The sequence below is a fragment of the Astyanax mexicanus genome, chromosome 22 (assembly GCF_023375975.1).
Source record: "Astyanax mexicanus isolate ESR-SI-001 chromosome 22, AstMex3_surface, whole genome shotgun sequence".
Lineage (NCBI taxonomy): Eukaryota > Metazoa > Chordata > Actinopteri > Characiformes > Acestrorhamphidae > Astyanax > Astyanax mexicanus.
In genome coordinates this window covers 5,609,973-5,682,061 of record NC_064429.1, presented here as the reverse complement: position 1 = coordinate 5,682,061, position 72,089 = coordinate 5,609,973, and the positions used below count along the sequence as shown (strand labels likewise).

General features: G+C 37.3%; 1 protein-coding gene across 1 annotated transcript; it reads right to left on the bottom strand.

Annotated features, from left to right (window-relative positions):
- Window positions 1–28,700: 28,700 nt before the first annotated feature.
- On the bottom strand, window positions 28,701–63,729 carry sfrp1a (secreted frizzled-related protein 1a). Its single transcript, XM_007238123.4, has 3 exons — window positions 62,911–63,729; window positions 51,005–51,079; window positions 28,701–30,645 (listed from the first exon to the last, which is right to left on the bottom strand). The coding sequence occupies exons 1-3, from the start codon at window positions 63,428–63,430 to the stop codon at window positions 30,320–30,322; spliced, it is 921 nt and encodes a 306-aa protein (XP_007238185.1). The 5' UTR covers window positions 63,431–63,729; the 3' UTR covers window positions 28,701–30,319.
- Between the last annotated feature and the right edge of the window lie 8,360 nt (window positions 63,730–72,089).

The following is a 72,089-nucleotide window of genomic DNA, read 5'->3' as shown; positions in this document are numbered from 1 at the left end:
TTGTGGTTCTGCTCTACAAACACCCTCTGAGAATCAATCAAAACATCATCTGAGGTCCTCATTCAATCTAGTATATAATCTGAAATCACACGTCTAATCTCTCCAACATTGTAGCAACACCCTGATAATAATAATAGATAAAATAATGCATGAATTTAATAAATAAAAAATAAAAAAAATAAGTTTTACTAATATCACTGAAGATTATATTGTATTAAGTTTGGGAATGCATTGAGGCGACTCAGACATGTTAGTTATTACAATGTAATAATGACAACTTTTATAAATAGTCAGGTTATCTGACTGAAAAAACTGATCTGGATGCAAAAAACAACTTTAATGTACAACACACAAATGTCCACATGATGTACAAAAACACACATCTTATATGCACTGAAAAATTAAGCGTAAAAATTCTGCAAATTTCTGCATTTGCTTTTTTTTTAAGTAAATTTAATTTCAGATAAATTTAAGTAATTTAAACTCAATTTCAAGACTTAAATGTTACATAGAGTAAATAAGTGAACTGAACTTCAGTCAATCCTTTCTTTTAGTAAACTTTACTTCATTTCTGCATACAATATTACCTAATTACAATTACTATTATTATTACTCAAATAATTTATGATACATAAATCTTGATCTAATTAATCTGAGATTATGTAAATATTTGAATGTGTGTTTTAACTAAAATAATATATAATAATATTGTATAAATTAGGAAATGAAGTAAAGTTTACTAAAAGAAAGGATTGATTCAGTAAAATAAATGAAGTAAAGTTTACTTAAAGAAAGGATTGACTGAAGTTCAGTTCTCTTATTTACTCTATGCAACATTTAAGTCTTGAAACCGAGTTGAAGTTACTTAAATTTACATGAAATTAAATTTACTTAAAAAAAGCAAATACAGAAAGTTGCAAAAGTAAATTTTACGCATCATTTTTTCAGTGTGTGTTATATTATACCGCACACATCAGGGTGATGCTCATTGCTATCTTATACCACGCAAACAGTCAATTTTCACTCCTTGCCCCTGTGTCGTTTACAGCTGATGGCTGTAGTGATCTGGAAATGAGTCGTGTTTAGGTCAATTTCTGGTGTATTGCTGGTGTATCTTGGCGACAGAAAACACAGGTGCACCACTGACTAAATACAACCTAGACTGACATCAACAGTCAACAGACAACAGACGTTCATTGCTATCTTGGCAACACCAAGCATGTGTACTATACCGCTTGCTACTCACACATGCCCACACAAAGCATTGGTCACTTCCAGGTAGCTGCGTCGTTAAAATAACAATCTGCAAAGTCAGAGCTCACCTGGCTCCAAAAACACCCCCCCCACCCCCGATTAATTAATAATTTCGAGCTGCACAAGGCGTACTTTTCCCATCATTATGATAGCAAAGACACACCAACACAGCCTAAATCAAGCTGCACAGTGCACGGTTGACAGCTTACCTATAGATCTCTAAGATAGAGCCCTTAGAGTTCCATAAATCAGCAAAATTTCTAAACCATCTCTTCAGAGGGGCTTACTGAGCTTAGTGATTGACTCTTGAAAGGGGTACCCAGTTAGTGTTCTGATACTAACTTTACTGGGCTTAGTGATTGACTTTTAAGAGGGGAATCCGGTTAGTGTTTTGATACTAACTTTACTGGGCTTAGTGATTGACTCTTGAAAGGGGTACCCAGTTAGTGTTCTGATACTAACTTTACTGGGCTTAGTGATTGACTCTTGAAACGGGTGCCCAGTTAGTGTTCTGATACTAACTTTATTGGGCTTAGTGATTGACTCTTGAGAGGGGAATCCGGTTAGTGTTTTGAAACTAACTTTACTGGGCTGAGTGATAGACTCTTGAGAGGGCAATCCAGTTAGTGTTCTGATACTAACTTTACTGGGCTGAGTGATAGACTTTTGAGGGATATCTGGTAACTGTTTTCCCACTAACTATATGGACCTGAGTGATAGACTCTTGAGAGGGGTATCCGGTTAGTTTCTAAAACCCACTGTACTGGTCTGAGTGATAGACTCGTGAGAGGGGTATACAGTTAGCTTCCCCAGATCTTCCAAAAGGCACTGACCTTCCCTTTACTTAAAAAAAATATATTTTTTAAATAATCCCACCCCCAGACCTTAATGCTTCCCTTATTCTTCTTTTCATTTTCTTCCTCCACAACCTCTTCCTTCTCTCTGCTCCACTTCACCACCACTCTTCCTCTCCACAGCCACAACCTGACAGTCAGGGAACACACGGCGAGGCCGGTTCCCCCACAGCCACCAGGAATTATTATGCTCAGCAGCTCTTTTTAAACGAGACTCGCCTTGAAGATGGAGAGACGGATGTAAACTTACTAATGTAAGGAGGGCGCTGTGGGCACTCGTGGGTTCCTCTAATCAGGAACAGGCACTCCGTCATCTCCCCCTCATGTGCTCTTGGTTTATGGTGTTTCTACAAGAACTAAAGAAAGGCGACACAAGTCAAATGATTTAAGTCTGTTTTACATAAAATTGGATATGTCTAAACAATACTCAACTAGTTTGAGTTAGTTGAACATTTGTGGGCACATATACTGTACTACTACTCAAACTGAGATCTTTGAGTTGAACCAATTTATAATAACTGAGTTTAGTCTGTTGCCATTGGCAGCTTCTTTTCCATTGGCTTCTGTCAAAATCTATTTGCATACTGGGTGTGTCCAACAGTTTCTGACCAACACTCACCATCAGTGTGTAGTGATTCACCCTGGGCTACCTTACAAATAAATCAACTTCCCCTTTAGTTGTAGTAATTTGATGTTTTAATTTATGATGGCTCAAGTTTTCATTCCTTATTACTTAAAAACAAATTGAGCAAACCGGCTGCCATAAAAAGGTAAACTCAACTTATCCTGTCTTACAGTATAACAAAAATAAAAAAGGTTAAATCAACTACTCCTTTAGTTGTAATAATTTGATGTTCTAAGTTTTGCTAACTTTAGTTTTCTTTACCCATTACTTCACTTTTTTAAGGCAACCGGTTTCCTCAATTTTTTTAAAGTAAATTCAACTTATCTGTGCTTGCAGTGTACACTAAGGGTTTGGTTAATTTGACTGCATCTAAAAGAAACAAAAACGTTAAAAACAGTAAAACCTGTGTTTCTTTCCCATTTGGACTTTTGAATATATAGAGTGAGACTACAGGTCCAATGATGCCCTTATACTCTTATGGTACTGACTGTACTGGGCTGAGTGATTGACTCTTGATAGGGGTATCCGGTTAGTGTTTTGATACTAACTTTACTGGGCTGAGTGACAGACTCTTGAGAGGGGTATACAGTTAGTGTTCTGATACTAACTTTACTGGGCTGAGTGATAGACTCTTGAGAGGGGTATACAGTTAGTGTTCTGATACTAACTTTACTGGGCTGAGTGATAGACTCTTGAGAGGGGTATACAGTTAATGTTCTGATACTAACTTTACTGGGCTAAGCGATAGACTCTTGGGAGGGGTATACAGTTAGTGTTCTGGGCTGAGTGATAGACTCTTGAGAGGGGTATCCAGTTAGTGTTTTGAAACCCACTGTACTGGTCTGAGTGATAGACTCTTGAGAGGGGTATCCAGTTAGTGTTCTGATACTCACTAAACTGGACTGAGTGCTAGACTTTCGATAGGAGTATCCAGTTAGTGTTCTGATACTAATTGTACGGGTCTGGGTGATAGACTCTTGAGAGGGTTTGAATTTAGTGTATCATTTTAATACGATTTCACAAAGAAAAAAATACAGTTTCTCAATTACCACATAACGCTGGGCCATCAGCTGCTGGAGCACTGAGACAGCACAATAGGCCTTGCTCTCTCCAGGTGGGTACAGTAGATGGTGCTCTTTCCTCCTCATCATTCCTAGGGTGATGTGGATCAGCCCAGGGCGTCTGTTGGCTGATGTATCACAACGGAGTCGCTGCGCTTTCCTCCAAAATGTTGCTTCTGCAGCAGTTCGAAAAGAGGCGGAGTCTGACTTCACATGTACCGGAGGAAGCATGTGCTAGGCTTCACCCTCCTTGTATTGTGGCATCACCAGGGGATATACAGCTAAGTAGCACATGAATAGGTGGAACAATTGGCCACATAAATTGTGGATGCAATTCTGATGCAATACTGAACGATACATCACTTTCTAACTGCTGTTAGTTTACACAACTGTGAAATTTCACTCAACCTAAGATATTTAAAATTAACAACTCAAACAAACGTCTCTGTTTCTCCTGTTTACGGAGGAGGAGGAAGTTGAGAGGAAGAGTAGTTAGCAGGCATTAGCCAGTACAGCTACTTCAGGCTTTCCACTCTACACCTCATTTCCCCACACTTTCACTGTAAAACCGCAGACATTACCGTCTAAAAACCACAGCTCTGGGGACAGAGCAGCCTCAGAGGAGGTAGTGAGAGGCAGGGCCAGGGATGGAGCTGGCAGGGGAGAGCGCTGTGGGAGCCAGGCCGTGCTGGCCGGGAGGACGGGGGCAGAGATGGTGCTGTTAGTGCTGGAGAGAGCCGGGCCTGGAGAGATGAAGGCCCCCCTCAGTCTTCCTCCCAGATGGAGTATCAGGTTGGGGTGTGAATGTCCAACAACATCTCACCTCTGGCTCTCTGGCCATCAGACAGCGACAGGCGGCTGGCAGGGGCTGGTGGAGGCTGGAGGGCGCTGGCAGGGGCAGTGGCAGTGGCAGGCCTGGTAGTCTGCTGGCCAGATCTGTCCGTTTTTTCTACCCTCAGCCTATAAAGAGCTAGAAGTGCTTGTGGCTTTTTAGAGCATTTTAGAGCATATCTAATCTGTTCTCATGAGCGTCTCACGCCAAATCATAACATAGCACTTTTTAAAAGCTCGGGAAATATTTAAAAACCGTGCCATAAGTAAATTTCATAACCTCATCCTGCAAAAATGCCCCACAAAAGTACTTCTCCACTTCTATAAAACCAACAAGCTCGTTAATCTCGCTCAGGTTCTTGGAAGCCAGCGATTCACAGCTTTATTTGGACGGCAGTTTTATTCTCGGCTGCTTTCTTGAACACGTCCAACTTGCCCTTAATTTATTCATCATTACTGAGGCATTAAAGACAAAAAATATATACAAATCTGATCTGTACTTTGCACAAATTTGTCTAATTATGAACAATAATAAGTGTTATTTATATTGCATACATACATGTCATATATTTTAAAATGGCGTTGGTATCGCAATGGCCATTATCTCAAGATGAGGCAACCCACTACTGGGGTGGCATCACAACAAACCTTATGACATCACAAGTGAGCATTGACATTATAGCCATAATGAAATCACAATAGGGTGCTATCGCAATGATCACCATGACATTGTGAAGTCACCCCGTTATGGTGACACTATGGCCATTGTAACAGAACAAAGTAATGATGTCATCATAGACAGGGTGATGTCTTAATGGTCATTGTGATCAAACTCAATTGTGATGTCATAATGTCCATTGTCCCGGCACCCAAATGTGACCCTATAATAGATATTGTGATGTCACAATGCTTATTCTGACAATATTCTATTGTATTTTAAAGGGTTCTTCTCCAGTTTCACGGTTCCTCAAGGAACTTTACTTTTAACAGGAACATCGGAGACTTTCATGATTGGTTGTAACACCTAAAAAAAAAAAAGAATCTATAAAACATACTGTTCAATATTTAATTAATTTAATTTTCTGAAATAAATAAAAATATTTTTTTGAAGAAAAGAAAAATCCATTTCCACTGTACATGGAGAATAAACCAAAAGTCTTCAATAATCAATTCCAAAAAAGTAAAGTGCCATCACAATGGAGTTCCACTCCAATTGACATTATCTCATCACAGAGGCTATTATGACATCACAATGGGGTGCCACAGCAATGGTCATTTTGATTGATATTATCTCATCCCAGTTGCTATAGAGTGCCATAGCAATGACCATTATGACAACATAACAGAGTGTCATAGCAAAGCCATTTTGAAATTGCACAGTCATTTATGACATCACAAAAGCATGCCATTCCAATTGATATTACCTTATTCCAGTGGCTATTATGACATCACAATGGAGTGTCATAGTAATGGCCATTTTGACATCGCAAAGTCCATTATGACGTCACAATAAAGTGTCATTCCAATTGACATCATCTCTTCACAATGTCCATTATGACATCACAACGCAGTAAAATCAGTGCATTGTTGTGACACCAGTGACTGTCATATATATATAAATATATATATATATATATATATATATATATATATATATACAGCTCTGGAAAAAATATAAGAGCATTTCAATTTCTAAATCAGTTTCTCTGATTTAGCTATTTTTAGGTAATTTTATCGTTTTTTTTTTATTTAAAATTAAGTTCGACCCCAAAAGATTGTGATTTAACTGCAGATGAAATGCAGCTTCATCGCCACAAGGAGGAGTCAGAACTCTCCAGTCTCTGGCTGACTCATTCTTTTACAAAGAAGTCTCTATATCTTTCTGAAACCTCTGCTTTCTCTCTCTCTCTCTCTCTCTCTCTCTCTCTTTCTTTTTCTCTCCAGTTTTCAGAGCGTCTCTGAAGCGAGCGATGCTATCTCTCCCGCAGATGGGAATCTCTCTCTCTCTGCAGGTTTGGGCCGTGTCAGCCAGAGCCTCGGGCTGCTGGAAAGATGATATTACTCCATCTCCAAGTCCTGCACAAAGACACCCTGTTCACCCTGACATACGCTGAGGTATGACTCTACTTAGAGCCTCATTAGTCCCAATCAGATCACACGCTCGTCTTTAACAGGAAGGCTGTTTTCTGGCTGCTTCACTCTGGCTATTTCACACAAATCCAGAGTTAAGCACGATCCTGCTGGCAGGCTGCTGGAGCTCTGTGCTGGGAAAGGCAGAAAACAGGCTTCTCCAGTAAACCTGAGGGTGGGAGGTGGTATCTGGTCATAGGTCAGGTGTGGATGGAGCGCTGTGGTGCTACCAAAACTCATAAAACATATAACCCAACTTCTATTAAAGAGCTAAAGGCTAAACGTGCTGCCTGTTTCCTGCTAACCTTTACCACAACTAGCAAATAATTCTAGGGGTCTTATTTTACACACTGTGAAAGGCATGTAGTGATGCTTATTGCTATCTTACACTCCACCAAGATTTATTGGTCTATTTTCACACCCTCTACCTCATTTAAAAAAGCACGTCATTTAAAAAGCAACAGTGAGAATTTATGAGAATACAGCTCTTAAGCACTTAATAATTATGAGCTCTTTGATTTTACCAAATTAAAAGCCTCTGGAATATAATCAAGAGAAAGATGGATGAATATTTTTATTTGGAATTTGTGAGAAATGCTGTCTGTAGTTTATAGAATAAAACAACAATGTTCATTTTACTCAAGAACATTTATCTATAAGTAGCAACATCAAAGAAACTGATTCAGAAAATGTCTAAATTTTTCACAGTGTCTGGAAACGAGGTGTGTTCAGGTAAATTTCTGGCGTATTGCTATCTTGACAATGGAAAACACAGCTGCACCACTAACTGATTTGAACCCCGACTACAACAGTCAACAGTCAGACGTCCATTGCTATCTTTTCAACACAGCTCGCATATTCCCCCCCTCATTAAACACACACACACCGAAGCCCTGCAGAGCAAAAACCCGACTTTTAACTCGACAATCAACAGTATAAAAAATAACATTGCTGTTCCCTTAAATGAGCTGCTGGTGTATCTTCACAGTGGGAACGAGCAGCTCAGTATCTGTCTCTGAAGCACTGCACCATTAAAATAGCAATCCGCCAAAGACAGAGCACACCTGACTCAACACACTCATAATTAATTAAGATAATTATTACATGCCTTTTGTGTTCTTTGTGTCATAGAAACTGTACTTTTCCCGTCGTTACGATAGCAAGGACACACTTGTTTGAAAACTCATTTCGGGCACGTAGCTTCTTCAAAACTATTAGTTATAGGCTACAGTATATACAGTAGAAATGAGATACCTTAATTATGCAGGTTTTACACATACAAAAACATTGGTACTAACGTATTCTGTACCTACAGCTGGCGATAAAGTGATGCGTAATAATAGCAAATGGAAAAAAATGAAAATAACTCTTCACTTTCTGTTTTGCACTGCATTGTGGGAAAATATTGTCGATTAGAACTACACATAATTTTTTTTTATTATTATTTCCCCATATTATGCATCTTGAATGCTTGGGAACCCAGCCACAATTGTGAAAGAAAATTATGGGATTATTCAGTTTTCATTATTTCCCTTGTTTTTAAGTCATCGTTTATTTTTCAACTGGCATAGCATTTGACTGGCTTCTAGCATTATTTTATTTGGCAGTGGATTTAGATTCTTTCACTAGATTGAATTACTCAAAATAAGTAACACATACCTAGAGATTATTTACAGAATTATATAATATTTCAAGAACAGCTCCTTAATGAGAAATTTGAGATGTTTAGACTACATTAAAGATAAGCGAGTGCCAATATTTATAATGCTGGTGTCCTGAAATCACCTTTTCACTTCAGCAGAGCGCTGGATCACTAAACTGCTTCTTGTACACTGTCGTTTTCTCTGAGATAAATCTGTAGCAGGCGTGATTAACTCTAGAGATGGGTAGAGAAAAGCACAGCCAATTGTGCTCTCTCAGGGCTCTGGCAGCTGATAGCAAGCTGCATGATCAGGATTCAAACCAGAAATCTCCTTATCATGGCGGCAGCACTTTAGACCGCTGGACCATTCTGTGCCCCTGGAAGTACTACTTTTATTATTTATTATTTTTAAATGATCTGGCAACGTCACTTGTTGTCAATGTTTTAATTTTTACTTTTTATTATTTTATTAGTTATTTCATTTTTTTCTATTTTCTAGCTAGGCCAATTATTCTATACATTTAGCTGCTAGTCAACTGTATATTCCCCATCACTGGTGATGCCCCAACACAAGGAGGGTGAAGACCAGCACATGCCTCCTCTGATACATGTGTAGTCAGACTCCGCCTCTTTTTAAACTGCTACTGACGCAGCATTGCCGAGTAGCATCACAGCTCACAGCATAATGCTCGGAGGAAAATGCAGCGACTCAGTTCTGATACATCAGCTCACAGGTGTGTCCAAACTTTTGGCCTGTACTGTATATATTCAACCCAACTCTTATTCCAACTTTTGTAGTATTGGAATAACTGACTATGCATTATTCTTAGACTTTGCAGAGTTGTGACTGAATATCTTCAGATGTGTTCTCACATGCGATAGAATTTAAAAGTCGTTTAGTGCACACTCAGCACTAGCCAACTAACCCTAACCCACATCTAAAGCTCTAAAAGTCCTCAGTCCTGCAGAGAGTGTTTTCCATCTTCTATCAAGCAGAGAATTCATCTGAAGGCTTTGCTAATTAGCTGATTGGCTGAGTTGAAACAGGTGTGCTAAATGAGGCATAGGATGAATTGCCTTAATATGGAACGCTGCCCAATGCCAGGTTCACACTACGCAACTTTCAGAGTCATCTGAGTCGTGGTGTTACTTTTCACAGTTTAAAGCTTGTTGTTATCTAGTTATGGGGAATATATATATATGTGTGTGTGTGTGTGTGTGTGTGTGGTTGGCACAATACATGTGACTGTTCAGTGACATAGGATCACAAATTGCTCCTCGTCTTTCACCAGGAGGAACACAAAAATGCATGTAGAAAATAAAAACTTTAGTGAAGGTTCTACTAGGAGACACTAATATACATTATACTTGCAAGATCTGTCAGTTTATGTGGACCATGGCCACGTTTTACGTATTCCATGTTTGGATGATAGATTGAACAGTGCTCATTGGGATGCTCAAAGATTGGGATATGTTAACACTCGAACATCCCTTTCACACAGCTCCCTCTTACAGTGTCCACAGTTAATCCTGTTGTATGTGGTTGGGCCTTCTTGGTGGTATGCTGACATTACCCTGGATACCTTGGCTCTTGATGCATCACAAAGACTTGCTGTCTTGGTCACAGATGCTCCAGCAAGACGTGCACTAACAATTTGTCCTCTTTTGAACTCTGGTATGTCACACATAATGTTGTGTGCATTGCAATATTTTGAGCAGAACTGTGCTCTAACCCTAGCTAATTAAACCTTCACACTCTGCTCTTACTGGTGCAATGTGCAATTAATGAAGATTGGCTACCAGGCTGCTTGTCCAACCCCTGTATTTTTCTGTGGTTTCTGAGGCATTGCTGATTCTTTCTTTTTGTTTTTGGATTTTTCTTCTTCTATTGTTTAATGGCTGATGATAGCCTCCTTCCACTTTTTGGAATTGTTTCAAAAATCTTAACCATGTGATAAAGTACTTTTTTCAAAGCATACAAACTGTCTGAAGGTCTGGATCCAAAGAAACTAGGAATAAAAGCACCTTGTGAACATAAATAAGCTTGATTACCATGGTTGTATCGATGGTTCCATCTTTCATGTCATTGAGTGAATCTTCCTGCCGTCCTTTATTCATCCCCATAATCATCTCTTTGTACTTCTGTTCAACCCTTACCTCTGGACTAATGAGAAAGTTCATTGGTCCATTCAACTGTGTGAAACCTGATCTCAATCCCCCTTTAGATTAGCTCTGTTCCGAGCTCTTGCTGTGGACAGTAGGTCTGTGCATAGTCTGAAGCCCTTTAATTACTGGATATTACTGAGCTTCTGTGTAAAGTGGGTATAACTCTGATACAGCAGTAGTCTGGAACTGTGGTGTCCACATACTGTAGGTGTTAGGTTAACACCGTCCGTGTATTGTATTGTAAGTAAGAGCCAGACATGTCCATTAACTCTGTGTGGAATTGTGTAAACTGTGCCTCACTTACTGAACACTTAAGAGGCTAATTTAAACACTGACAGGGGTCTGGTCATATTCCAGCTCTTGAGTTTAACTTGTACTGTGAGAAAAAGTATAAATAAAGACGCTCTGGTGCCTCCTGTATGGAATGTCACGGCCAGGTGTGCAATAATAGATGTCTGAGGTAATTTTTCCTCTTGGTATGGTTTTTGTGTGGATGTTGTATCCAGACGTACCTTATATACACTACGCTTGCAATACATTTGAGTGGCATCCCATTCTTAATCCATTGGGATAAACATGGGCTATGTTCACCCATTACCAGGCTGAAGTGATTCAAATCAGATTTTTTTGCTTAAATGTGGCTCAGATCTGATTTTTTCATGGCTGTGTGAATGTGTCAAATCCTAAATAGGATATGTATCCGATCCAATGACATGCAACATGATTGTGAACGGTCAAATCAAATTCATGGATTTCCATTGCTTTTACGCATTAGCATTAGCGCTAGCTAATCACATCACAACCACCTAATACCTCAGCAACCAGCAACACTTTAGCTCCATATTTCCCTTAGAAAATGATCTTGTAAGTGTTTTCCTCAGTTTTGTTCTTGTCAAAGTGATTCAGATACTTATGCTTGTATTTTTTTTTTTTTTTTGTGAATTTTCTCCACAATTTGAAAGTGTAATTACGCAGAACTCCCCTATCACTAGTAGAGCCTTTAAAACTATAAATTAATTATTTATGTCCCCAGGAATTAATAAGGTTACACATACAGTATAAAGCGCCATTCTAGAGACCTAGCACCTATGCCGACCGACATCAACTTTTAATTCAGTTCAATTAAATTCAATTTTATTTCTATAGCACTTTTTACAACAAAGGTTGTCACAAAGCAGCTTTATAGAGAAAAACAGGTCCACCCCTCTTATGAGCAGCACCACAGAGATGCCTATTTTATGGTGACACAGTGGCAAAAAAACACTCCCTTTAAGAGGAAGAAACCTTGGAAGAAACCAAGACTCAGTCAAAGGAACCCATCCTACTCGGGTTGACCCGCTCAGTACAAACAAACAACAAACAACAAACAAATAACAGAACAAAACAACAGTACAGAGAATTAATGTGAACTTTAGCTCAAATAAAATGTACTCATTTATGAATATAAAAATGTGATGGGCACAAACTATAGAGCTATGGCTAATACAGAAACAGATCAGTGCAGGGTTGCAGAGCCGGAGAACAACACAGCGGGCAGTGGAGAGCCAGGCTGGGAACATCGGGAACAGGGCATCCCCATACATGTAAAAGAGATAGATAGAGAAAACAGAAAGGAAAGAACGAGAAACAAAAGGCAGGAGTTAGAAGGGTTGTGTAAGGATTCTGATGAGTAGAAGGACAGGGCTGATTCCTGAAAGCTGGAACCACAAACGGACACATCCAGGCAGGTCGGCCGGCCGGGCATCTCAGCACATGTGAGAGAGAGAGAGACAGAGATAGAGAGAGAGAGAGAGAGAGAGAGAGAACAGAGAGGGGATGACCAATTGTGCTTTCTCTCAGACTCTGGCTGCTGATGGAGAAGCAGCATGATCTGGAATTCTAGCCTTTGAATCATCATAGTGGCCTCATGCTTCTACACATTCTAAATTCGAATTCAAGAACTGACTGTTCGCTCGCTAACTAATATACTCTACACTGGAGAACCCGATAAGTTGACTAAACTCAACACTTTTGTTGTAACCGATAACCCAGTACATTTTAAGTTCATGTAATATAATTTTTTTATTGCAATGAACTTAACAAATACATATACATATATATTTAAAACTTGTATTTAGTCTTCTTTCTGGTTTCATTCAACTATTTTTTTTTAAATACTCATAGAAAAGTAGATGAAAGAAAACAGCGAGAACACAGAGTTACAGCAGCTCAGTAAATGATGCTTACTCTACAGCTACAACACAGAGACCAAGCATTTAATTATAATATGTGATCTACAAGTTTACCTAAGATAGCCCCGGGTGAATCACTACACACTGATGCTGAGTGTCTGTCAGAAACTGTTGGACACACCCAGTATGCAAATAGATTGTGACAGAAGCCAATGGAAAAGAGGCTGCCAATGGCAACAGACTAGACTCAGTTATTATAAGTTGATTCAACTCAAAGTTCTCAGTTTAAGTATGTATGTGCCCATGAATGTTCAACTTACTCAAAATAGTTGAGTATTGTTTAGAAAAAAGCCTTAAGAGAAGCTGCTGGAAACTAAGGAAATCAGTGTTCTCTATTCTCAGTTTCTCCTCAAGTTCCTATAGTGAAAACAGGTACTGGTTGTACAGCTTGATTCTAAAGCAGTGCTCTTAGGACGCTAACACATATGATAAATATGAGCGTTAGCCGTTAGCCGGAGACTGAGTCACTCGCTGGTCTGGTTCAGATTATCAGAGACATGGAGAGGGAGAATGGGCTCCAGTGTGAGGCATGTATATAGTAATTATAAAGAGTGAAAGCATGTACGCACAGCACAGCATACAAAAATAACCAGCAGAGCATAACTCTCACCTACAGGATCCGCGCAGGTAGAGCCGAGCTCACGCACTTATACAGTCACGCATTGTTCCCCGACGTCGCAAATGATTCGACATAAACGCTACATTCACTTAGCATCGCTTTTCCTCAGAGCGCAGGCCGGCCTGCGCGCTTGTGTCAGCGCCGTTACGCTACCAATTTTAATTTCCTCCATCACTTAACACTTCATTACTCTACGCAACGTTTACGGCCGAAATCCAGGAGAGCCGAGTCCTTAACCCTCGCCCTCCCCCCGCCTGGCTTTTGGGAGGCCTTAAGGCGAAATGTTTCAGGCTGTAAATTATTTTTACATATATGTTCCATTTAGTGCCTCTCCGAACCCCGAGGAGCCTTACAATAGCAATGCAGCCTCGGCTGAAAATACAACCATCTCAGAAATTCCCTTCTTTTTTTTTTTCCCTCTCGCAAAACCACAAATCAGCGCAACAGTAACCTTTTAAAACAGCGGCGGCTCTGCCAGCGCGGTACGTCCCCTTTTCCAGCACCGGCAGAGACTGAAAGCTTTGTGGGTTTTTCCTTCAATCATTTATTGTGAGCTGTCAGAGGAGCTGGGGGAAAACGGCTAGCAATTAAAATTCATATCAAAAACGTGATTCACACCTTGCAGCCATTTACCGCATTACGGCCTCGCTACACATTTGGGAACCTCTGGAACTTTGGAACTTTAGTACGTCAAAATCCTTCGCTTGCCTGGTGCCTGCCAGTAGTTCTACACATCTACTACTGCATCTAAAAAATGTTAAATATCATTGAAACGTTACTTCAGTCATTTCAGTAATTCAGTTCAAAATGTGTAACTCATACATTATATACAGGGGTTGGACAGTGAAACTTAAACACCTGTCATTTTACTGTGGGAGGTTTCATGGCTAAATTGCACGAGCCTGGTGGCCAATCTTCATTAATTGCACATTATTGCACCAGTAAGAGCGTGAAGAGTGTGAAGGTTCAATTAGCAGGGTAAGAGCACAGTTCTGCTCAAAATATTGCAATGCACACAACATTATGGGTGACATACCAGAGTTCAAAAGAGGACAAATTGTTGGTGCACGTCTTGCTGGAGCATCTGTGACCAAGACAGCAAGTCTTTGTGATGTATCAAGAGCCACGGTATCCAGGGTAATGTCAGCATACCACCAAGAAGGACCAACCACATCCAACAGGATTAACTGTGGACACTGTAAGAGGAAGTTGTCTGAAAGGGATGTTCGGGTGCTAACCTGAAAAACCAGGTGTTTCAGTTTCATTGTCCAACTCCTGTAGATGTATTACACACAGAGTAATCTATTTTAAGCCTTTTTTCCAATGAAAACCCAAAAGTCTGTGTCTCAGAAAAAAGAATAATATATATTATATAAGACCAATTATTACTTTTGACAGTGTGGGCAGTGTGTCAAGTCCTGTGGGAAAATGAAATCTGCACCTCTATAAAAATTGCCGCACTTGTGTCTTAATATAGCTTCGTATCTTAACAAGTTGCAGCAAAGTTACCAGAACAATTATATAAAATTAAAATGAGAAATAAGCACATACAGAAAACCGGTCAGATTGCATATTTTAAGAACATTCATTTATTTTAACGTTCAGAAAATGTTCTTTTAACCAATAATTGTTAGCTGGGACAAGGCTGAAGAGCACTTCCAGAGACCTTTTACCATAAATATAAAGCAAAAATAAGAGTATTATTGCTTAATCCAGAAAAACCTGAAGCAAAAATATATTTTACCAAAACAAAGAACAATTCAGTTTGTTCATAAACCAGTTGGCGCAAATGGAATTGACTTGGCTTTGTTACAATCCAAACGCAGATTAATAAAATTGATTTAGGCTTGAAACAGTCTGGTGTCGGTTCTGTCAGGAAACAGACAGCCCAATACTCGAGCCAGAAGGTTCTTCAGTATTTACTCATGTCAGAAAAGCCGGGAGTTTTCTTTGGGACTAAAGAGGGCAGCTGGTGCTGGCGCTGTCGAGGCAAAGCTGGTGCAGCTTGTTGGTTCTTGTTGCACCTGAATATCGACGGGCGTGGAAAAGAATACTCGCTTTCTTTTTTGATGGATGCAAATTGGTTTCAGTTGATCGGACATAATTCCGCTAACAAATTCCCCACCACTGCAGAGAATGGAAATTAGAAGTGCGTATAATGAGCGAGCAGAAATAATATTTTCCTGTCCCGAGAGGCAGGTCTCAGTAGAGGCACTGTAAATTGTGCCGGGAAGCCTGGGTCGGGGAATGCGCGTGGGTGATAAATGTAGTTTCTGTGAATCCGAGGATCATAAAGTCACGTTTTATGTCTGAGGAGAGGAAAGTGAATGCACAGAGTAGCGTAAGATCGTCGTAAATATAGAGATTGATGAAGACGACCTGGGAAATTGACATCATACCAGAAGTTCAGAGATGAGGGAAAAGTCAGAGTTTATCTGAGAATAAATGCAAGACTTTTTAAGACTTTTAAAAACCTTAAAAAACTCTTTTTATACAAGTTAGAATAGGTCTATGGGCTAAAAACAAAACAAGCTCATAACATTTTTAAAACAAAATCACTCTCACATAACTCTTACTAGTTTTAGTCCCTTTCAGAATGAGCCGTGTAAGGGCTCTGTCACTTTTATGCAAATAAGCTGTTGCTGGCCTCATGTACATGCTAAGCTTTTACTACACCTCAATGTTAGCTTGTGCTAAATGGCAAATCTCAAAACCCTAATCTGCTGTCTTGCCTTGGTCAGTAGGTACAGATCCCTTCCTCAAACAAAGTCTACTGGCTAATATAGCTGTGTACTAAGGTTCCGAGGTTCTTAAGAAAAATGTTAATGTTTCTTCAACTGATCTAGTGGTTGGGGCTCTTGTGGAGGTTGATGGGCGATAAAAAGATGTACAAATGGAAATACAAAAACACACAAAAAGGGCATGATAGAGAACTTGATAGATATTTTAAGACAAATTAAGGCCTTTTTTGTACATGGATTTAAGACATGTTAAGACTATTGTACTTCTATTTAAGTGGGATACATTCTCCAGAGAAGATTGGCTGGTGAACCCATGGACATACAGTAATAAAAAAAGCAAAAGCAAATTAATTGGTTTGGGGTAGTTTATTTAAGTTTATTTAATCTCGGTCATAACATTATTTCTTCAACAAGTTCAGTACAAGATATATTTTTTTTGTATTTCATTTTTTTGCTTTTTTTGATATTCCTGTTTTCGGTGGCTGTCTAAGGCACTGCCACTGTTATCGAGAGATTGCTGGTTTGAATCCCTGTCATGCAGCTTGCCATCAGCTGCCGAAGCCCTGAGGGAGCACAATTGATCTTGCTCTCTCTGGGTGGGTACAGCAGATGGCGCTCTTTCCACCCATCACTCCTAGGGTGATGTCGATCAGCACGAGGCTGCGTCTGTGAGCTGCTGTATCAGAACCGAGGCGCTGCGCTTTCCTCCAAGCGTTAGCGCTGTAGCGTGATGCTACATAGCAATGCTGCATGAGCAGCAGAATGGGAGCGACAATTGGGTAAATTGGGAGAAAATGGGGAAAAAACTTAATAAAAGTTTTATTTGATTGTCAGGGTTGTTGAAAAGTTGCACATCCAGGAGAGAATATACCCTGTGCTAGTAAACTATCTGGTTAATAACATATCGAATAGTTAATGTGGTATATGGACCTTATTAAGTTGCAAGTAAATATTTGACAAAAATAATCCAGGCATTCTTGGTCTCCTCTGAAGGTTTTAATGAGAACGGGAATTTATGTATCTGTCTTACATTCTGTTTACTTAAAATCAGGCGGAACCAATCATATATTACATCCAAATCAGATGTTTCTATTAATCTAATGTCAAGTTGCCATAGAACAGTGCTGTTTCTGCACTGTTAAAAATGGGTGTGCGTTGTGAATTGCTTTCAAAGGCGTCCAATAATTAAGCCTCTTGCCATGTTGGCAAGAGCGTCTGAATTTTTACACAAATTGTTTGAATCGTTTTCTGTAATTAAAGCTTTTCCATCTGAAGAAAAATCGCTCCAACATTTTGTTTGTGGGCTTTTATTGGAGTTAAATCAAGTCAGAAAAAAATTAAATTAAAAGCGTCTTAAATAAACAGAACTATCATCATCTTCCATAAAGAAAAGCAGAAAGGTGCTAAACAGTGGGGAGAGTTCTAATAATCGAGGTCAAGCCCGAGTACTGAACTCAGCTTTATCACGCGTTGTTGGTTGAACTGGAACACTGACCGTGAGCTCGACTTTACTGGGGAACGTTAGGGCCTGAATGCTGTTGTGACTGAATGGAGCTGTATTCTAAACCTTTAGATTTACAGAGAAATTGAGCAAATCAAACAAAAACAAAAAAACATGCCTAAACCTGACTAATAATAATTAATTACTCAAAACTATACTATTGAATACTTCCCTATACTATGCTATACTACCCTACACTCTACATTATGCTCTCTATTGCTCTCTATACTTCCTTTACTCCCAGGACAGAATTACCTTCTGGAATAGCAGGCTTTTTTTTGGGTGGGTTGGGTGGGTTTTTTGGGAATATTTGGACTGTTCTAACACACCTACCTATACTCCCTATACTACCCTATGCTCCCTATACTCCCTGTTACTAAACTCTGCTCCCTATACCTTTCTATACTCCATATACTACCTATTAATAAACTCTGCTCCCTATGCTCCCTATACTCCCTATTAATAAACTCTGCTCCCTATACTCCCTATACTACCCTATGCTCCCTATACTCCTTATTACTAAACTCTGCTTCCTATACCTTCCTATACTCCCTATACTACCTTATGCTCACTGTACTCCCTATACTACCCTATGCTCCCTATTACTAAACTTTGCTCCATATACCTTTCTATACTCCCTATACTACCTATTACTAAACTCTGCTCCCTATACCTACCTATACTACCCTATGCTCCATATACTCCCTATTACTAAACTTTGCTCCCTAGACCTGTCACAGGACTATGAAGGACTGGACCCAAGTGCAAAGAGGTAAGTAATATGTTGCTGCTAAATAAGGATTATTGTTATTATATGTTGTTATGGATATGAGGTTGGATGATTATGTGAGGATATGAGGGATCACTTTAAGCTGGGCTTGAAATCCCAACCTTTTCAGTGCTGGGCTAACACTGTACCCCTTCGCCACTGGCAAGGACAGGCAGATGTAGGAATTACACCCTCTTAACTAAGGAGGAAAAAAGGTGGGAAAACCAAACAAAGGAGATGCCACATGGCATTTCTCAAACAAAGGAAAAGAAAACAGACTTAGGACAGACTTGCTAAAAGAAGTCTTTTTCTTTTGAGATCTTTTCTTTATTTCCTTTCTTTCTTTCTTTCTTTCTTTCTTTCTTTCTTTCTTTCTTTCCTTTTTCGGATCTCTTTGTTTCTTTTGTAAGCCTTTGCTTTCTTTTCAGATATCTTCTTTTATCCTCTATCTTTTTGTCAGATCTTTTATTTCTTTCTTTATTTATTTATTTATTTTTTGCTTTCTTTTAGATCTCTGTTTCTTTTGTGAGCCTCTGCTTTCTTGTGAGATCTTTTGAGATTTTTCTTTTCTTTTCTTTTCTTTCTTCAGTACCCTATGTTACAGGTCACCCCTCACACAAAGGTGTGGCAAGAGTGTGCTGCTTTCCAAGGCCTTATATACCAGTGCCAGCAGGTGTGCCTCGTTGGCACTGATTACCTCTTAGAACTTAGGATTTTTTGTGTTTGCCCCCTGCTGGCAGCTGGCAGCACTGGCCGACCCCTTACAAAACCTTTCTATACTCCCTATGCTCCCTATTACTAAACTTTGCTCCCTATACCTTCCTTTACCACCTATACTACCCTATGCTCCCTATACTCCCTATTACTAAACTCTGCTCCCTATACCTTCCTATACTCCCTATACTACCTTATGCTTCCCATAATCCCTATTACTAAAATCTGCTGCCTATAACTCTATATACTCCCTACACGGATTATATATATATTATATATATATATTTTTTTTTTATTATTATGTATTCTTTATTTAACCAGGCAAGACATTAAGACCACTTTTTTATTTACAATGCCAGCCTGGCAAATACTATACTCCCTATACTACCATAAGTCTCTATATCTCCCTTTGTTCCCTATACTGCCCTGTATTACCCTTTATTCCATTTACTACCCTATGCTTCTTATACTACCATGCTTTATTCCCTATACTTCCTTTACTGTCTCAAGTTATCATCTAAAGTTTCTTTATACAGTGGATAGAAACAACTTAATTAGCATTTTCTTCTGCTGAATTTTGGTATTTGTATAGAACCTTGCTAAACGTTGGTATGGAAAACCAGTTCTCCACATACTTTTGGCAACATATTTTACATGCAACATATTTTTCTATACAACAAAGCTTGGGATGTGAAGGCAGGTATTTGCAGTGAGCTGCCAGCAGAGTCTGGTGTCATGCTGTAGGAATCCATCCAAACAGGAGAGAAAACAGAGCGAGGAGCTGGTGCCCTCTGTGACAGAGACTCACGCAGTACCTATTTAAAGTGGGCATTTTTCCACTCAGTGATCATAACAATGCTTGCGAACAACAAAAAATATCATCTGCTGTGTCTGACTGTGTACCGCGCGTGGCCAAGGAAGAGCTCGGGGCGTCTTTTAACTCAAACAGATGCTTCCGCTCGCCCACCTACACTGACTTTAAACAGAGCGCTGTTATGAATGGAAATGACTCAGGAATGACGTCGTCTATGAGCGTTAGTCAGGATGCTGTGCTGATATCTCACAGGGGACTAGGAGAACAAGATTTAAGTGGTGAGCACCAGATAGTATATTCACTAATCTGTACATGACTTTACAGATGCTACGATGTGCTGTTGCACATGCTCTACAATCCTCCATCCAGTTATCAAAATCATATTTATTTATTTAGCTGCTATTAGTGATCTAATGTAGGCTGCCTAATGCTAGCTAAGTTAGCTTAGCTTTAAAGGCTTGCATTGCCCTCTGTACAATGTATGGTGTGTGTGTGTGTGGTGCTCACCAATTACAATCTGGTGCTCACCACTTACTAGCTGGTGCTCACCACTTAGTATGTGGTGCTCACCACTTACTATTTGGTGCTCACCACTTAGTATGTGGTGCTCACCACTTAGTTTGTGGTGCTCACCACTTACTATGTGGTGCTGACCACTTAGCATGAGTTGCTCACCACTTACTATGTGGTGCTCATCACTTATTATCTGGTGCTCACCACTTAGCATGAGGTGCTCACCACTTAGCATGAGGTGCTCATCACTTAAAAGCTGGGGCTCACCACTTACAGTCTGGTGCTCACCACTTAATATCTGGTGCTCATCACTTAATATCTGGTACTCACCACTTACTATCTGGTGCTCACCACTTAGCATGAGTTGCTCACCACTTACTATCTGGTGCTCATCACTTAATATCTGGTGCTCACCACTTAGCATGAGGTGCTCACCACTTACTATGTGGTGCTCATCACTTATTATCTGGTGCTCACCACTTAGCATGAGGTGCTCACCATTTACTATCTGGTGCTCACCACTTACTATCTGGTGCTCATCACTTAATATCTGGTGCTCACCACTTAGCATAAGGTGCTTACCACTTAGTATATGGTGCTCATCACTTAAAATCTGGGGCTCACCACTAACTATCTGGTGCTCACCACTTAGTATGTGGTGCTCACCACTTACTATCTGGTGCTCACCACTTAGCATGTGGTGCTCATCACTTAAAATCTGGGGCTCACCACTTACTATCTGGTGCTCATCACTTAATATCTGGTGCTCATCACTTAATATCTGGTGCTCACCACTTACTATCTGGTGCTCACCACTTAGCATGAGGTGCTCATCACTTAAAAGCTGGGGCTCACCATCTACTATCTGGTGCTCACCACTTAAGTATATGGTGCTCACTACTTACTATCTGGTGCTCACCACTTAGCATGAGGTGCTCATCACTTAAAAGCTGGGGCTCACCATCTACTATCTGGTGCTCACCACTTAGTATGTGGTGCTCATCACTTAATATCTGGTGCTCACCACTTACTATCTAGTGTTCACCACTTAGTATGTGGTGCTCACCACTTACTATCTGGTGCTCATCACTTAATATCTGGTGCTCACCACTTAGCATGAGGTGCTCATCACTTAAAAGCTGGGGCTCACCACTTACAGTCTGGTGCTCACCACTTAATATCTGGTGCTCATCACTTAATATCTGGTGCTCACCACTTAGCATGAGGTGCTCACCACTTAGTATGTGGTGCTCACCACTTTGTATGTGGTGCTCACCACTTTTTACTCAAAATAAAATGACCCCATGTCCCTTCAGGGGCTCCGTATTGGTGAATTGTGCATCACGCAGCTTGATTTAGGGCGTGTCGGTGTGTCTTTGGTATCGTGAGAGCACAAAAAATATGCTTTGTGTGTCTCAAAACGTGCAAAAGGCAGGAACTAATTCTCTTAATTAATCATAACTTCTTAAACTCTCTTCATGCTGAGACATTTAGCATGTTGCTAGATATAATAAATATATATACATAATATATAATACATAATAAATATGACTTAAATTTATTATGTATTATATACATTTCTTGGTAGTCCTGGTAAAATGTATTCAGAATAGCATTGTTAAGTTATGATGAGTGTAATTTTCTAGAGAGACTGATTCTCCACTTTTCATTTCCCTCGTTTTAAGCTTCTTGCCTGAGCTCCTCTGTTGGAACTGTTGGAACATTTTTTGATCACAGATAATTTCCTTATAAAACAAAGCTTGCCTTTCTTCTGGTTAGGAAGGACAGCTTTGGTTGCTATCACAAGGATAAAGCCACATCTGAAATATATTTGGCGAAACTCAGACTGTTACTAGAACCATATGGCTCAGGAGATGGGCTTCGACTTTTTAATATTCCGATATTTTTGACCCCCACATGCCGTTCCTGGGAGAAGCACTGCAACGCGATACGCTATTTATTGACTCAGCCATGTTTAACAAGCAGTTCTCGGATTTGGAGGCACTTTTAATAAGTGTTGCTTTACGCCATGACATCAACGCAGGGCTACGCAGTTGCCCACTTTAGTTTAGTCATGTTTATTTCGGTTGAAGACACATATACATACACATAAACAGAAATGTTTTCTGTTAATAAGCATATCAACAACACAAATATGAACCGAAAAGGTATAGGCTGAAGCTTTGGCTTATTTTTGCCTATCCTTTTTACATTATCTCACATTCTATATTCCATTATTTTGCAAATCAAAAACATAAAATGAGTCAAAAAAAAAAAAAAAAAAAAAAAAAAAAAAAAAAAAAGCCACACATTCCATATTTAATCACTGTTCATGTTTATAGGAGTTTACTACTTTTCTCTTGTAAGTTTTTTTAAATTTGCTGAGTGAACTACACATTTTCAATTCATTGTTAAAACCATTCCACAAAGTGACCCCCCTGACTGATACACATCTATTTTTTATATTTGTTCTTGCTCTTATTTTTTTAAACATACTTGTTGCTCTCAGCTCATACTTATTCTCTCTCAATTCAAATAGCTTCTGAATACAGTCAGGAAGCGAATTGTTTTGCACTCTATACATTATCTGTGCAATGTGTAAGTCAACTAGATCAGTGAATTTTAGAGCCCATAAATTAATAAATAATTTGTTTGTTGATTCATAGAAGTCTGCTTGGTTAATAATTCGTATTGCTTTTTTCTGTAGCATGAAAATTTGATGCGTATTAGTTTTATATACATTTCCCCATACTTCCACACAATAGGTCATGTATGGAACTATGAAAGAACAGTACAGTATAAATAATGATTTTTGATTCAAAATATGTTTGGTTTTATACAGTATTGCAATGGTTTTAGAGATTTTAGTTTTTACATTATTAATATGTGGTTTCCAACATAATTTATGATCAATTATCACACCCAGAAATTTATTTTCATATACTCTTTCAATTTCAACATCATCTATCCTAAGTTTAGCTTCATTTCTGATTTTTCTGTTACCAAATATTATAAACTTTGTTTTACCTAAATTCAACGATAGCTTATTGATATCAAACCATCTCTTTAAAGTACTCAATTCTCTTTCGACTGTATTCAGAAGCCATTCCAATTTCTCCCCAGAACAATATAAGTTTGTATCATCAGCAAATAATACAATTTTTAATAGTTTTGATACTTTACAAATGTCATTTACGTACAATGTGAACAATTTGGGTCCTAACACTGAACCTTGAGGAATCCCACAAGTGACCTTCAATAAATCCGATTTACTATTGCCTATTTGCACATATTGGTATCTATTTCCTAGATAACTTTTAAGCCATGAATATGCTATACCTCTCACTCCATATCTTTCCAGTTTCTTTAACAATATATCATGATCAATAGTGTCAAATGCCTTTTTTAGGTCTATAAATACTCCAACAGTATATTCCTTCTTCATTCCACTTGAAAGGCTGCTTTTAATTTTGACTTGTTTGTTGGTTTGAGTGCAGATTGTTCCTCCTTTCTTTCTCCTGGAAGCATGAGTTACTGAAAATGATGATGTCTTAATAGAGGCCAAAATAATAGGGTGTATTTTATGTGATTAGGATTTCCACAAGCAACAGCTGACTTCCCATAAACGTTCACATTCATCAAGACAAATCCAGTCTGTCTATTTTTTTTTAAATACTTTTTTTTGGTTGAATTGAAGTCAAGGTTATTAAAATAGTATTAGAGTAAAATATGCATGATATTTAAATTTTTAGTAGTTTTAGTTTCAGGTCTGAGGGATTCTCCCATGGAAAAAAAATACGGTACCACTTTAAAATAAAGCTCCTTTAAAAAGGGTTTATACATAGTTTATAAAGGAGCTTATTAATGGTTATTAATAAGGTCATAAACCATTGCTAAGCAATTATATCACTTAAAAAGGAAGGGCAACAGTGTTTTTTTGTGTACCAAATAGTGATTCCATATTTGTTTACACTGTTAAAGCTCAGCTATTATTAAATGCCTATCTTATTTTGTTTTGTTTCCATCAGTCATCATTAACATTTCTTACAGTATTAATTTATTCATTTACCTATAATAATATATTAAATGATTAAACTGACTTTCTATATTATTTTATTACATATGTTAAATCATTTATCATACATATGGTAAATTGCAATGACATCGATTACGAAAGTGACTGATGTAATCGATGTCATTGCACTTTACTCTGTTAATTATTTAATTATTTATGACCAGTGACGTCAGTAACGCGTTACTTAGTAACGCGTTACTCTAATCTGACCCTTTTTTTCAGTAACGAGTAATCTAACGCGTTACTATTTCCAATCCAGTAATCAGATTAAAGTTACTTATTTAAGTCACTGTGCGTTACTCTCTCTCTCTCTCTCCACCTCATCTCCTCCACACACACACACACACACACACACCGCTCCCTTACCCATTCCCCCTCCGCTCTTCCCCAATCACACGCGTCTCGCTTTCTCCCCTGTCTCTCTCTCTCGCGCTCGGCGTGTCTTTAGTTTCCGCCCGTTTTCGTTTTCCGCCCGTTTTCCGCTCACTATCTCTTTATAAAGGGAAGAAAAGTTCCGGTGCTTCAAATGAACACTGTCAGAATTAAATCCTTCTCAGTAGGTCCGGACCCGGACCCCAGTCTGCAAATATGTGATCCCTGGTCTAGACCATATACACGGTTCTGTTTTATAAAAGCACTCCTTGCTGCCCTGCAGAGAACAACAGGTTCAGTGTTCAGTTTTACAGTGTTAAATATGTCAGGTCAAGAAAGACTTTCTTTATTTTATATATTTTTTATAAAAACAAGTTTTTATGTTTAGTAAAATCAAGAAAGACCATATTTTATTTTTTTATAAAAAAAAATATTTATGTTAAGTTAATTTTTTTTATTTTTATAAAAAAAAAACTTATTTTTTTTAGGAAATAGGTCAACTTAATAGAGATAAATTGTTGCTGTTAAAAATGCATTTCCAATAAAGGGAATAATGGCAAAACTGGTTATAATGTTTATGTTAAGGTGGCGGGAGGTGGAGTCTGCAGCTGCTGAAAGTAACTAATAAAGTAACTTGTAAAGTAACTTAGTTACTTTTAAAATCAAGTAATCCATAAAGATTACTTGGGTGTTCTGGTTGATGACCAACTCTCCTTCACGCACCATGTGGCCTCAGTTGCTCGGTCCTGCCGCTTTGCGCTCTATAACATCCGAAAAATTAGACTGTTCCTGACGCAACAGGCCACCCAACTCCTGGTGCAAGCGGTCGTCATCTCACGCCTCGACTACTGCAATGCCCTGCTAACTGGCCTCCCGGCCTGTGTAGTAAAACCACTCCAGATGATCCAGAACGCTGCAGCACGTCTGGTCTTCAACCAGCCAAAACGAGCACATGTCACCCCGCTGCTCATTGAGCTCCATTGGCTACCAGTTGATGCTCGCATCAAATTCAAAACTCTTACAATCGCCTACAAGGTGATGACAGAACAGCTCCTTCCTACCTGCACTCGCTCCTGAAGGCTTACGCTACCTCCCGGCCGCTGCACTCCTCCAGTGAACGTCGCCTCGCTTTGCCAAAAACTCACACAAAGCAATCCAGACTGTTCTCATACAGAGTTCCCCAATGGTGGAACAAACTACCTTCCACTACCAGATCAGGAGAATCTCTCACTATCTTTAATAAACTCCTGAAGACAGAGCTCTTCAAAGAGCACTTACTCTCCTAACACCTCTAACTAACTACCTTCTACTACCAGATCAGGAGAATCTCTCACTATCTTTAATAAACTCCTGAAGACAGAGCTCTTCAAAGAGCACTTACTCTCTTAACACCTCTAACACACTAACTACTTCTAACCTCATTTCCTTCTTCCTCTCCTTCACTCCTCTATCCTATTATTCCCCTTTGTCCTCCTTTTATCCCTATCCAAAGATGTTTTTCCTTTAAACTTATTTTACATTGTACTTGACTATTGTAAGTCGCTTTGGACAAAAGCGTCTGCCAAATGTAATGTAATGTAATGTAAAAAGTAACTAAGTTACTTTTTAAAGGAGTAATCAGTAATCGGATTACTTTTTCAAAGTAACTATACCATCACTGTTTATGACCATTAGCAACATCTACTGCACTGCTCCGTTTACAGATAGATCCTTACCTTGTATAGTTAGGTTTTTTTTTTTTTTTTTTTTTTTTTTACCTAATTCATAGAAAGTCAAACCTTGGCCAGTGGGACCTTTCACACCTGGAGAGAAAGATGCACACAGTGTCTTACAGAGCTGTGGCAGAGTGTCTATTATAAACTACAGTAACACTTTCTATGAAAGTCATCTTTATTAGACTCTATAACTACATTCATAATATATTATAATGCATTCTTAAGGCATTATAAACATGGCTATAAATATTTATAAAAACGCTTAACCCACTATAGCCATGTTTATTAAGGGGGGTGGTTGCAGAAGTGGTACCCACTGTATTCACCAACATGCAGATTTTATTTTATTTTTTCTACAGAGGTTTGCTTGTGGTAATAACATGATGATCTGGTCTCGATCTGACACAGCTATCAAATATACTTCTTTTTAATTGAGCTAAACAGCTGGTACGGTGCAGTTTGATCTGATACAATAGCCAGATAATATACTGCTATGAAGAAACACTGTCTCTGCTGCTGCTCCATGCTGTTTACACACTGAGAGCACAGTAATGTGCAGCTGCACGTCCCATTAAAAACACTGGGTTTAAAAGAGCAGCGGCAAATTTTCCGCATTCTGTGTTAAAGCAGCTTCACACTGCACAGATATACAGATATACAGATATACGAGCTGGAACATAATCTTGAATCTTCTCACTCTATTTACTTCCTTGCTCCTGCACCAGACAGCTCTGACCAATCAGAGGAGACGATGTGCTTTTTGGTGTTTATTGGTGCAAATTTTGGTGAGTTTAGGTTTTTATGCCTGTGTGAAAACGAACCAAACAGAGGGAGAAACACTTCAAATGAACGAACTCATCAACTGATCCGGATCATAGAAACTTTCCAACTACAGGTGTGAAAATTATCATTTTTTTTTCTCAGCTAATTAAGTTCTAATTCAGAAATCCTTAAAACCAAGCTGAGATGTTTATAATAAAATAAAAAAAAAGAAAAGTTTCTCAATTATCATAATTTATCATGTATTCACATGTTCAGGGCTTTATCTCCCCTGAAAAAAATATACTAGTATTTTAATTAACACCACTAATATAAATATAATAGCATTTTACTGCATTTCTTACATTCATTCTTTTATTTAAATAAAAAAAAAACATATAGCGTCTTAAGAAGAAAAAACAAGTGTGATTAAACACAGTAAATCATAGAATATTGTTGTGATTAATCTGATTAATTTTTTTTAAATACTATTTTAAATACTTAAAAAAAATACTTTAACAATTATGTTAAAAATATATGGCTAAAAAACTCGCATTTATAGAACAAAGAGCTTCTATTGTGCTGCTGAACCTCTATATACGTTATACCTTTCATATTAATAATATGAAATTAATATCACATTAATTTGGTGGTACTTTATTAAGAGCACTAACGGTACCCACAGTTCTGCAGGGCTGGAACAAATACAATACGAACAGCATGTCTGTGATGGACAGTGGTTTCAGAACGCCAGGGGAGGTAAAACTGTCTGTAAAAAATCAACAATCAGCTGTGTTTGGCAACGTCTACACCCAAATAAGCTGTATTTAACTCTGACACGGCTTTGTGTTCATTCATGCAATGGTTTCCAGAGCTCGTCTTGCTCTTGCACGGCTGGAATAAGCCATTAATCATGAGCAACATGGCAGGCGAATAGCATTTTAGCTGTGGATTGGTCCTCGCTGTTGATCTAAGATGGTTGCCACATTCTAGACGGGGATTAGGGGCTCTAGTATGTAACTCAACTGGGAAAAAGAAGGCGTTGAAGGCTTGAAGTGTTTCTTCTGTATAGAGTTTTACGGCTGCAGTTGACTTACGAGTGTTGATATAAATCCTACACATTGATGTAACCTTTACTTTTTTCCAGGGAAAAGCTGAAAACACACCGAAAGCTCAGCACACCTCCGATCACGTTGATCTGAGACCAACTTTCCAATTCCCGACATGAGAATTTCCCAGGGACGTCTTTTTGTCCAAAAAAGTGTCGCCTGAGTTTCTGAGTTTGAGTTTGATGGCCAATGACATCAGACTGGGTTTGTGGTCATGGTTTTATTTTTAAAATCGTGTTTGAACTTTATGTACAAAGTGATTTGACGACATTTTACAAAGGGCACACAAACGAAATCATGCTAATAGTGCTAACAGCGAAGAGGACACATGAAAAGACATTTAATGTTGGCATGTATGGCAGCGTGGGATAGCTGGATTTTGACTGATTTTACTTTTTGGCCAGTTTACCCATGTAAATCCACTTTGTAAAAAGTAAAAGCAATACTTGGGAATGGAAAAAAACTACCCCAACTGACTCGTGATTTTATCATGTTAAACTGTCTCTTTTTTATTACAATTTCTTAATTTTTTTCCTATTTCAACCCAAAACTAACTTTAGTTTAGTTAGTTAGTAAATCAACCACTCACCCACTAATCACTTGCAATTCTGTGACAATAGGAGGGTCAGGACAAGTGCATGCCTCCTCCGATACTTGTGAAATTTGACTCTGCCTCTATATTCTACTTCCTACCAATGCAGAACCACTAGGAAACCAAAGGTGCCAAGCAAAGCGCCAGATCACCATCTAAGATACTGTACATCAGCTTACATATGAGTGATAAGAGGGGAGATAGTGCCATCTATCCACCAAGTGAGAGCATGGCTCCAGCTGCTGATAGCGAAGTAGCATGACCCTTGATAATTGAGCTTTTGATCCAAACTCCCTTATTTATATACTGTATCTACATCTATATCTAAAGCTACGCTGCTGTTGTTAGCGTTTATACTTGTGCGTTGATGTGTTTTTGCATTGTTTTATATTTAAAAAGTCAAGAGGCACAAATGTTAAAATGGGAATATGATGATTTGTCTAAGTTTCTGCAAAGTATAGGAACATTTCTGAAGAGTCTACATGCTGCTGTATGTGGGGTGTACATAGATGATATTGTCATTTTTTGTCGTGTATTTATACATACAGCATAAATTGGTCTTTTCTCTGCTGAGCCACTGAGAGCTCAAAGTATCTTCATCAGTGGGGGACATGCCATGTCTACATGTGCTTCTTCAACCAGAACAAGCCTGTTAAAAATTTATACAGAACAACAGTATGATCTTTATTGAACTGATTACTAAATATTGGTAGACTTACTTTCTGAAGGAAGTCTACAATAAGGAACAACAATGTAACATTCAAGGCTCGTGCTGGTTTCACAGTGTAAAATACAAGTGTCAGATCATCCAGAAAGCTTTAGCCAACCTACATGTGTATGTGTATCTATCATGACTACCGTGATATAATTTATAGCAAGATAAATGGAAAAAGGAAATATCGGAAACATTCAAGAAGGATTCTGGTCATTTTACAGCCCATTCATGGTGAGATTATGGATATATACATTAGTAATCAGTTGCCGGATAGTTTAAGGGTATCAGCCGTACCATTGGTAAAGTAAATCACTCCGGTTAGAGTCCTCTATCTTAATAAACAGAGCAGACTCAAAACGAAAAGAAAAAAAAAGTGTTGATCTGAAAATACACATAGAAATATATAATATATACTGTATATAAAACAAAGTAGGGGTTGGGGGCGGGGTATCTGGGATTGCTTGGATGTGCAAGTTCATTTAAAAGTAGGAAGGAATGTTGGGGGGGACTGGGGGGATTATTTGAAGACGTTTTCGAAGGTCGGACACTTGTGGTTTCGCATTTGCTTCATGGTCTGCCTGAACTCCTTGCTGGATTTATCCCATTTGTGGATGCCGGTGATGATGTGCTGCTTGTCCACTTTGCGGCCCATGATGAGGTAGTTGTTGTTCAGGTTGTCCAGCTGCGAGCACGGGCAGTCGGCGCCGTTCTTCAGGTATAGTATGAGCTTCTTCATGTCCTTTTTCTTCAGAGTTCCCTGCTTCAGGGTCTTCTTCTTCTTCTGGAGGATCACCTTGCGGTCATTGTTCTCCCGTTTCACCTCCTTGATCTTGGTCTTGATGACTGAAGAGAAAAGAAGAGAAAAGGAACAAGGACAGGGGTTGAGTCAGGAGTATGAAATCATATACACTTGAGAAAGAGCGAGAGAAAGAGAGAGAGCCCTAATAACCACAAGCAAACTTATACCTTTACTTCTTATATAACTGACAGGCGTTGAGACGGGCTTTTGAATGGGCTTTCAGAGGCTCAATCTGCAAACCTGGATTCATTCCAGGCATGCTCACCTCTAGCATCCTTTTTCAGAGAAACCTTTGCACAAAGGGATGACAGAAGTTGGGAAGCTTGCACAGTAGATTGATGTGCTTTGTACCTTTACCAAAAACAGAGATGATTAACAAAGACATGTTTGGTGTCTGAGGTTTGCTTCTGAGATTCTGTTTTAGCCAGGAGCTTCATGTATCTTGAAATGAAAGCGTATACCCCACTGGTGTGTTCTGGTTCTGGTTTATTTCAAAGGAAATGACTTAACGGCTTAAACTTGCCTTGAATACAGATTCAAAAAACAGGCAGTGCCGTTGCTAAGAACAGTTTTATAAAAAAAACAATGCACTGGTTCTTTAGGTAGTTAGTTAAATCAGCAAATCAACTGGCAATAGGAGGGTCAGGACAGAAGCATGCCTCCTACGATACATGTGAAGTCAGGCTCCACCTCGTTTCTACTTGACTTGCTACCAATGCAGCGCCACTGGGCAACCAATGGTAGCAAGGAAGGCGCCAGATGACCAGCTAAGATACACCAGCTTACAGATGCCTGTGTCAGCCAACATCACACAATAGGAGTGATAAGAGGGGAGATAGCACCACCTACCCATTGATATCTACATCCACACCTATAGCAACACTGCTGATGTTAGCATTTATACTTGTGCATAAGATTTAACAACTTAAACTCGCCTTGAATACAGACTTTAAAAAAAACAGACAATGCCATTGCTAAGAACAGTAGTTGCCGCCATCTCAACATTCGGTCAGTCATTTGTAACAATATATATATATTTTTTAAATAAAATAAAATGCACTGGTTCTTGCCAGAAGAGGTGATAAAAAGTGATTTCTTGACTGCCCTATAAAAGGTGAGATATTTATACCCTAAGATATTTTGCTAAGTTTCTTGACTTTCAGAGAGAGAAGCTGGATGCATTTATTTGAAGTGGTGTCAGGAAATATAAACCTTTTTTAGCGACAAATCCACGCCATGTTTGAGATTTGATGATGTCAGGTTTGAGTTAGGAGGTATTTTGGTGAGAGCTTCAATCCTGCTTTTACTGTGGAGCACAACACAGCCTCAACTGCTGGTATGACGATCGTTACCCTTTATAAATGATACACTTATATCAGTTATGTATTGCCTCTTGTGGTGGGGCTTTGAACTAACATTTGTCAACAGGATAATGCTAACTCACACACAGCAAGGGTTTCCCACTTCTTTAGCCTTCATGGTTGCCAGATTTTATGTTTAGATCAAGCATTTATCAATCAGGCAACCTATGACTAAACTTTAAACCTCCAATAATTGCATCCATCACTACATTCGCATTGTAAAACGTTTGCTTTATCAATGAAGCAGGTGAACGATTCAATTTACTGCATACTTAGTGTGGTTTGGACCACACAAAGTCACAGCGTTCCCCTGAGGAAGCTGGTCCCAGAATGGCCCGAGCAGAAAGTAGAGTTGGGTTGCAGGGGTATCGTGCACAGCTCTTGGCTGAACTGAACCACAAAAGAGAGATTAGACCAGTCAGTAATCCATAGCGAAGGGGGGGGGGGGGGGGTGAGAGGGTTCAGGAAAGAGAGAAAGAGAGAGAAAGAGAGAGAGGTAAGGTCAAAAATGGGGGCTGTAATCAATATCCAGCTTCTGTCCTCTCCCCGAGCTCCCGGGGCACTTCATAATGACCCAGGTATCTTTGTCACTGACTCAAGTTTAAGGCCCTTCATCAAGATAAAGCAGCGGCCGTGTAAATCAATCTGCCCCTGCTGCCCTCTCTCTTCCCAGGGGGCAAGAATGTCACAAATTGCAGTCTGTCTGCCCCTCGTCCCTCCAGATGTAACCGAATCTGCCGGTCTTGTTCCGCGGAAGACCCGCATTATAAGCTTATTTCAATTAGGCGAGCTCTGCTGCTTCTTAGCTATCCATGGTCAAAATATTTCCAACCAAGATACGTTAGTGTTAGGAGAAACATTTGTACGATTCGTTTGGAAGTTGCTCATCAAAGGTCAGATGATTTAGTAGGAAGTTACTAAACTGTTTAAGCATTTTTAGCCTGGGTGGATTCCCAAAGTGGTTCTTGGATTGGCCGTAGAATCTTAACCATTACAAAAATACGATGAAATCCATTAAAAAGTGTTTTTAGACTTTTAGACATTTCACAAACTATCTACAGACTATCATCTGTCTGAAGACACTCGTGAAGTAATCTACATATTAACTGATTCTAGACAGCATGTCAATAGACAAGAGTGCTTTCTTGACCATTCAACAACATACTGTTCAAGTCATACTGTAAATATTGACTATAATAAAGTCTATAAGTTGTCGATTAACTAGGAAAGCAAGGAATTGTTACATGACCTTCTATACTTTACTAGCCAAGTACAGAGTTTCCCATGTTTTATTTTTCTATGGCATTAGTAAAAAGAACTTAATTTGGTTCCTTTGTTTTAAAAGTGCATTTCAGGGGGAGCCGGGGTCCAATGATTCTAGGTACAGGTGCATTTAAAAAAAATAAAATATCATTGAAAAGTTGCTTGATTTCAGTAATTCAGTACAAAATGCAATAGACCAAGACCAATTGGTACTTTTGTCAGTTTGGGCAGTGTGCCAAGTCCTGCTGGAAAATGAAATCCACATCTCCATAAAAGTTGTCAACAGAGGGAAGCAAGTGCTGTAAGATTTTGTGGGAAAACAAAACTGCACTGACTTTAGACTTGATAATAAAACACAGTGGATCAACACCAGCAGATGACATGTCTCTCCAACTGGTATTAAATAATATTCTAATTCTGATTTTTGGGTTTTCATTCAAATAAACGCTTAAAATAGATCACTTTGTGTGTTTAATACATCTATATAATATATGAGTTTCACATTTTGACCTAAATTACTGAAATAAAGTAACTTTTGAGATGCACCAGTTTTCAGTATTCCCTCAATTAGGAAAAGCGTACCTGGCTCTTTCTGCCAAATATGAAGATCCTCTGTATATTCTAGGTGAAGCGGTGCTTTGTGCAAACTCAGCCGTGACCTTTTTCTGTTCCTCTGCTTCCTTCTCTCTGTAATCTTAGCCCACCTCCTTAGATTTGTCTTAATCTGCCTGATCTTTCACTAAACTCTCTTTAACCTCCTAATCTTCTGACTTCCTTAACCTTCTGCTGCCTGGGTTGCGAGCAAGTCAGCTACACGGTGGTCCCGCTCAGAGCTACAGTACGACTGGCTACCTTTTTAGTGTGGGTATATCGCTTTTAGTCCAAGTTTCTAAATAATAAATAAATAAATACACACAATACTTTATCTGCAATTAACCATCCAGTATCGTTGACCCTCTGGTAAACCTCAGTCCCTCTAGCAAAGCACCCTTGTAGGAATTCATCCCAATTAGCTACCCTGCTCCCAAAGAGCCGTGAAAAAGAAAAAAGATCTCTGTGGAAACGGCTTGCATCGAGATTTACTGCTAATTGCCCTTTAACAGCCTGATCAGTCTCCATCGCCTGTCAGTGAGCAGACCACAATGAAACCAAATCCTTCCTGTGCGGTGTTGAACCCTGACTTATATATCCTCCGTGGCTGGGAGTGTGCGAATGTAACGGAGCGCCGTTGCCAACGAAAATTGTGCCTGGAATTAACTCTCATTTTGAGACCCTTATAAGCTGGAAAGAAGCTGAAGCAGCAACACCCAGCAGGGATATTTCAGCATTTCAACAAGCTGAGTTACGTTTTTGGGAATGGTTCTTGTTGCTCGACCCCTGAATTCCTCATGTGGGAAGGGACTGAGCAACCAAGAAGACATGTTTTAGTATCTCAGCGAGCCAGAGGATTGAACGATTGACTGATTGTCTTCTGGGCAGCATTTCAGCTAGAACTCCTCAGCACCTCCACCGTCTCTCACACCTACTCACAACTAATTAGCACCGCAGAGCAATATGGTACACTACTTTTCCAGGAATTAACAGTGCACATGGAAGGGATTAAGGGCTTGATCCGGACTGATCCGGACACGAACTGATTCTCAAAGAGGGCTTAGCGTTTAATGGAATTTTTAAAAAATGATCAGGCTTCAGAGTTTTCAAGTCAGGGGGAATAAAAGAAAAAAGACAGGGCCAAGCCCACCCCTGAAATCCACTTTGTCGAGGTTTAAGTTCCTCCTGAACTCTCCGTGCACCTTGCAGTGTTTGCAGCCCTAATCCGTACAGTCACCGAGTGCTTAGCAAAGTCAGTGCCGTATTTCAGCTTCGGCTTTGAGGCTAATACTCATAATACCAAAACTGTTGCTGACCAATGGCCCGAAGAAAACTACAGCCGACTTGGTTTGTTTGGCTTTTTTTGTGCACCGTTTTTAATCCAGAGTCTCAAGAAGGTCAAACTATGGTCAAGTCCTGCGAGTATTAAGAGGTGATGACCTCAAACCAGAGTCCCAAGTGTGCTAGTGCATTTCAACATATTAGAAAATCAGTGAAAAGTCACTTTATGTTGGTAATTCAGTTCAAAATGAATTATGAGTGAATTTATTTTTATGAGTGATTTATGATTATGGCTTGAAAATGGCCGATGAAAACCCCAAAAAGACCATTTGGTACTTTTGTCAGTGTGGGCAGTGTGCCAAGTCCTGCTGGAAAATGAAATCCACATCTCCAAACCATCACTTATTGTAGAAACTTCACACTAGACCTCGAGCAGTTTGGACTGTGTGTCTCTCCACTCTTCCTCCAGACTCTGATCCCTTAATTTATAAATGAAATGTAAAATTTACTGATGATCAGTGATGGTTTGGCGAGACATGTCATCTGCTGGTGTTGATCCACTGTGTTTTATTATTATCAAGTCTAAAGTCAGTGCAGTTTTGTTGTCCTGTGAATATCTTACAGCACTTCATATGCTTCTCTCTGCTACTGACAACTTTTATGGAGATGCGGATTTCATTTTCCAGCAGGACTTGGCACACTGCCTAAACTACCAAAAGCACTAATTGGTCTTAAGTCATAATAATTATCAACAAATGCTTAAAAGAGAGCTTTATTGATAAAAAATACATTTTCGGTATTGGATCAAAGATTCGACCAAATGTTTAAAACTTTTGGTTTTGTTTTTTAGCTAAAAATATAAATCTAATTTTAGTGCATCCCTACTATGAAAAAAAAAGTTGTTACAAGTTACATCCTTTGATGTGCAATGCCAATATCAGACGAACTGCAAAGCAAACCTTGCTGTATGTAATCACCTTCATTCATCTTCCTGAAATGCTTTAAAAACATGGTATAAACTCAGTAAACAGTGTGATTAGATACTACAGCTCGTTTAAAAATCTCTGGGGTCATTATCTCCGTCTGATTCCTAAACCCTTAAGGACAGTTTCAGACTCTGAGGAGAAAAATGAGAACCGGACTTTCTCCCTCTTAACGAGTACATCATCCACGACAGTATTTGGTAAATATTTGCTCAGTCAGCGTTCTGTTCGGCAGCCGGTGACCTCTGTTCTCCTGGCACTTCATTAAAGGAGTAAACGAGGAGAGCAGGAGCACATCTGTTTCAGGAAGCTCTGGCTAGGAGCGCCGGGATAGGGTGGAAAATTCATCCATAAGATCAGTAGACCTGTATCTCCATGTTTGACACATACCTACATTACAACCACTTTCTTAACGTCCTATTCACTGTTATCTACTTCCTTTTCCAAACAAAAGGGATTTATAATGATAAGTAGGGAAGAAAGGAAAGCATTTCTACTGATTTCTACTTGAGTCTTGAGTTCTGATAGTTTATATTGTTGCTGTCCAATGAAAAACATGTATCTCCAAAACAGCCACTTTACCGGAGAAAGATAAAACCTTCTTAACTTTCAATGGAAGTCAATTAATTAAGTCAAGTAATTTTGGAGAATTTCTATTGGTACGTTTATCACAAAATTTTGACATTTTGAGTGTAAGGGACAGTTGGTGATAACACTTTCAATGAATGTCATCTCTATTAGACTCTATAACCACATTCTTAACATATTATAATGCATTATAATATGGCATTATAAACATGGCTATAAATATTTATAAAAATGCATAACCCATTATAGCCATGTTTATTAAGCATTATAACTTGTGATTATAAAACATTATAAGCTGTGTTTATAATATATGTGTTAAAATAGTATATTATCGTTAAATATATAGTCCCACAATGGAAGTCTGGCACTTTACTTAGAGCGCACAAAGACCTGTTATAATACATTATAATTGACTATAACTAATATTATATTCAAGACAAGAAAAATTAATGAGTATAAAAAAACTATATTTATAGGATTATTGAGGGTGTGTTTATAAGTTGGAAGCTTTTTTTGTCATTATACAGTCTGCAAACTGGGACTGAGTTTCTTGGTATTGATGTAAAACATATTATAAACACTACAGCTATTAATGCATTATAATCACAGTTCATGATGCATAATAAACATGGCTATGATGAATTATATATTTTTATAAATATGTATAGGCATGTTTATAATGCCTTATGAATGCATTATAATGTGTTATTAGTATGTTTATAAAGTCTTGTAGAGATGACATTCATAGAAAGTGTTACCCAGTTGGTTAATATGATCTAATACAATAAAAATAGTAAAAAAAATGTAATGCAAATTCGGTACCTGGAAACAGAGACTTTTTAGTACCTGCTCACAAGAGGGTTGCCAGGTATAGAACACAACGGCATTGCTGTAGTGTTCTATACCTGTAGTGTTCTATACCTGCAGCCATGCAAACAGGCAAGCTAGCTATTTTTCTGCTGAACAGGTCATCACTAATCTTCAGTAAGCTTTCCTAACCATAACTAAGTAATTTACCACCACCACTATCTGATTCAATTTTGAAATTGTAAATCAAGAGCGCAGAGTCTGGGAGAAGAGTGGAGAGACACACAGTCCAAACTGCTTGAGGTCTAGTGTGAAGTTTCCACCAATCAGTGATGGTTTAGATAGAGAGACATGTCATCTGCTGGTGTTGATCCACTGTGTTTTATTATCAAGTCTAAAGTCAGTGCAGTTTTGTTTTCCTGGAAAATCTTACAGCACTTCATGCTTCCCTCTGCTACTCACAACTTTTATAGAGATGCAGATTTCATTTTCCAGCAGGACTTGGCACACTGCCCACACTGCCGAAAGTACTGATTGGTCTTATATAATATTCTAATTTTCTGAGACACTGATTTTTCGGTTTTCATTGGCTGTGAGCCCTAATCATCAACAATACAAAAAAAATAAGTACAGATTTGTACTAAAAAGAGTACAAAACTTTTTGTGCCCATGTTTTTTTTTGGGCCAGTAAAGATTATAAACATTATAAACATTAACATCAACTGAACATGTGTCAAGAACTTAATGATCCAAAATTGTTTGGCTTTTAAATAAAAAATGAGCAATTAATATATATATATATACTGTTTATTAGTACAGTGATACAGAATACTAAATACAGTACCTTTTGGCTGCAGGTTAAATGGTACCAATCTGTATTTTGCTTTTAGGAATGACTTTGTACTTCAGAGGGAACAAATCTGACCCTGTAAAGACCAATATTATATCTTTGAAGGTACAATTATGAAGAGTGTACCTTTGAGTGCAAATAGGTACTTATATTGTATCTCTGTTTTTTAGAGTGTATGAACTAAATTACTGTAGTAAAGTAGATTTATGCTTTAAAAAAATGGTAATTATTCAAATACAGAGATATAGAAATAAAGATGCCACAGTCTAGTATGGGATCCAATTCTGAACTTTGGGAATCATTAACCCTCTACCCAACATTCAGCAAGCCATGTGATCGCATACACATATACAGTACTTGTGGATGCACCTCTGTTCCAGGGCTCGTATCCTCAGGGGCAGGTCCGGTCAACCCTGTATCCAGCCTCTGAAACGGCCTGCAGATGGCCTCCCTATCACCGCGCTCATCCCCCTGTACCGCCAGGGGACGAGTCTCAGACCGACAGAGGTTTAAAACAGCGCCGTAAACCCAGCAGGGGTGAGGATACAGATGACAGCATTCCCAAACATTGCTTCCCTCACCATCCCTGCGACCTAAACGTATGCGGAAACCATGGTTCCTCCAGCAGAGCCAGACACTTTTACAGCTCTGGAACTGGGCACGCATCATTGACTCCGGGAGGAGCTGCCAGCTGAAGTGTGAGAGGAGAGGAGCTGATTGGAGGTGCTGTGAGGTCAGCTTAGGGAGGGGGACAGTAAAAGTTAAGCATGGACACAGAGAATTTTCCTGTAAAACGATGGCCGTTGGGTGGTTATATGGGTATTATTAACATAATGAGCCTTTTGGTCCTTGAAATTTTCGGTAGCACTTCCTATGAACCCTGTATTCATAATGCCTTATGAATGCTTTTATAATGCATTATATGGCATGCATAATACCTTATAATGACTATAATAAGCCTGTATAATTGCTTATAAGTACTTTATATATAAGTACTAGTAACATTTAGAACACATAATTTTAAAGACATACTTGTATTATATAATGTTTTATGCCCAAGAGGTATTATACATGCTTATAACAATCATTATAAGGTACAGTATTATGCATGCCATATTATGCATTATGAATACGTAATTCACAGTTTCTGGTGGATTTCTTTGTAGTCTATTGTCTTATAAATATGACAAAGAGGTCAAAGGTAAGGAAATTTGATAATGCTTCCTATGAACCATGTATTCATAATGCATAAAAAAGCATTCATAATGTCGCTGTAAGTACTTATGAGCAATTATACAGGCTTATTACAGTCATTGTAAGATATTATGCATGCCATATAATGCATTATGAATGCATTTATAATGCATTACAAATGCAGAGTACATGGGAAATGTAACCAAATTTTCTTACCTTTGACCTCTTTGTCATGTTTATAAGACAATAGACTACACTATACAGAAATCTGCCAGAAACTCCCTGGCTAGTGGCTAGTTAGCTAGTGTGAATTACGTAATCATAATGCATAATATGGCATACATAATACTGTACCTCATAATGATTGTCATATGACTGAATAATACCTCATGGGCATAAAACATCATATAATACAAGTATTTGTCTTTTTAAAAAAGAGAGAGAGCTTTCAAAATACAGTAAAATTTCTGTTTATAAGAACATTGTACATTATTTTAGTATTAAAGCTGTCTTTTCAGTATAAGGAGACTTTATAATGTTATAACCCCCTTTTTTAAAATGTTCTGCATTGCTAAGTAACAATAAAGTCATCAAATATAAGAAAAAATATGGAAATATTAATTATTTAAATCTACCGAACCGTCAACTGCATACTGTGCAGCTGGATTTTAGGGTGTCAGTGTGTCTTTGCTATCATAATGATGGGAAAAGTACACCATGCACAGCTTAAAACTGAGCAAAAGGCTTGTAATGATTCTTGTAATTAATCACGGGTGTGTTTTGCGTTTGTTTGCTTAATGTGAAATAAATCAACCAATCATGTGTGCCAGTTTTCAAAACACATTTTCGATAAACACACACTGTACACCCCCCCCCCCCCCACACACACACACACATTTATATTACATACAGTATGTTTGGCCAAGGGCTAATAAACATTGCTTCATTTGTAAATTTGAAACTAAACAAATTTTCTACTCATATCTTTAGTTTAATTAATTTTCTTTTACATTTTATTAAAAAACTAATAAAAAAAAAGTAGCACTTTTTTGAAAGAAATGTAACATAAGAAAGGTAAAGGGCAAATATTAACCATGTAAGCTGTTTATATTGCTTGTAATATAAGCATGTGTAAAGTATTTTAATGTAAAATTGCTTAATTTTGCTGAATTAAATACAAGGAACAAAGTAAACGAGTAACAAAAAAATATGATAAGTTACTTTATTGATCCCCAAGGAACATTTTGGAAAAAAAGAAAGTTCAGGAGGTTAAAGAATTATGCTGTACAGACAAATGACTCATTATATTGATACAATAATGTATTGTTTTATTATTATATTGTTTTAAAAGTCAGTGAGCGACGTCCTGTCAGCGCATCGAGATCAAATGCTAATGCAGAACTTTCACCGTCCACTATGGAATGTGAAATATCTGTTAGTCACCTTTGCTTGCGTCACTCTCAGTAAGGAGTTATGACCGTGCTTAACCACGGGGTCAGCCCAGGCCCTCGTTAAAATGTTTACGAAATCTTAAGTGCGAAAAGAACAACGTCGTCAGTGTTTAAAGAGAATTACCAGCTTTCCCAGACAAAACACATTCAGACGCATTCAGACCAACAGACGCAACAATACGCAGCGTACGGATCTCCTGCAGAGCTGCACTCCCAGCTCGATATATGGCAGTACATACATGCATATGGCCAAAAAACATATGGAACGGATTTGTTTCTTCCTTTTTTTTTTACTTTTTTTTTAAGTTTCTGTTACATCTGCATCCCATATTACCTCTACAGAGAGCTGATATACAGGACAGATGCTACATTTGACATATTCAACTGGCAGAGGAAGGTGGAAGGTGATGCATTCCATAGACTCTCGTTTCTAGAACCGAACACCACTATATATATATATATATATATATATATATATATATATATATATATATATATATATATATATGCATATTTTTTTACTTTAGGCCAATTTCCTCTTCATAAAATAACCCAACTTAAGAAGCAGCTCACAAAATGACTAAAAATGGAACTTCCCATTCAATATATAATGAGTTAACCTCAAATATCAGTATTCAAATGACAATTATACAGTTAGTTACAGTTAGTTCCGACCTCACAATCTGATTGGTTGAGAAGTGTTCTAGCCGTGCTGATATTTGTGATAACATCACGGCCTTCTCACACTAAACCTGTATCACTCCGTCGACGCGTTGCCGAGTAACGGCGTATTTATATACACACAGGATACCCGCAGCAGCGTTAGCTTAGCACAGGCTAGCGCTCAGCCGCGGCAGGCTCGCCCTTAGCCCTCAGCGCTGGCTCATCTTTTGTGGAAAAAAAAAGGGAAGGAAATCGCTCGGTTACTGCTGTCTGACAGCCAGGCTAGGCTAAGCTAAGCTAAGCTAATGCTGAGCTAAAGCAAGCTACGCTAACCTACACTAACCACAGTCCAGCCGGCTAGCTAAAACCAACACCACCCAGCAAAACAAGCAGAAATGCTCAAAAAATGCACAGCGTTCACCTGAAGACGACTCCACGGAGCAGGAGAGGAGAGTATTAGCGTTATTTCACCCTCCTAACATTACCATCTTCACTTATTCCCAATTTTGCTTTCAAGCTAACTTTCGTGGTGTTAGTCTGTATGAACCATACACTGTTTTGTAGTTAAGTTAAGTAGTAAAGTAGTTAAGTAGTAAGGAACTACTTTTTGGCGGAAGGCACAGTCCATATTAAAGCATATTCTAACTGAATTTCTTAAAGTTCTCTGATTTATTTTCTTTATTCATTTTGTAAAAAAAACTGTTGTATAAAAGCAATAGATAATAAATAGCACTGTGATAACACACTCCCTCTTGTGTTTCTATTGCTTAAATATCAACTTTTTTACACTTTAAGTGAAAGGGTAATATGGGATGCACTAGGCTTTTCCCTTTTTTAGCTGCATATATGCTGATTGTAAATGAATGTATTTTTAGTAGAATGTAAATATATTAAAGTTAAAGCTTTAGTTGGACTGGAGTTTGTCTGGAGTTCTCTTGAGTCTCTGCAAAAAAAAAAAAAACAATAGTCTATTGTCTACTTCACTCATTTTGAGACTTTGCCATTGCTTTGTGTAAGAAATCTTACTAAGAAAATTTTGCTTACCCCATTGGCAGATTTTTTTTTTTGTGGTCTTAATTTGCATATATTATGTCTAGTTTTTGCCAATGTATTTTTTGCAGTGTATAACCCATCTTAGCCATGGTTATTGTTTTGCATCATGAATTTTGATCATAATGCATCATTAATAGCTGTGTTTATATACTGTTATACGTCAAGAAGCTTATAATGTATTATGATCAAACGCATAATAATCATAATGCATAATAAACATGGCTACAATGGGTTATGCATTTTTATAAGTGTTTTCAATGTTTATAGTACCTAATGAATGGATTATATGGTAAAAATGTGTTATAATAGAGTCTAATAGAGATGAGATTCATAGAAAGTGTTACAGAAGTTACTACGGTAACACTTTCGGTAACACTTTCTATGAATGTCATTTTTATTAGACGCTATAACCACATTCATAACATATTATAATGCATTCATAAGGCATTATAAACATGGCTATAACCCATTATAGCCATGTTTATTAAGCATTATGACCTGTGGTCATAATACGTTATAAGCTGTTAACATAGTATATCTCTAAGCACTTTACTTAGAGCGCACAAAGACCTGTTATAATACATTATAATTGACTATAATTAATATTATATTTAAGACTATTTAAGTTATACATTGATACATTGATGTATGTTATACATCAATAATTTCTTGGTATTGATGTATAACATGTTATAAACACAGCTAATAATGCATTATAATCACAGTTCGTGATGCATAATAAACATTGCTATAATGAATTATACATTTTTTTAAATATGTCTAGCCATGTTTATAATGCCTTATGAATGCATTATAATGTGTTATGAGTATGTGTATAGAGTCTTATAGAGATGACATTTAAAGAAAATGTTACCACACTTTCTATGAATTTCATCTCTATGTGGTTAGAGTGTCTATTAAAGATGACATACATAGAAAGTGTTACCAAAGTTACTACTTTAGATTTTACTAGCGTTTTAACACTATAACGCTAATGCTGTTAATGCATGGGACTTTTCTTCATTCCACTGCTGGAAACCAGTTCGGGTAACGTAAACCAGGTGACAGGTCAATACTGACCATTCATCATCAGCTCCGTCCCCAAACCCTGCTCTCGCTTTCTCTCCTCAGGGCCGCTGACAATAGCCTGCTATAGACCTCCACTCGGGGGTCATTCAGGGGGTTGGCGAGGGGGTTGCCGGCGGGCTCGGCCTACACAAAGCTGCCTAGAGAAAAGATGGCTCTCAACTAAAGATGGCTTAGCCCACTGGAATCCCCGGCTGAATGAGTCTTTAAGGGTTTTGTGAGAGTCTAACCCAAACCAGCGCTCGGGTCATTCTGCAGAAACGTCCACTTTCACAACGGCAAAATGCATCAGACTGTTCACTAACACTTTCTATGAATATCACGTTTATTACACTCTATAAACATACATAAAACAAATTATAATACATTTATAAAGCATTATAAATATGACTATTGTTTTTTTAATGTATAACAGATATTATAGCCATGTTTATTTCACATTGTGATTCGTGATCATAATTACAGCACCATCAGCTCTGATTTTAAGATGTTATATGTCAATTCCAAAAAAAAAAACTTTGATTGTTTTAACTCATTTTATCCTTATCCTTTATTTATTTTTTTTTCTTAAGCTGTGAGCTGTGAACTGAGCTGTACACTCTCACACTTTCATCATCAAATTAACTAGAAAAAGAAACACAGAAACACAGAGAACTCTGTAACTATTAAAAGTAGACATCTTTCTTTAAAGAAATTACAGATGAAGCCAGAGAGTGGTGAGTACTAGGGGTGGGCGATACGGCCCTAAAATAATATCACAATACTTCCTAATATTTTTGCGATAACGATACTCTTGGAGATATGACAAAACACTGAATTACATAAATAAATTCAAGAATACACTACTGCAACAAATGTAAATGAAAATGTAATTTTATTACTACATACGATATTATATAGCACACCCCTAACAGAGATATTAAAAAATACAAGACTTTTATCAGATTTGTAGAATAAATGATACTGGACAGATATAATCTATAAAATCTAGTAGATTTATAATGGGAAATGAGAACAGTGTGAATTTTTCTTTTGCTAAAAACAGTAATAAAAAAAAAAGTAGTACCCTTATGTGATAATTAGGGGTTATTGATATGGCACGATATTTCAGAGTATAATATCGTTCTTGATATTCAGAAACGTGGGCGAAAATATTGCGTACGATATGATATGGCACACCCCTAGTGAGTACTGTTTCTTAAACCTTCGGAAAACTGCTACAGGAAGACGTCTGGCTGACCCACATGGAACCGACAGCTTTAGCCTTTAGCTCTTTAGCTTAACGTGATTGGACGAAAGCTCAGTTTCAGCAGAGATGAGAAGAATTAGAGGTCTGACCATAGTGTTAACTTTGCAATGCGCAGTATTATTATAATTATTATATAACTACAAAGCTTGTAGAAGAATGCAGATGGTCATAATGTGACTCCATACGCTTAGGAACCAATAATGGACGTTTCTGTAGATTGGCCCCTCCTCGTGGAGGTAACGCCCACTGGGTTGGGTCCTAATGGTTATGGCGGTTATGGCTTGGTTTAACAGCCGTTGTCAGTAATAAACCATCACTACCGACTGTCTGGATTAACTCCGGAAGCCAAAACCGCCACTGTGACACCAAACCAAAACACCGTCCATCTTAATAATGGGTGAGAAGCCCGGCTGGTTAATGTGGCATGGTGTGCAGCGCGGTACGGCCGGGCAGGTAGAGCAGAAAGGAATGCAGAGCTGCAGAGCGAGTGATTGATTGACTGTTTCTAGCGCCGGGACTCGGCTTGTTTTCTTGCTTTCCCAAGAAACCGGGAGGGCTGGAATGAGCGCTAATGCAGAAGGTCTGGACGGCTAAGCCCTCGCACATGCTAACTGCAGAAACCTTGGCAAGGAGGGGAGAGAGACGGGGGCATGAGGAAAGCAAGCAAAGCTCAGAATGTCTAAGGTTTTGTTTGAGGGACGTGGGTTAGAAAAATAAGCTCAGAATTTATTTATTTTACTTATTTCCTAACTGCACGGCTAGTTTTGAGTTTTGAGAAGATTCTTATGGTTTTAATAAAACTAGGTGAACGAACAGAACTCTTATTGTACAGACTTATTGTACAATCACTGCAAAAAACTAAATCTTAGCAAGTGAAATTTTCTAAATTTAAGGCAATAAATCTTATTTTCTTCTCTGATAAGACTTTTTGTCTTACTAGGCATTGTGTAGGTGTTCGATTATTTTGCTTATTTTAGGGATAATTATCTCTCTTAAGCGGTCAGCTGTTCTTCGGCGGTGGCTAGCGGCGCTGAAGCGTGAGAATCCTCCAGTTAGCTGCAATGCTAGCGGTTGGTAGCGACTATGGAGGAGAGGGTTTTTGAGTCAGGCGCATTAGTGCCGGACAAATAAGCTGAAGTTTGACGCTTTTTTCCTCCGTTTTTATTTTTCCTCTGAACAGCTGGGATGTACAGACCACCCGACTGATGGTACTTTGAAAGCAGCAGCTGTACGAGCAAAACAATGCACCCACCCAGCAGAGCAGCGAGAGGTAACTTTACCCAAAGTCTAGATAAACTGACAGTTAAAAGATAACATAGCTAGCGTTAGTTACTTATCTAGCTCTCTTACCATAGCTAGCCAACGCTAGCTAACTAGCTAACGCTAACTAGATGAAGCTAGCTACCCAGCAAGCCTTCTAACTTCCAAACTGAATGGTTTATCAACCAAACAGCGCCTGGGTGTTTTAATATCCACTTAAATCATGTACGTTTCATTCATTCTTAATGAACTCTGGACTTTACATGTTAAATAGCTAAATGTATATAAACTAGCTGGTTAACTGGATGGCAGTAGGTTACCTGCTGTGGACGGTCTGCAGGCTTCCTGCATGGACCTCATGTAGAGAGAGAATAGACGCCTCCAAAACGTCTTGCTCTCAGAAAAGCATCTAAAAAGTTCTGCTCGGGTTTATACAGGAAAGATCTCTGAGTAAATGCTCCAAGTTAGCCTAGTTCAGCTTCGTCTTCATCCATAATCTCCACAAACAACAAGCTCTTTTACGCTAGTTATGTACCTGGACTCTTCAACCAACCAAACTCGTGACGTCACCAGTGCTGCACGGTGGGAACCGGCAACATGGCGGCGCACTAGCGCAAACGCAACAAACATAAATATATTATTATTATTGTTTAGTGTGTAAACATTTTATATAAAAAAAATCCCCCCAAATAAATCCCATTATATTTAATCCCTTAAAAAACTGAACAAACTGAAATGTTTCATGTCCACTTTAAACTAATCTCTTTTACGCAAACAGAGCTTCTTCCATTACATCACTCCACAAAGAGTAAAAACAATCCAGCACATCTCTGGAAGCTTGTAGAGAGTAATAAAGAATATCCCCGAATCAGCAGGACCGGCCGACCCCGGCGCAGAGGTCAGCCCCGCCGCTGTTGTCACGTCTATTGGGCCAGACAGGAAAACAAACATCCCAATTTACGGCTCCGAGCGGCAGCCAAATAAAAGCTTTAGGACCCGCGTGAATTACCTCAATTCATTAGTTACAGAGTAGTGGCCTCTAAAAGGGTCATCCACACCGTGACATGGATTTACAAGGGCTGAAAAGGACCTGCAGCTGTTATTCTAAGCAGAGAGGACAGTTGTCTTGTGCTGTCGTAAAATGAAACGATTGACAGCTCTGCACGAGGCTGCAGGGATAAAATCTGCTAAAATAAAAATGGAAAAAGCTCTTAAAATAAAGTGCATCCGATATATCATATATATCACCACTGTCACTTAAAATCATGCTCCAAAAACGGGCAAATAAATTTGTCTCTTCGGACTTTTCAGATCGTGAAAAAAATAAGAATTAAATTATGCTGAAATTGGTCTGTACTTAAGTTATGTTATTTTGGAACCACTATTTTGTATCATTTATTTATTTATTTATTTTAAAGAAACTGGATAACTTACTTATGTGTGCCTACAAATAAAAAGATAAAAAATAAATAAATACAGATACCCCTGATAAACTGGGTAAATAGATGGTTATAGAGCCATTTTTGTACATATCGTAAAATGTGGGAGCATGTGGGCCTCCACAGAATACAGTGCTTCTAGAACCCCTAGAAAAACCCTTAAACTAGTTTAGGACTACACATTTGTCCTACCTAAATACAGGGATTAGCCTAGCTTACCTAGCTGCTTTGATATTAATGCTAAGAAAACCTTACCTAGCAAAGAACATCTATCATTACTTAAAAAAAAAAATAATGCAACAGACTCTGTTATTCTTCATTAAAAGCAATAACGAGCTTAAAGAGACGTCGACAACATAACTGCACTTGAACTGCTGTTCATTAGAGCAGAACAGGCAATCTCGACAGTGCATTAGAATGCACTTTCCAAATTACGGAACACCCAAGTCAAAAACACAAAAGCCATCTTCTGTATTAATAACAGAAGCATTAAGAGCAGAGACAGTCGCGCCGCGTTCACTCCGCTCCCAAGACGCTGGCCTGTTATTAGTCCCGCGTATTAGAAAAAACTATGCAGGAGGAAGAGCGTTCTTTTATAAAGCTCCCCAACTTTGGAATAGCCTCCCTATTAATATACGGGACTCAGACACACTCTCAATCTTTAAATCTAGACTCAAAACATTTCTATTTGCTCAAGCTTTTGAGTAATGTCTCATTACAATTTTCTTCCTCTTACAGCTTATCCAGCAAATATAAACCCTGTCCTAATCATCTGCTTTCTCTTTCTCTCCCCATGTCCCGAGCTGCTGCTACCAGTGCCCATCCCACTCCAGCAGAGTTTTATAAAACCATTCTAAGCCCTTTCTCTTCCCTCCCCTCTCTGTTCTCTATCTCTATCTTTCTCACATGTGCTGAGACGCCTGGCCGGCCGGTCTTCCTGGATGCGTCCGTCTGTGGTTCCAGCTTTCAGGAATCAGCCCTGTCCTTCTACTCAGAATTATTACACAGCCCTTCTAACTTCTGCTTTTTTTTCTCGTTCTTTCCTTTCTGTTTTCTCTATCTATCTCTTTTACATGTATGGAGATGCCCTGTTCCTGATGTTCCCAGCCTGGCTCTCCACTGCCCGCTGTGTCGTTCTCCGGCTCTGCAGCCCTGCACTGATTACCATTAACACACTCAGTATCTGTTTCTGTATTAGCCATAGCTCTATAGTTTGTGCCCATCACATTCTTATATTCATAAATTAGTACCTGTTATATTAGCCATAGTTCACATTAATTCTCTGTACTGTTTTTGTTCTGTTATTTGTTTGTTGTTTGTTTGTACTGAGCGGGTCAACCCGAGTAGGATGGGTTCCTCGGACTGAGTCTTGGTTCCTTCCAAGGTTTCTTCCTCTTAAAGGGAGTTTTTCCTTGCCACTGTGTCACCATAAAATTGGCATCTCTGTGGTGCTGCTCATAAGAGGCGTGGACCTGTTTTTCCTGTAAAGCGGCTTTGTGACAACCTTTGTTGTAAAAAGCGCTATATAAATAAAATTGAATTGAATTGAATTGAATTGAAACAGCTTCTTCCCACAGGTCATCAGGATGCTAAACAGCCAGTAGCAGTATATCACTTTACTGCACTTTCGAAAAAACCTTACAACATTTTTTGTTTCTACATAGTTTATCTCAGGGGATGGCAATTGTAGCTGACCCTTGGTTCAGACCATTCAGCCTCATGATCATGGGACTCTATTTTTTTAATGCATTAGCTCTCCAACCATTTTAAAAATGATAATTTACTGTAAAAGGCAGTTGTGGGGGGACTAACAAATATCAATAACGGCTGTCTGATGCCCGCAGGTCAGATAAAATCTTCTGGAATCTGGAATCGCGTCTTGGAAAGAGAAAGAGAGAGAATTTTTTTTTTTTTTTTTTTTAGAGGGGAGGTCCAAGGTACCTCCCTGAAATAAATCTTTGCAGCTTGGGATGTCTGAAAAGGCATGTCCTGTTCTTTTGCCAGTAAATTGGATAAAGTAGGAAGAGTAAAGTAGTACGGGAAGGCCTGTGTCATCCAGGTTAAAAGCCCAGCATTTTTTTTTCCAATATTATTCACCCCTATGACCCCTATCTATGTCTGTATAGCCACTGGTCTTTGGGCAGATAGAGGCTGTGCTTCCAAATAAGAATGATAATGCTAAAATCTGTTACCAAAATCAAATACTAGCTTAATATTCATACACATTTTATCCCTTGACCTAATTATAGTGAATTTACTCAATTTAATGCATCTGGGTTTGACAATTATTGTTTGTTAAAGGAGAACTCTGATGTAAAATTGACTTTTGTTGAAGTAACACATGATAAAGAATACACCTCCGATCTCCCATAGTTTTCTAAGATCCAGTAATATTGTGCTTTTTGCCCATCACTCTGTTTAACGGCCGCTTCCGGGCATATTTTGCCCCAATACATTCATTTTTACACAGCTAATCAGGCTAAAATAGCTCCACACCTCATTGGTAGAATCCAGAGGGCTCCGACATTTAAAACTAAGCATTAAACACTTTAAAAGTTTAATAAAAAACACTGTTTACACCCCATACTGCAGGTAAATCTCTGGGCGCCACCATCACTGTACTGATAATGTCATAGACATATATACATAGACTCTGCATAGCCTGCCTCGTGGCTAAGCAGCCGGCTCCCAGTGCAAAAAAACAACAATTTATTGGGGCAAAATATGCCCTAAAGCAGCCATTGTACAGTGTGCTGGGCAAAAAATAAAAAAAATGACTGGATCTCAAAGCTGTGCAAAAAAGTTAGTAATCTTTTTGTTATGTTTTACTACACCAAAAGTCCATTTTACACCAGAGTTCTCCTTTAAGTTTACACCAGAGGAGCTACAAACTAATAGATAATAATAAGCTAATAAGCTAATAAGTATAGCAATTACCATTTAATAAATAGCATTAATGGCTAACTGCATGTATAAAGCATTTGAAGCAATTGCCTAAATTTGTGTAGATTTGTAAACTAGTCTTGACTCTACTGTATAACCATCGACTAAAGAACAGGCAGAGCTGTCTTGGCCTGCAGCCTTCAGGAGAATCCAGGCTTGGACCCATAAGGTAATATACAGTAGGTGCGGGATTTGGCCCTAAGTTTAGGAGGTTTTGGTCGCCCGTTCTCGCCAGGGTTATGTCAGTGGGAGCGTCGGGGCTTTGGCCATCTCAGATTTCAGTTCTGCAGCACAGTGTTTGTTACAGAGAAGAAAAAAGGGGGTTGTTTTGATGTTCTTACCAAACTCGCTGGCACATATGTGGTCCAAAATAGCGTCCACCTCGTGGTCACAGGGAGGGCAAATTGGAGAGACACCTAAGAAGAGGATAGAGAGAAAATAAGACCTCATGTCAGGGACAGTAATCCTGCAGCACAGCAACACCCCATCAGTATCACAACCCACGGTAATACAGACCAAATGTTTTCTTTCCTCTGCTCTCTTTAAGCAGCCAGACTCTGATTTACTCCTCCTTGTATCGTTGGAAAGTTTGCGAATGCCGGTAAACAGTGGGGGAAGGGAGGCAGCAAGTGGGGGAATCAATGGGTTGGATGGAAATGTGTTTAATAATCTACCTTTTTCAATTTTTAAAGACATAAAGAGCTTTACCAGTCTCAGATTTACTATTAATTTACTAGTGTGGAGGCTAAGAGTGTTACTGAATGGGATAATCCATAAAAAAATGCCACAAAAACATACAAGTTGCCTTTTATATGATTTACAGAAGCATTAGAAACAGAAACTGCAAGTTCTGGAACAGTTTCTTCCCAAAGGCCATCAGCCTGTTAAACAGCCTGTAGCAAAGTGCATAATAAGTTTGTGAATGCATATTGTGTTCATAAGAAAGAGTTTATTGACTTTGTTATACTATTTACTATGCAAAGTATTTGTTTATAATGGCCAGTGATTAATCTCATCGCACAGGAAATCACATCTTTACCCAAGATGAACCAACAATGATAAAGAAGCATGAACACCAGAACCAGCAATTTCAGACATAGCTTCTTCCCACAGGCCATCAGGCAGCTAAACAGCCAGTTGCAGTCATAAGAAACGGTTATCTTTATTTTTTTGAAACTATGTACTATAAAAAGAAATGTAAAAAACCTGTTCATAATCTCATCGCACAAAAAATCCCATCTTTAATAAAGATTAACCTACCCTCACATCTTTACTTCTTTGTATTTACTGCACCAACCAAATTTTTTTTTTTTTTTTTTTTAGCTTTTCTACGCATTTTAAAAACTAGTCTCTGAAAGTTTGGGTACACTGAATAGGATAAACCATGAGAGATGGCTAAAATCCCACTGTATAAGTCATCTCATCATACTCAACATCTGTCTTAATTAAAGAAGCATGAAGACCAGAACCAGCCAGTTCAGGCACAGTTTCTTCCCACAGGCCATCAGGCTGCTAAACCGTCAGTATAAAGTGTACCAGCCCACAGCCCTTAGAGCTCACTTTACAGCACTTTGTGCTTATCAGACCATGCCTTGCCAGTTTATACCAGTTTTTGGATACAATTGTTGCTCTTAAGGGGGGTGGGGGGGGGGGGTGTAACCAGCTAATGAAAGGATGGGGCAATCACTTTTTCACACCTTTCCCTTTTATGCATTATTAGCTTTAAGTCAAGACAGGGGGCAAACACTTCTTAGCTTAGCGGACCTATAACTTCAACTTGCGTGAACTGATCTTATCTACAATCTATCAGATAAAACCCATTATATCATATATATTCCTCTAAAAAATTAACTCATATGTTTTTTTTTCAAGGACTAACATACAGCAGAAGCTAGCATGCTAAACCTATTCTTTAGAGCCACAAAATAATATATAAAAAAAATAATGTGGGCCAGTTTTATTTTTTCCATAGACTTTCCACCCCCCCACCCCCCTTTCAGAGCAGTATCATAATGTCAACCCCCCCCCACCCACCCACCCACCAACACCAACATCTTTGTCTGTCATGGTAATTTGCGGTAAACAAACCCCGAGCCGCATCATTTACACATGTATGTCAACAACTGTTACCCGGCTTACTGTGAAAGGAGCAGCAGATTCTGGACAAGACCCCCAGGACCCCCGAGGACCCCCCCCGAGACCCCCGGCCGGCCCGGCCCAGGAGCATTAAAAGGCATTAAAACCAAAAGAGGCCCCCCCGTAGTCATGGAAACAGGGGTCTTAAAGTTAGTGCGTGAAATCTGGCTAAGTGACCGCTGTTATTTAAGATTACAGCCATCCTTCTTCATTAACTGGGCTTACGGCCGAAACTGCACTACTGCAGGACGTTATATATGGCCGTTACCGGGTGTTTAGGGTTAGCGTTTGCAAGACTATGGAAACAGAATTGCGTCAAAAAACACAAAACACATTTACACAACTTTCCTGCAACCATGAATGCTATCAAACAGGCAATCAGCCAAGACAGGCTTGGGGTCTGAAGTTTGAAGCTAATTGCTAATGTAGATAACAAGTAATGGAAGCTAATCTACTTTAATTATCATTATGCTAACAGCTTAAGCAACATAAGTAATCATCACATGTTAAGTAAGCTTGAATCGTGTAGTTTATGTGGTTTCTGATATGTATTCACTGTATAGCATAGATCAAAGTAATTATACTGTTGGGAAAAGTATGACATACAGCTCTGGAAAAAAAGAGACGACTTAAAAATGATGAGTTTCTTTGATTTTCCCAAATTGAAAACCTCTGGAATATAATGAAGAGGAAGATGGATGATCACAAGCCATCAAACCACCAAACTGAACTGTTTGAATTTTTGCACCAGGAGTAAAGCAACATAAAGTTATCCAAAAGCAGTGTGTAAGACTGGTGGAGGAGAACATGATGCGAAGATGCATGTTTAAGACTCCAATTGCAAAACTGTTCACCAATTTACAGAGGAAATGAATAAATATAAATGCTCCAGATTCGCTTTCTTATTTCAGTTTTAGCTGTATTTTATTTTTTCACATCCAATGAATTTGGCAGTTCTTTGAATTGTGTCACTGTATTGAAATACAACTTGTGTTTAACCTCAATTTATCAGTTTCTAAATTAGCTTCTCTAATTTTGCTATTCAAAATGAACATTGTTGTTTTATTCTATAAACTGCGAACAACATTTCTCACAAACTCCAAATAAAAATATTGTCATTTAGAGCATTTATTTGCAGAAATGGCTGAAAAAACAAAAAACAGGCAAAGAAACTTTCAGACTTCAAATAATGCAAAGAAAGCAAGTTTATAAAGTTTTAAGAGTTCAGAAATCAATATTTGGTGGAATAACCTTGGTTTTTAATCACAGTTTTAAACATGCATCTTGGCATCATGTTCTCCTCCACCAGTCTTACACACTGCTTTTGGATAACTTTATGCTGCTTTACTCCTGGTGCAAAAATTCAAGCAGTTCAGTTTGGTGGTTTGATGGTTTGTGATCATCCATCTTCCTCTTGATTATATTCCAGAGGTTTTTAATTTGGTAAAATCAAAGAAACCCATCATTTTTAAGTGCTCTCATTTTCCAGAGCTGTATACGAAGAAAACAATACTTTTTTAAAGAAATTGTATGTGAGTAAACAGCTCTAATTGTCCAACATCAAAACAGTCCACCAGTTTTTTTTTACAGCAACAGGACTAATATTGCTTCAGATTTACATATTGTGTTTTTTTACACGTTTATTCTTAATATGAATCCGGCAATTATTCAAATTATGTAACGTTCGTCATGTTATCATGCTTTTGTAAGACCCATTAGGCTCTAATTTAGTTTTAGGGAAGATTCAACTATTTGCATTCTCTATTCTATTGGTTTTATTCTTTAACCCTTATGTGGTGTTCATATTTTTGTTACTCGTTTACTTTGTTACTTGTATTTAATTCAGCAAAATTAAGCAATTTTACATTAAAATGCTTTACACATGCTCGCTTCACCTAAATTGCAAGCAATATAAACAGCTTACATGGTTAATATTTGCCCTTTACCTTTCTTATGTTACATTTCTTTCAAAAAGTGCTACTCTTTTTTTTATTAGTTTTTTAATAAAATGTAAAAGAAAATGAATTAAACTAAAGATATGAGTAGAAAATTTGTTTAGTTTTAAATTTACAAATGAAGCAATGTTTATTAACCCTTGGCCAAACATACTGTATGTAATATAAATGTGTGTGTGTGTGGGGGGGGGAGGGGGGGTACAGTGTGTGTTTATCGAAAATGTGTTTTGATATATGTTTCTCACAAAAAATGAGCCAATGCCAATGAGTTTGAGTTAGAAAAATATTTTTTTAGTATCATTTGATGAAAAATGAAAACGGGTACCACAGACCCGAACACCACACAAGGGTTAATAAAACGTTGGAAATTGGCTAAATTTGATTTTTGTTGCTTAAACTACTTTGAAAACCACTTGAATGGTCTTTAATTATTTCAGGAGGCTTTTTATCTCCAGATCTTCTCCTGTTAGGCAGTTGTGTTATCAGTTGCAGCTATTTGGCGGATGCGTGTGAAAGTGGCATGGTGGTGAAAAGAGCTTTTGAAAGCAGGTGCCTACATTTTTCCAGCCAGCGCCGTGCTTTTAAGATGAATTATCACCTTCTTCAAACCCGTCCCCCTCAGGACCGGTGTGATTTGTAGCGATGGGGACGGGCGAATTAAGCGGGAATCGTTTTAAAAGCTCCCAGGCCTTCGATTGTAGAAGAAACGGCCGTGCTGATCCGTGTTGCTGCGTATGGAATCTTGGCTGTGTTTCAGTGCCTTCTCTTGAGTTCCCCTGCAGGCCTCATTTCAATGCCGTCATCAAAAAAAAAAAAACACAGCAAATGGCCTGTTCCCTTTCTCCTCCAACAGCAGAAGCTTTCTCTCTTCACGCTGCCCTGCAGAGGTGCTACAGACTATTTGTGCCAACTGCCAAAGTCTGTTTAATTTTCCACAGACTGTTAAGAGTTTAAGTGCTCGGGCCCCAATAGGTCACTACAAACGCTTAACATTAGTGGAGTTTCTGGTAAAACTTGATAAAAGTGATAAATAAAAGTTAGAATCAGGGTTAGGATAAAAAAAATCTACTTTCCTAAAAATATATATATATACAGAGATTATTGAAAACCTCTGGAATATAATCAAGAGGAAGATAGATGATCACCAGGAGTAAAGCAGCATAAAGTTATCCAAAAGCAGTGTGTAAGACTGGTGGAGGAGAACATGATGCCAAGATGCATGACAAAAACTGTGATTAAAAACCAGGATTATTCCACCAAATATTGATTATTTCTGAACTCTTAAAACTTTATGAATATGAACTTGTTTTCTTTGCATTATTTGAGGTCTGAAATTAAATTTATTTTCTGCAAATAAATGCTCTTAATGACAATATTTTATTTGTAATTTGGGAGAAATGTTGTCTGTAGTTTATAGAATAAAACAACAAAGTTCATTTTACTCAAACACAAACCTGTAAATAGCAAAATCAGAGAAACTGATGCACTATGCATCTGCATTCTTTCTTAAAACAAGCTAACATTAAGAATCTTAGCATTGAGAATGAGCAAAAGTATCTAAGTTCCTCCCTAAAATAAGCTAAATTATCTACATTACTTCCTGATATAAGCAACATTATCTGCAAATATTTTGTGAAATTAGCAGAAGATTAAACATAAATGTTGGAATCAGGGTTAGGATAAAATTGCATTTTGCTTTGATTGAATATACACCTGTAAACAAAAACTACTTGTCTAAAAATGTTAAAATATTACAAAGTCTAAAAAATGTCTAAAAAATCCCTCGTTGTAATTGAAGATTTTAGGATAAGCAGTATACAGCTGCATGCTTTCTTAAAACTAACAAACATTCTGAATTTTTCTTTTAAAAAATAGGCCCAAAAGTCCCATTATGAAATAAGCTGAAGAAAGGTCTTAAATATATATATATATTATAAAATGAATAATATGTTTACAATAAGTTCCTTTATTCCTTTATCATTTTTGGAATTGTAGTTTCTAAAGAGTATATTTTTTAATGTTTCCAATGGAACATTTAAGCAGATCTTATTTTTATAAGATTTGTATAAAGTGTAAAGATGCACAGTAATCAAAGTTTCCACTCTGGAGGAGTTCAGCACATCTAAGCCAAGCAGCGTTTAGGAAACCTTTAGTTTGAACACTGTGGTGAAGTTGGTGGCCTGGTTTGCTTCTTTGTAATTTACTCCAGTTTTAATCTTCAGGTTGTTTAAACTGATTGCTTTGGAAATTCCCACATTCCCCAACTGTTTTCTTAAAAAGTTTAAAAATAAGCTAAAATATCTATATTACTTCCAAAAATACACTAAATTATCTACATTACTTCCTAAAACAAGCTAAAGTATCGACATTACTTCCTAAAATTAGTTAAATTATGTACATTATTTACAAAAAACAAGCTAAATTATCTACATTACTCCCTAAAATAAGCTACATTATGTACATTACTTCCTAAAATAAGCTGAATTATCTACATTACTTCCTAAAACAAGCTGAATTATCTACATTACTTCCTAAAACAAGCTAAATTATCTACATTACTTCCTGAAACAAGCTGAATTATCTACATTACTTCCTAAAATAAGCTAAATTATCTACATTACTTCCTGAAACAAGCTGAATTATCTACATTACTTCCTAAAATAAGCTAAATTATCTACATTACTTCCTAAAACAAGCTGAATTATCTACATTACTTCCTGAAACAAGCTGAATTATCTACATTACTTCCTAAAATAAGCTAAATTATCTACATTACTTCCTAAAATAAGCAAAAGTATCTACATTACTTCCTAAAACAAGCTAAATTATCTACATTACTTCCTAAAACAAGCTGAATTATCTACATTACTTCCTAAAACAAGCTAAATTATCTACATTACTTCCTGAAACAAGCTGAATTATCTACATTACTTCCTAAAATAAGCTAAATTATCTACATTACTTCCTAAAATAAGCAAAAGTATCTACATCACTTCCTAAAACAAGCTAAATTATCTACATTACTTCCTAAAACAAGCTGAATTATCTACATTACTTCCTAAAACAAGCTAAATTATCTACATTACTTCCTGAAACAAGCTGAATTATCTACATTACTTCCTAAAATAAGCTAAATTATCTACATTACTTCCTAAAATAAGCAAAAGTATCTACATCACTTCCTAAAACAAGCAAAAGTATCTACATTGCTTCCTAAAACAAGCTGAATTATTTAAACTACTTCCTGGAACAAGCTAAAATATCTACACTACTTCCTAAAACAAGCTAAATTATCTAAATTACTTCGTAAAATTAGTTAAATTATGTACTTTACTTCCTAAAACAAGCTAAAGTATCTACATTACTTCCTGAAACAAGCTAAAGTATCTACATTACTTCCTAAAACATGCTAAAGTATCTACATTACTTCCTGGAACAAGCTAAAGTATCTCCATTACTTCCTAAAATAAGCTAAATTATCTACATTACTTCCTAAAATAAGCAAAAGTATCTACATCACTTCCTAAAACATGCAAAAGTATCTACATTGCTTCCTAAAACAAGCTAAATTATCTATTTTACTTCCTAAAATTAGCTAAATTATCTACATTACTTCCTAAAATAAGCTAATATATATCCATTACTTCCTAAAACTATCTAAATTATGTACTTTACTTCCTAAAACAAGTTAAACTATCTACATTACATCCTAAAATAAGCTAAATTATCTACATTACTTCCTACAATTAGCTAAATTATCTACATTACTTCCTAAAATTAGCTAAATTATGTACTTTACTTCTTAAAACAAGCTAAATTATCTACTTTACTTCCTTGCTTGGACATTCCCACATTATTTATGAGACATCTACGTCATCCAGTCTTTCTATGTTTTTTTGCTAAGGTACTTTACAAAAAAGAAAGAAAAAATAGAAAAATCTCTACAACAATGGAAAAATTGGGGAAATTTCTGGGAAAAACTGTTTTGTTGATGCTGAAGTTTCTCAGAACTTGACTCAGCACATACTGGAAATAAGTCAACAAGAGCAAATGCTGTTTGTCTGCAGAAACTGAGAAAAGTCGGTGGTGAGAGATGGTGAGAGGAGCTGCCACCGGCTGATTCTGCTGTTCTGCTGAACCCCCGTTACTCCCTGCATTAGCTTATGAAAAACCCATGCTAATAGAGCCGGCGCAGCGGCACGGCGGGGGGCTGCTGGGGTACCCCCCCTACCCCCCCCCCTCCTCAGCTCGGCAGGCCGCTATCTTCTAAAGCCTCTATTCTTCCCTCCTCAGGTCTTTTCCTGCGAGGATGGACGAGGTAGTGGATAACCATTCGCCAGAGCAGCGAGGTGCTGCTGCTGCTGCTGCAGAATCAGGGAAATTAATCTACGTTTAATGATTTTTAGCTTTTGGATGACGTCCCAGTCGTCCTTAGCTCTTCTCACCCAACACCCAGCAATCAATTGCTCCCAGCTGTTAAACCAGAACTCAAATATTAATCTGACCTGAACCTTCAGACCCAAACCTTTGCTTTAGAGTGGATTTAGAGTTATATACTCTGGTTCAGTCGCAGTCTGAGTTGTCTAAGTTGTCTGAGGGATGTATACACTGTTAAAAACTTAAATTACACAAGTCTAAAAGGCTAAAAACAGCAAAAAAAGCCTGAAAAACAAAAGTCTGAGCAACTTTAATGCATTTTAAGTTGAGTAAGCAAGAACATTTTTGAGAAAATTGCAGTAAAAATGTTATTTAAAGCTGTTTTGTTAGTATTAGTGCAGTACAGTTCCACTAAACTGAAGAAAAACAGTTTTTTAGAGGGAAAATAGAACTGGATAAATAGATCTGTAACAATACTGATCATGGTGTGATTTTAAAAATTAATCACTGTTGGGCGGTACATTTAAAAAAAGCTTTATTTAAATAGTTTTATTGTTTTCATGCAATTTTAAAAATAAAATTATGGAGATTGATGTTTTTATACTGCATAGAAGCTGCAGAGTGAATCTACTGTACTTCAAAAACTTTTAATGAACTCTTTAACGTGGCATTCATTTACATATTTTACACTTCAAGTTTTGTATTGTTGTGTTTGCAGTTTACAGTTTTGACTACCTTGAAAATAAATGTAAAGGAAACCATAGTTCAAACATTGGGTAGATATACAGTTCTGTAAAAAAAAAAAACATTTAAAAATGACGAGTTTCTTTGATTTTACCAAATTGAAAACCAAATTGAATAAAATCAAGAGGAAGATGGATGATCACAAGCCATTAAACCACCAAACTGAACTGCTTGAATTTTTGCACCAGGAGTAAAGCAGCATAAAGTTATCCAAAAGCAGTGTGTAAGACTGGTGGAGGAGAACATGATGCCAAGATGCACAAAAACTGTGATTAAAAACCAGGGTTATTCTACCAAATATTGATTTCTAAACTCCTAAAACTTTATAAATATAAATGCTCTAAATGACAATATTTTTATTTGGAAATGTTTATGTTTCTTTACATTTATATTGTTTATAACTTACGACTGTCTGTAATTGAAAGAACTGTGAAGTAAAATTTAATAGTACAGTGTAACTGCTTGTTTTTGTTGTGCATATGACAATAAAACTCTTGAAACTTGAAAAAATAAAACCTAAAGACAAACATTGCATCAAAGAATTACAATGATTTACAAAAGTAAGTTTGAGTAAGGGGCTTCAACATGTGCTTTAAAAAAAAATAAATATTTATATTGTATATCTAAAAACACCCTTCATACCAAGAAAGTCTAACATTAAGATTAAAATTAAATAAAATTTGTATTGTGTTTAAATTAATATGTGTTGAAACTGTGCTTGGAATTTTTTATTCAAAGCAAATTTGCTAAAGCGTAAAATTTCCAAAAGACAATGCAGCAGGTCCTTCAACGTAAAAGTCCTTAACTATCTGTAGCAGTGCACAAACGCCCATGTAATACATTTACTTGACCTTTACAAGTACAATCCCTCATTTTCTCATCTAAGCTAATTCTCTGAAATAATCTGAAAGAAAACTCTTTTAGGCAACAAAAGGTGGATCTCTGTAGCTGAGAATCCGCAAACAGATGCTGTCCGCTGAAATAACATTACACTGCCTTTAAAGAAAAAGCCCAAGTGTGGATTCTCACACCGAGCAAAAGGTGTGGGAGAATGGAGTGTGGGTAAATTGACCCTAAATGTATACAGTATGCACAATTAACATGCCCTCACATGTTATTTAGGGGGCAAAATGTAGTGTCGCAGTTAGGGTTTGTAAGGGGCCAGACTAAACTGTGGGTTCACTAAAGAAAACGGGCAACCTGAGCCTCTGTTACTGAGCTACTCTTCCGAGGAGTTTTAGTTCTCAAAATAACGCAGCTTTTTCCTAAATAAAGCAACTTTATTTAGTGTCTACACCATAAAAAAGTGACCCTATTAAATAGAAACCATGCTAATAAATGTCTGATTTATGCTTTAAAAACTACTAAGAATTGGTCTATATGTTATATTTTGTATTTATTTTCTCTTTATGTGCAAAAAAATAGCAAAAATTGAAGACTGTTGGTCATACGACCAAGAGACATTGGGTTTTATCCTATTTTTAGGTGTTTAAATCAAATTAGAAAAATACAAATACAAAACACTGTAAATAAAAATATAAATTAATTTTGTCTTACTTTTCAAAGAAACAGCAATTTCAAAACAACAACGTTTAAATATTAATTTATGAACATGTTTAACACCCCAACAGACCCACTATCAATGCATAATAGGACTTAAATTGTTTGTTGTTATTATTATTATACTCTTTATTTTCAGGTGACTATTTTTGGTTGCTGAATATTTGGCAAATCCCTTAAAAACTTTAACATAATCCTAGTAAAGAATATTGACATATCATTCAGGCAAATATGGCATCCATCAGATGGTGCTTTGATAAATATTCATCAAAATAAATGTCTTTGTCAAATAGACCCAAATAATTAGCGTAAGTGGATCTTACATATTGTTATTTTCACTTTCCAACAATAGAAATCAAATGTTGCTAAAGAAAAAATAAAAAAGTATCCAAGATTACCACTAATAAACTCTGTATAGCAAATTGATAGAGCTGAACTCTGTATCAGATTTGACTAAAGGAAAATAAAGGAGTCCATTGTCTAACTTTTGACCAACAGAGGATACAGACATTTTTGGACATTTTTGCAAGATATTTGACACATTCTGCGCACCACACTCTTCATTGGTTGGGCAAATTGAGGTTGGTCATTTTAATAGCTTAAGCCCCTGAAGACTGTCACTAATAAACTCTGTATAGTAAATTGATAGAGTTCCATTTTTTTCCATTTAACATTGATTTGTATCAGATTTGACTTTGGAAAATAAAGGTGTCCAGTGTCCAACTTTTGACAGAAGGTATATATATATATATATATATATATATATATATACAGACTATTGGTGGACATTCTGTGCTACTCTTCACTCTTTATACATTTTTTGGGCTAATCGGCTAATCAAGGTTGGTCATTCTTTGAGTGCTTGGACCCTTTAAAAAATTGCCACCAAAAAACTCTTCATAGTAAATTAATAGAGATCAACTTTTACATTACAAGCAAAATAAAGGTGTCCAAAGTCCAACTATTGACCGGCAGCGATTACAGACTATTATTAGACATTTTTGCAAGACATTTCAGACATTCTGTGCACCACACTCTTTAATATTTACACTATTTATTGGGCGAATTGAGATTTGTTACACTTTGAGTGCTTGGGCACTTGAAGATTGCCGCTAATGCAACTCTACCAAATGGACTTTGGAGTTTGGTTTGGTTTAAATTTAACAACAATTTGCATCAGATTTTGAGAGACAGCGTATACAGACTATTGATGGACATGTTTGCAAGACATTTCAGATTTTCTGTGCGCCATAGCCTTAACTTTTTATACTATTTGAGGTCTCCTGAAGACTTTGCAATCATGTTTTTACACAGCAATTTTAGCAGCAATTTGCATCAAATATAACTATAAAGAATAAAGGTGTCCAGTGTCCAACTTTTGAAAGACTGCGTGTATGGACTATTGGTGGACACGTACAGTATGCAAGTTTGCAAGTTTCCCCAGTAGTGGGAGGTGTGGAACTCAAGGTACTCACCGTTGGGAAGGGCACTTTCTGAAGCGTTGGGCGCACTGAGGCAGACGTCACCCTCCGGGAACTTGTTGCAGGTCAGCATCTCAGGCCAGGGGAAGCCAAAGGCCTGCATGATGGGCGTGCATGCATCTCGCACATCCTCGCACAGCCAGCGGCACGGGTAGATGGGTTGATCCAGACAAACCGGGGTGAAGAGGGAGCAAAGGAACACTTGGGTACTTGGGTGACAGTTCTTGTGCACCAGGGGCACCCAGCTGCCGGCCTGTTGCTTGACCTCGGCCATGGTCTCGTGCTCCAGAAGGTTGGGTAGGCGCATCTGGTTGTATCCGACGCCGTGGCAGAGTCTGAGGTCATCCGGGATTTCCAGGCACTGCGGCGGCTTTACATAGACTTCTGGACCAGTTGGGAAAAGCTCCCTCTTCCAGGTCAGGTACTCGTACTCCGAGGACTGGGTCAGGCACACCAGGGACATGAGCAGCGGCACAACGGCCTTCCAGGGGCACAGGAGTGCAGGAGGCTTCATTGTGGAGGCAGGCAAAATGCAACCGCCCAGAAGTGGAGACCCAAATAATTAAACAAATAAAAAAAAAAAATCAAGAGGTCAATGGGGTGATCTTTTAGAAAAAAACGACTTTTGGTTGAGAGAAAGGGCTAAACTCAAAAAAAGCTAAATGCCTTTTTTTGTAGGCAAGAAGAAAAGTGGTCAATGGATTTGAAGGTGCAGGAACTCCTTTCTCTTTTCTCTTTTCTCTCTCTCTCTCTTTCTCTCTGCAAGAAACCCTGTGAACACTTCAGCTCAGACTGATCCTCTTGCCCACTGCCTTGCTTCAAATGCACCTCAGTGGGAGACGGCAGGAGACCGGGAGCCAATAGGAAACTCTCTGCACCTTTTGGCTTTCACGTGTCGGCCAAAGCGTGCAAGCAGCCAATGAATGGAAGGAGCTGGCAGAAATGTCTCCGCCCCCACCCACATACCCCCCTCCCTTTTCTCACCCCACCTCTCTTCTTCTATACCCCCTCCTTTACCCCCTCTCAGGGTTTAAGGCAGCTCTGAATAATGCTTCAAGTCTTTTCTGCAGAATCAGATTCAGCTGGGCTGAGTGCTCAACATTTTACAACATTTCACAACGTTTTACAGCTTTTCTGTAGCTTGTAGCTTGTAAATGATTATTGCCAAACATGCTGAAGACATATAGTGGACTGTAAATTAGTATACATCCAAAAATCAGGTTTTACATGTTTTATATTTACAGCATTTAGCCGATCTTAAGCTCTTATCCAGGTCAACTTACAAGGTTATTCCCAATACAGAGTTAAGCCAATGTAGAGTTAGGAGTTAGGAGTTTTGCCCAGGGACTCTTATTGGTGTAGCACAGCCTTGTCCCCCAGACCTGGACTTAAATCCCAGTGTCCCACATGGTAGCTTACTGGCAGGCGGCGGTGTTATCCACTGCACCACACCAATTCCTGCATTTTAAACCTGCAACACTTACTAAACAATTGACTAAAACGTGACAGTGAAGCATTTTTTCAGACTTTTAAATTTTGCTTTTTCTTCTCAGAACACTAAAAAGATATTTTAGACACTGATGATACCAAGGGACGAAGTGTTTCAGGTGTTATTCTGTCCTCTTCTTACTAAAAACATCTAGACGTGGTTAACACAAGGCTTCTGTTTTGCAAAGGAAAGTTTTAAGAGGTTTTTGTGAATCTAACTCTCTATATACTGTGTTTCAAATTATTACACATATTATGTATATTTTTTATCTGAGATTTTCCTGGATTGCCAATACAAATGACAGTCAGTATATTTTCAAGTCATGACCCGTTAAGTATAAATCCAATTTTACTAAACAAACCTCCCAATGATAAAACTGAAAATGCACTGTGATAAATTTGTCTGGCAGAAACCTTCCTCGTTTTGCCTTTATATGCAAAAAAATAACAAATAAAAAAAATGACTGTGCTCTGAATCAGCCACAAATCGCTTCACAGTGCGATGACCACACTTCAGATTTTATAACTTTATACCCCACTACTTTATTTCACACTTTCCTTAGCAGCAAAGACGTCATTTTACTTTCCCATATTGCTTGAAACCTGTGGCCTGCTTAACCTATAATGTGGAACAGTGCAAAAAAAAAAAGTATCATTGTGAGTTTTGTTCAATAAAATTGGATTTATACTGACTGTGATTTGCACTGACCATTTAGGAAAATTTGAGAAATATATAATTTGCATGATAATTTGGAACACTGCGTAATGTAGAGCTTGATACATATTTTGAGCTCATTTAAAAAGGTAATCAGACCAACATGCACAGTCCCCCCTCTACACTTCCCCCGAACCCCCTCCTGTTCACTCCAGGTTTCCCAGCGTCTGAATAAGAGCTAACATGGGTGTAGCGCTAGTCTGAAAGCCTGTCTGAACTGGTCTATTACTTAATTAGTCTCTCTAAGTTCATTTGGGACTATAATCACCCCCCTCCCCAACACACACAATCCCCCACTGCTACGTTAAAGGTTAAGATAAGGGGGGGGGGGCGGGGTAATCTCAGATCTGAGCTGTTCTTTTGTTAATGACGTTAATGACCTCATTACGCTGCACACTGCAGAGGCTCTTCGTTTGCAACCCCCTTCTTTATGCTCTCTTGTGGTGGTGTGGTGATTTTTATGCATTTTCTTAACGTGCAAAATGTTGAATAAGTATACTGTATTTTTCAGACTATAGGACGCACTTAAAATCCTTTAATTTTATATTAATAAAAATCTACAGTGCACCTCATGTATGAATTTTAAGTCAGGTATTAAGGAGCAGTAAAGACACTCTGCTGACGTACAGCGATATAAGGATGAGTTTTTCTTAGTGAAGTTGCTGCAGCACTAAGGCTGGGTGCGGCAACATTAGCATTAGCCGCTAACTGTGCTAAGCGCTAGCTCTTACGCCATTCAGAATGGTGAGTATATCGTACTGTATTCTGCGTGTTTACCGCGTTCAAACAAGCTACGCCAAACAAACCACTAGCTGATAGCACCCTAGGTTACTGGAACACTATCGGGTGGCATACTGCTACTGCATACTGCATACTACCCTACTATATATAACACTACGGTTAGCGGCTAATGCTAATGCTGCTGCACCCAGCCTTAGTGCTAGAGAAACTTACTGTAAATAAATGGAAGTGCTTTTCTCGCCAAAATAAACAGTTTTCAGAAAAGAAATCTGTGTAGATTAACTTTATAAAAATGTATAAGGATTACAGTTTTGTTTACTTAGCCACTTCCTCCTTTTTTCCCAATTAGAAGGGAAACACGGCGACACCCTTGCTCACTTCGATGTAGGCATCCTAACTAGTGTCACTTAATGCACCTTATAATCTGGTGTGCCTTATTCTCTGGAAAATACGGTATTTTTGTCTTAAAAATGTTCATTTTACTCATGTTCTATACTTCTACTAGCATTTCCCGAGAAAAGAAGCAAGTGTCAGACCACTGGGTCAGCCATTCTTTGGTATACCTGGTGCAGAGATGGGTTAGGGCCATGCTCTCAGGGGCTTAAATAGTGGTGGTTTATACTGTGTGAACTGTTAACAATTTTTTTGAATCCTGTTCAAAAAAGCCTTAAGTCTGTAAACCTCCACCCTTTGACTAAAAAAATGAATAGAAATGTGCTATTTGATCAAAGTCGCCACAACTAAACCAACACATATTTGGTGCTCTTCGTCCGAACACACGGATATGGGATATTGTCTTGGCTTAGGTCATAAATAGCGCAAGATGGATCTTGTTTCTCATTCAAAACTCCCATTAGAATGGTTATATAATGTGAATTATGAGGTTATATGATGTGAATTATGAAGTGTCCTGTGTAGAACTGTGTTTGGGAGTGTATGAAAACATACAGCTTTGAAAAAAATTTAAGAGAGCACTTAAAAATGATGAGTTTCTTTGATTTTACCAACAACAACAACAAAAAAAAAAACCTCGGGAATGTAATCAAGAGGAAGATGGATGATCACAAGCCATCAAACCACCAAACTGAACTGCTTGAATTTTTGCACCAGGAGTAAAGCAGCATAAAGTTATCCAAAAGCAGTGTGTAAGACTGGTGGAGGAGAACATGATGCCAAGATACATGTTTAAAACTGTGATTAAAAACCAGGGTTATTCCACCAAATATTGATTTCTGAACTCTTAAACTTTATGAATATGAACTTATTTTCAATATCTGTATTTGGAATTTGGGGAAATGTTTTCCATAGTTTATAGAATAAAACAACAACTTTCATTTTACTCAAATATATACCTATAAAAAGCAAAATCAGACAAACTGATTCAGAAACTGAAGTGCTCTCTTAATTATTTTCCAGAGCTGTAGTTCAACCTTTAAAAACATGTATTTAGCAACATTATCAGCATCATCTTGTTCCCTCAGAAAAGATGAGCAGAGTTGTATTGAAAACAGTATATATTGCACATCTCTGTTTTTTTTTTTGTTAACCTCATCACTAATGCTACGTTTCCTACATCTCGACTTTTTTTAGCATGTGTTGAAGGACGGATGTAAACAATACATGGAATTATTAACATAACAAATTGGGTTCATATTACCAATATTAACATTCTACATAGTAAATGAAAGGGTAGAGTGATCCAGACTATAAAGGAACACATATGGAATCATGTAGTAACTTAAAAATGTTAAACAAACCAAAATACTCTGTAAATCTTGCATGCATGGTAACTCTAATTAACTTATCCTGTACAACAGAGGAACTCTTGCTCTTCCTTTACTGGGCCAGCCCTGATGAGAGCCAGTTTCATCATTATCATTTTTATGTTTTTCATGGTCTTTGTGATGAAAGCACTTGAGGATACTGGAGGAAAGTTCTTGAAATTCTTGTTTTCAGATCGACTGACCTTCATTTCTTCTTAAAAAACATTTTTTTCTTTATTTAGTCGAGTAGTTCTTGTTTCTCATAATCTGGATTAAAACATCATCATACTCAAATATTCACTATTATCTGTATCCCTGTAACTCTACCTCTTCACTACTTTACTTTAACTGATGCTCTCAAACACTTAAATTAAGAGACAAGAAATTCAAGTTTAATTAACTCTTGACGAGTTCAGCAGCACAGCTGTTAACTGAAAACCTGAATTCCAGGTGATTCTACCTCATAAAGCTGACTGAGAAAACTGTCTAATCTAAGAATCTAAAATATAAAACATATTCTGGTTTGTTCAACACTTTTTGTGTACTGAATAATTCCATATATGTTTCATACATTTGATCAGTACTGTATATAGTATATGCTACAGTCATGCTTAGTCTTCGCTTGTGAACCACTGGAGGAAAAACGGGGGTAAGTAGGGGGTATGGTGGTACACTGCAGGCCTGGACAATAGAGAGACTAAATATTTAGACGTTTGGCTTCCCCTGGTATATAGAGACCGCCAGGCCTGTAGAGAACCTTCTTAATGGTAGAGTACACAAGTATGTGTCCTAAGGGGGGAGGGGTGTCTTCTAATGATTAACCCTTGTGTGGTGTTCATATTTTTGTTACTCGTTTACTTTGTTACTTGTATTTAATTCAGCAAAATTAAACAATTCTACATTAAAATGCTTTACACATGCTCGCTTCACCTAAATTGCAAGCAATATAAACAGCTTACATGGTTAATATTTGCCCTTTACCTTTCTTATGTTACATTTCTTTCAAAAAGGGCTACTCTTTTTTTATTAGTTTTTTAATAAAATGTAGAAGAAAATGAATTAAACTCAAAATATGAGTAGAAAATTTGTTTAGTTTCAAATTTACAAATGAAGCAATGTTTATTAGCCCTTGGCCAAACATACTGTATGTAATATAAATGTGTGTGTGTGTGTGGGGGGGGGGGGGGGGGTGTACAGTGTGTGTTTATGGAAAATGTGTTTTGATTTATGTTTTTCACAAAAAATGAGCCAATGCCAATGAGTTTGAGTTAGAAAAAATATTTTTTTAGTATCATTTGATGAAAAATTAAAACGGGTCCCACAGACCCGAACACCACACAAGGGTTATTAATGTATTTTTTTTAATTAATTATAAGCTAAAAAAATCCCTAATTGTCCTAATTTAAAAAATTTAGAAAACCTGTAAATTTAAGAAAAAAAAATTCTAGTCATAAGAATTGTTTACAGGGTTGCATTGCATTGGAAATGCTGTAAATTTACAGACTGTTTACCAGCTTTCTGTTATTTCTTTTAAGTACATTTTAAATATAATTCTACTCTTAGTCTTTAAAACTACAGGTGCTTTCTTAAAAAAATTAGAATATCAATGAAAATTTACTTTATTTTAGTAAAATAAAAAATGTGAAACTCATATTATAGAGAAGTATTAAACACACAGAGTGATCTATTTTAAATTGAATATTAAATAAGACCAGTTGGTGCTTTTGGCAGTGTGGGCAGTGTGCCAAGTCCTGCTGGAAAATGAAATCTGCATCTCCATAAAAGTTGTCGGCAGAGGAAAGCATGAAGTGCTGTAAGATTTAAGTACTAGTATATACCAAATATACTTGTCAGTATAAGCCAAGTATACTTTAGTATAATTATGTTTAGTATGTCACTGATAAGAAGAAAAAAAACTTAAAAGCATAATTGAAAATGTAGGAATCTGTATTGATACAAATCTAGAATTGTATGCATCTATATATTTAAAATATAAAATGTATGAATCTTCTTTTATCTATAAATGCAGGCATCTTTTATTTAATATGAAAAACAAAATGTTTAATTTTAGTTTAAAAGAAGTATACTAATAGTACACTTGAATAAACTTCTTTTTTCTAAGGGTATCTCAGCTTTAAAGCTCCAGAGCACAGATCCATAACTAATATTATTATTTGGATAAGATTTTTTTGTTATTTAAAATGTATATATTTTTTTAAATCTGGAAATGTATGCATCCGAATTTAGAAAAAAACTGAAAGCATTCTTGCTTAATTTTAGTTTAAAATAAGTATACTAATAGTACATATAAATAAACTTCTTTTTTTGAAAATCTATGAATCTAAATTTTTTTTAGCTAAAATATGTGGATCAGAATGTTTAAAATCTAATAATCTATGCATCAGATTTTTTGTAAATCTAAATATGAATGAATCTGATTTAGTTTTTTTTTTTGAAAATGTATAAATATGATTTTTTTTTCAATCTGAAAATATATGCACACAAATTTAGAAAAAAAAATAAAGTGCAGGGAACTAAATGTATTAAATTCTGTAATTTTATGGATCTGATTTATGTTAAAATGTATGCATTTTAATATTTTTTATAAAATATAAAACTGAAAGCATACTTGCTTAGTTCATTTTACTTTAGAAGAAGTATTATAATAGTATCTCAGGTTAAAATCCATACATATGGATCAGATATATTTTTTATTTGAAAATGTGTGAATCTGATTTTTTAAAATCTAAAAATATGTGGATAAAGAATGTTTTAATTTGAAAATGTATGAATTTATTTTTTTTTATCTAAAATTGTATGCATCTGAATTTATAAAAATCTAAAAATATATATTAATACGAAATAATTAAAAAAATGAATCTGAATTTTTTTATGTAAATGTAATGTTTTATGTAAAAATGTATGCATCTTATTTTTTTCATTAAACATAAAACTAAAAGCATACTTGTTTAATTTTTGTTTTAAAAAAGTATACTAATAATGCACTTGAATAAACTTTTATTTTTTTTTATATTTTTTTTTTTTTTAGAGTTTCTCAGCTTTAAAGCTCCAGAGGACAGATTCATGAGTTCATAACTAATATTAGTCTATAGTAGCAGTGTGTGAGGAAGGTGGAGGAGGTGGTGGAGGTGTTTGGTCAGTAGAACAGGTCTGGGTTCAGTAGTTGAAGGTCTTTGTGGGTCTTTAGCCTCAGGTGTGAATGAGAATGCGCTGATTAGGGCAGGGACCCCGCTGGGCGCTCCCTGGGTTAATGGTAATTGAGGGGCTTTGAGTGGAGGGCTGAGTTAACAGTAGGCCTCTTAACATAACCTTTACACTAACAAAGCAGAGAGCAGCACCTTAGCCGCTAATGCTAAGCTGTTTCCTAGCTCACAATGCAGATCTTTATCAGACACATTCAAATTCAGCCCAACAAATGGTCTAATGCCACAGCAAACATGGCGGCTTAGCAAAGGAACCTGACTTCATTTGAAGGTGAATGAGAAGCAAATGCAGGAATGTGGAGAGTCTCAGCTTTCAGCTTTAAAAATGATAAAAAGTAAAAAAATATATATATTGTAGAAATATTAATAAGATCCTGGAAACATTGGGCTATTGGGTCACAGATATTTTAATACTGTATAGTACTATGTACCAGGTTTTAAATAGTGTTTAAAGAGGGTTTGTATCTGAAAATATATAAATATATGGATCTAATTTTTATTAAAAATAAAAAAAATGATCTAAACTAATTTTTGGAAATCGGAAAATGTATGGAGCAGTTTTTTTTCTTCAGATATTTGTCTAAAAATACATGAATCAGATTTGTTTTTCATCTGAAAATGTATAAAAGATTTTGTTAATCTGAAAATGTTTGCACTGAATTTTTTAAAAACTGAAAATATATGGATCAGATTTTTTTTATAATTAAAAAAAAATCAGAAAACATGTTAATCTGAATGATATAAAATCCAAACATTTATTGATCTGGATTTTCTTTTATTTAAAAATTTATGCATCTGATTTTTAAAATCTAAAAAAATACATGGATCAGAATCAGATTTAAATCTGAAAATGTACAAATGTTTTTTTTTTTTTAAATCTGAAAAAGTGTTAATCTGATTTTGGATCTGAATTTTTCTTCCTATATCAGAAAATCTATGGATCTGATTTTTTTTTACATTTGGAAATGGATGGATCTGATTTTTTTATTTTATTTAATAATATATGGAACTGATTTATTTTTTAATCTGAACATTTAATAATTTTTATCTATATAAAAAAAGCTAAACATTGATGGGTCCAAAATGTATTTTTTTTTGTTTATGAAATTGAATTATTAATTATTAACAATTTTAATAAAAAAAAACATTAAAGAATGTTCTATCCACCCTGTTAGCTTGGGATACATCCATCTCTTTAAGAAAGTAACTGTTGACAACACAGCCTGCATATTGTTTTATTTT

Bases quoted from the DNA above. Each gene is read 5' to 3' on its own strand.
- sfrp1a (XM_007238123.4), bottom strand. From the start codon at position 63,430: ATGAAGCCTCCTGCACTCCTGTGCCCCTGGAAGGCCGTTGTGCCGCTG. The intron at 51,080-62,910 runs GTGAGTACCTTG...TCCTCTTCTTAG, and splicing joins AGAAAGTGCCCTTCCCAACG to GTGTCTCTCCAATTTGCCCT. The intron at 30,646-51,004 runs GTAAGAACATCA...TTTTCTCTTCAG, and splicing joins CATATGTGCCAGCGAGTTTG to TCATCAAGACCAAGATCAAG.